The sequence below is a fragment of the Cygnus olor genome, chromosome 1 (genome assembly GCF_009769625.2).
Source record: "Cygnus olor isolate bCygOlo1 chromosome 1, bCygOlo1.pri.v2, whole genome shotgun sequence".
Classification (NCBI taxonomy): Eukaryota; Metazoa; Chordata; class Aves; order Anseriformes; family Anatidae; genus Cygnus; species Cygnus olor.
The window spans coordinates 1,065,686-1,132,043 of NC_049169.1; the positions used below are offsets into that span (position 1 = coordinate 1,065,686).

The 66,358-nt window shown below is 65.4% G+C and overlaps 4 protein-coding genes and 1 long non-coding RNA gene across 5 annotated transcripts; 1 reads left to right on the plus strand and 4 right to left on the minus strand.

The window, feature by feature from the left end:
- Nucleotides 1–3,386: 3,386 nt before the first annotated feature.
- FLNC (filamin C) lies at nucleotides 3,387–35,292 on the minus strand. The gene is made up of 40 exons (XM_040545177.1): nucleotides 34,202–35,292; nucleotides 31,169–31,417; nucleotides 30,248–30,345; nucleotides 29,528–29,678; nucleotides 28,753–28,871; nucleotides 28,534–28,611; nucleotides 27,474–27,636; nucleotides 26,523–26,723; nucleotides 25,604–25,741; nucleotides 24,559–24,685; nucleotides 24,335–24,471; nucleotides 23,603–23,796; nucleotides 22,934–23,047; nucleotides 22,704–22,847; nucleotides 21,670–21,793; nucleotides 21,398–21,558; nucleotides 20,324–20,414; nucleotides 20,029–20,198; nucleotides 19,291–19,408; nucleotides 18,255–18,517; nucleotides 16,727–17,324; nucleotides 15,784–15,957; nucleotides 14,922–15,084; nucleotides 14,168–14,328; nucleotides 13,482–13,649; nucleotides 12,820–12,943; nucleotides 12,292–12,448; nucleotides 11,651–11,840; nucleotides 10,882–10,905; nucleotides 10,532–10,779; nucleotides 9,908–9,995; nucleotides 9,684–9,824; nucleotides 9,470–9,598; nucleotides 8,877–9,050; nucleotides 8,216–8,377; nucleotides 7,936–8,139; nucleotides 7,136–7,288; nucleotides 6,920–7,042; nucleotides 5,612–5,793; nucleotides 3,387–3,556 (listed from the first exon to the last, which is right to left on the minus strand). Exons 1-40 carry the CDS (start codon nucleotides 34,539–34,541, stop codon nucleotides 3,533–3,535), a joined length of 6,567 nt encoding a protein of 2,188 aa, XP_040401111.1. The 5' UTR covers nucleotides 34,542–35,292; the 3' UTR covers nucleotides 3,387–3,532.
- On the minus strand, nucleotides 3,557–5,014 carry LOC121064047. The gene is made up of 2 exons (XR_005816310.1): nucleotides 4,033–5,014; nucleotides 3,557–3,911 (listed from the first exon to the last, which is right to left on the minus strand). It is a non-coding gene; the product is annotated as an uncharacterized LOC121064047 (long non-coding RNA).
- LOC121060822 (nascent polypeptide-associated complex subunit alpha, muscle-specific form-like) lies at nucleotides 34,891–40,703 on the minus strand. The gene is made up of 5 exons (XM_040538951.1): nucleotides 40,250–40,703; nucleotides 39,154–39,232; nucleotides 38,414–38,526; nucleotides 37,937–38,331; nucleotides 34,891–34,992 (listed from the first exon to the last, which is right to left on the minus strand). Exons 1-5 carry the CDS (start codon nucleotides 40,701–40,703, stop codon nucleotides 34,891–34,893), a joined length of 1,143 nt encoding a protein of 380 aa, XP_040394885.1.
- A 3,935-nt stretch (nucleotides 40,704–44,638) lies between these two features.
- Nucleotides 44,639–48,537, plus strand: OPN1SW (opsin 1, short wave sensitive). The gene is given in 12 exon segments (XM_040545210.1): nucleotides 44,639–44,717; nucleotides 44,720–44,752; nucleotides 44,755–44,807; nucleotides 44,809–44,980; nucleotides 45,049–45,217; nucleotides 46,088–46,116; nucleotides 46,119–46,168; nucleotides 46,170–46,253; nucleotides 46,582–46,671; nucleotides 46,674–46,727; nucleotides 46,729–46,827; nucleotides 48,190–48,537. Coding segments are annotated over 12 exon segments (1,035 nt in total). The 3' UTR covers nucleotides 48,313–48,537.
- A 1,381-nt stretch (nucleotides 48,538–49,918) lies between these two features.
- Nucleotides 49,919–59,352, minus strand: CALU (calumenin). The gene is given in 9 exon segments (XM_040545226.1): nucleotides 49,919–50,433; nucleotides 50,435–50,467; nucleotides 50,653–50,685; nucleotides 50,687–50,853; nucleotides 51,227–51,287; nucleotides 51,361–51,527; nucleotides 53,997–54,190; nucleotides 56,407–56,641; nucleotides 59,269–59,352. Coding segments are annotated over 8 exon segments (948 nt in total). The 5' UTR covers nucleotides 56,628–56,641; nucleotides 59,269–59,352; the 3' UTR covers nucleotides 49,919–50,361.
- Between the last annotated feature and the right edge of the window lie 7,006 nt (nucleotides 59,353–66,358).

A 66,358-nucleotide genomic window follows, 5' to 3' on the forward strand; every position in this document is an offset into this window, starting at 1 on the left:
CACCCCGTTCTCCCGCGGCAGGAACCCGATGGAGTACTTGTCTGGGGGGGGGACACTGCGATGTCACCCCACGTCCCTGTGTCCCTGCACCCCCTTGACCCCACACCCCATGTCTCCATGTCCCTGCATCCCTGTGACCCCACACCCTTGTCCCCACGTCCCCACGTCCACGCCGCATGGCCCCGTGTCCCTGAGCCGTCGTGGCCCTGCGCCCTGTCCCCAGTTCCCACTATTGCCATGTCCCCTCTGTCCCTGCGTCCCCCATGCCTGCGCTGCATGACCCCATGTCCCCAAGTCCTGCACATCCCTGCCTTCCAATGTCCCTGTGTCCTTGTCCCCCACGTCCACGCATCCTCACATCCCTGTGACTGCATCCCCATGTCCCCACATCCCCAGATGTCCTCTATGTCCTTGTGTCCCCATGTCCCTGCATTCTTGTCCCCACATACCCAAACCCTTCCATCCTCACGTCCCCATGTTCATGCCTTCCCATATCCCCACATCCCTGCATCCCCATGTTCCCCCCGTCACCCTGTCCCCTATGTCCCTGCATCCCCATCTCTCCATGTCCCCATGTCCCACACATTCCTGAACATGTCCTCCGTGTCTCCATGTCCCCATGTCCCGACACCCCATGTCCCCATGTCCTACACCTCCCTGCATCCCCATGTTCTCCGTGTCTCCGTATCTGCGTCCCCTGTGTCCCCCTGTCCCCACATCTCCGTATCCCCATGTACCTACATCCCCACATCTCCATGTCCTCATGTCTCTATGTCCCTGTGTCCCCACACCCCCGTGTCCCCCTGTACCCACATCCCCGCATCCCCACACCCCGTGTCCCCACATCCTCATGTCCCTATATCCCCACATCCCCGTGTCCCCATAACCTGTATCCCTGTGTCTCTACACCCTGTGTCCCTGTGTCCCTGTGTCCCCACACCTGGTGCCCCCACAACCTGTATCCCTATGTCTCCACACCCCATGTCCCCACACCCCGTGTCCCCACACCCCGTGTCCCCACACCCCGTGTCCCCACGTCCCTACATCACCACACCCGTGTCCCTGTGCCCCCACACCCCATGTCCCCATACCCCATGTCCCTACATCCCCACACCGCATGTCCCCCCACCCGTGTCCTCGTGTCCCCATGTCCCCCCCCTCCCGTGTCCCCGTGTCCCCGCACCCACCTCCGTCCAGCTCGGAGACGTAGCACTCCTCCACCACGCCGGCTGGGGTGTGCACCTTGGCGTCGATGACGCCGCGCGCCCCGTTCAGCTGCACGGCGAAGGACGCCGGCTGGTTCACCGTCACTGTCTCCTGCGGGGGGACAGGGTGTTGGCACTGCCTTGGGGGGGCCAGGGACGATGATGATGGGGGGCGTCGGGGGACATCGGGGGGTACCTGCAGGCTGGTGACGGTCAGGCGCCGCGCGTCGTCCGAGTGCGAGGCCACCGGCACCACGAAGGGGCTGTCGGGGATGTGCTCCTCGTTGAACTTGATGGACACCTCGTAGTCACCTGCGGGAGGGGGGGGGCTCGCACCGGGGCACCCTTGTACGGGGTGGGGGGCACCCTTGGGGGGGGCACCCTTGGGTGGGGACACCCTTGGGGAGGGACATCTTTGGGTGGGGACATCCTTGCATGGGGACATCTCTGCATGGGGACACCCTTTCATGGGGATGTGCTGGCCCAAGGACCCCCTTGCATGGGGACGCCCTTGGGTGGGGACACCCTTGCACAGGGAGGATTTGTGCACAGGGACACCCTTATACAAGGACCCCCTTGGGTGGGGATATCTCTGGATGGGGACATGCACGGGGACACCTCTGCATGGGGACCCCCTAGCCTGGGGACACCCTTTCATGGGGACATGCTTGCCCAAGGGCCCCCTTGAGTGGGGACACCCTTGGGTGGAGACATCCTTGCACGGGGAGGACTTGTGCACAGGGACACCCTTGGGTGGGGACATGGGGACAGCTTTTCTTGGGGCCACCCTTGCACAAGGACACCCTTGGGTGGGGACACCTCTGGATGGGGACATCCTTGCCTGGGGACGCACTTGCACAAGGACACCCTTGCATGGGGACACACTTGGGTGCGGAAACCCTTGCACAGGGAAGACTTGTGCAGAGGGACACCCTTGCCCAAGGACCCCCTTGCACGGGGACACCTCTGCATGGGGACATGAGGACATCCTTCCCCAGGCCACCCTTGCACAGGGACCCCCCCCCCCATGGGCACCTCCCTCCCCCGTGCCCTTCCCCTGACCCCAGCTGCGAGCTCCGGGGCTTGGGGGGGGATTTGGGACTAGGGGGGGGCTCGGTGCTGCTGGGGACCCCCAGACCCACCGGGCTCCTGCACGACGTAGGAGACACCGCAGGAGCCGTCCTTGCGGTCCTCGAAGGAGATCTCGGCCTTGCTGGGCCCCTCCACGGCGATGGAGAGCCCCCCGGCGCCCGCCTCACGCGTCCAGATGCTGAACTCGGCTGGGGGGGGATGGCGGGGGAAGCTGGGGGAGGTCCGTGTGCCCCCCACCCACTGCGTCCCCTGCCCTGCACCCACGGACCCCCCAGTGCACCCCCAGTGCACCCAAACCCCATTGCACCCCCTGCATTGCACCCCCACCCCATTGCACACGTCCCATTGCACCCCCATTGCACCCCCAGCTGCACCCCCGTTGTGCTCCTATCCCCAATGCACCCCCATCCCATTGCACCCCCTCCAAACCCCCATTGCACCCCATTGTACCCCCATCCCGTTGTACCCCACCCCATGAAACCCCCATTGCACGCCCACTGCACCCCCGTTGCACCCCTATCCCCATTGCCCCCCTATCCCATTGCACCCCCACTACACCCCCATCCCATCACACCCCCATTATGCCCCATCCCATTGCCCCCCCATCCCATTACACCCCCATCCTGTCACACCCCCACCCCATTGCCCCCCATCCCATTGCCCCCCCATCCCATTTCCCCCCCATCCTGTCACAGCCCCACCCCATTGCCCCCCATCCCATTTCCCCCCCATCCCATCACACCCCCACCCCATCACACCCCCACCCCATCACACCCCCACCCTGTTGCCCCCCCATCCCATTGACCCCTCCATCCCGTTACACCCCCATCCCGTTACGCCCCTGTTATACCCCCATCCCATCACATCCCCAACCCACTACAACCCCCATCCCACTACACCCCCACCCCATCGCACCCCCATTCCCCCCCCCCCCCTATTTCCCCCCCCCCCATCACCCCCCCCCCCCCACTCCCCCCCCCCCCCCTCACCTGGCACCCCGGCCACGCCGCGCTCCAGGCCGGTGCCTCCGGCGCGCACCTTGTGGGCCCCCCCCTCGCCCAGCGGCCCCACGGTGAACTGGAAGGGGCTGCCGGGCACGTGCTGCCCCCGGTACTTGACGTTGACGGTGTGGGGGCCCATCTCCTGGGGCACGAAGCGCACGCTGTACGTGCTGTCCCCCCCCTCCAGCACCTCGGCGTCGAACAGCTTCCCCGAGGGGCTCAGCACCTGCGCCGTCAGCTCCTGGGGGGCCGCCTCGCCTGCGGGGACACGGTCAGTGCGCCCACGGGGTCCTGGGGGGGGGGGCTGCGTGCACCCCGGGGGGCTGCTCCCCTCTGCCAGGGGGGCTTCATGCACCCCAGGGAGCGTGCACCCGTTTGCTAAGAGCTTGCGTGCGCCCCAAAGAGTGCACCCATTTGTAAGGGGTTTGCGTGCGCCCCAAAAAGCCCGCATCCATTTGCTAGGGGGCTGCGTGCACCCCAAAGAGTGTGCACCCATTTAGGAGGGGTTCTCATGCACCCCAACAGGCTGCACCCCTTTGCAAGGGGCTTCATGCACCCCAAAGAGCCTGCACCCATCTGCTAGGGGCTTGCGTGCACCCCATGGAGCATGCACCTGTTTTCAAGGGGATTGCATGCACCCCAATAGCCTGCACCCCTTTGCAAGGGGGCTGCGCGCACCCCAAGAGTGTGCACCCATCTGCTGGGGGGCTTCATGCATCCCATGGAGCCTGCACCCATTTAAAAGAGGTTTGTGTGCACCCCAATAGCCTGCACCTGTTTGCTAAGAGTTTGCATGCACCCCAAAAAGCCTGCACCCATCTGCAAGGGGCTTGCATGCACCCTGTGGAGCATGCACCTGTTTGCAAGGGGTCCGCGTGCACCCCAAGACCGTGCACCTGTTTGCTAAGAGCTTGCATGCACCCCAAAAAGCCTGCACCCCCCCCCCCCCCCCCGTAAGGGGCTTGCACGCACCCCAAGGAGATTGCAGCCAGCAGCGAGGGGTCTGCAGGTGCCCCAGGGAGCCTGCACCCCTGTGCAAAGGGCACACGCACCCCCTGTGCCCCCTCGCTTGCTGAGAGTGCAGCCTCATGCGAGGGGCACAAGCACGCCCGTGAGCAGACGTCCCCAGCGTGTGCACACCCCAGTGCAAAGGACCCACCCAGCACGCGCCTCTAGGTGTGCACGCCGTGAGGTCAAACCCTCGTGCTAGAGGCTTGCACGCCCCTGTGAGCACACACGCTCACACGCTTGCGCAAAGGGCTCTGTGCAAGGCCCGTGTTAGCCTGTGCAAGGGCACGCGCACCTCTTGTAAGCACCGCGTCACCAGTGCCCAACTGCCACGCTTGTGCAAGGGCAGCCTCGTGCAAGGCACCTTGTGCAAATGCCCTGTGCCAGGGGAAGGCGTGTGCTGGGCCTGTGTGAGCCAGCCCTTGTGCAAGGCCTCGTGCAAGGGGCACGCGCAGCTGCCGTGGGAAGGTGCGTGGTCCCCTGGGGGGCACACCCCCGTGCAAGCACACACAGCCCCGTGCAAACACGCTCATGCCATGCACGGTGAGCACACGGCCCCTGTGCCAGCACGCTCCTGTGCGCAAACCCACACTCAGCCCTTGTCCAAGCGTGCTTCTGTGCAAGCTTGTGCCCTTGTGCATCGCCCACAGTGCTGCGTGAGCATGCACAGCCCCGTGCAAGCCCCCCTCCCACGTGCAAGTGCACACCCAGCCCTTGTGCCAGCACATTTCCCTGTGAGCACGCAGCCCCTGTGTGAGTGCAAGCACTGTGCAAGCACTGCCCACAGCATCGCACAAGCACACCCAGTCCCCATGCAAGCCCGATCCCACGTGCAAGTGCACACCCAGCCCCACATAGGCACACGGTGCCGTGCAAACACTGTCCAAGGTGCAGCATGTGCATGCACAAACCCATGTGCAAATGCACACCAATGGCTCGTGCAAACTCCTATGTGCATCCAGCCCTTCTGCTAGCAGAGTCCTGTGTGCAAATGCACAGCCAGCACCTGTGCAAGCAGGCTCCCACATGCAAATACACCAAATCCTTGCACACTCTCCCATGTGCAAGTGCACCCAGCCCTTGCACAAGCACTCTCCCATGTACACATGCACCTATCCCTTGCACAAGCATGCCCCCCATGTACACATGCACCAGCCCTTGCACAAGCACATTCCCCCATGCAGGTGCACCCAGCCTTTGCACAAGCACACCCCCATGTACACATGCACCCATCCCTCGCACAAGCACACCCCCATGCTGGTGCACCCAGCCCCTGGTACAGGCACACGCACGCCCCGCACGCACCCTCCTGGCCACGGGCGATGCTGCCGAAGGCGCCCAGGCCCTCACGGCCCAGGAAGTCCCCGAAGACGTTGGGGAAGGGGTCGCCGCCGACCTGCGTGGACTCCTCCACCCGCACCTCCCGCTTGGTCTCGCCGCCGCGCGTCTTGCTGATCTCGGTGCGCTCGGTGCGCGTGTACGTGTGGCTGCTCCGCGTGAAGGTGCGCGTCAGGCGCTCCTGCGCCGACACCATCTGGAACCAGTTCCCTGCGGCGCCGCCGCCGCGCGCCAGGCGGGCACGGGGACACCGACACGGGGACACCGACACGGGGACGGGGACAGTGGCACATGGGAAGACATGAGGACACATGGACACGTGCATGGATGGATGGAAATGTGGATGGGCACATCAATGGATTGATGGATGGGTGGAAACATGGATGCATGGATGGATGAATGGATGGATGAACACATGGATGGATGGATGGAAAGATGGACAGAAGGATGGATGGTTGATGGATGCATGGATGGATGGATGGAAAGATGGATGGGTGGAAACATGGATGGATGGATGGATGATGGATGGACACGTGGATGGATGGGCAGGTGGATGGATGGGTGATGAATGCATGGATGGACAGACACATGGATGGATGAATGTATGTATGGATGAATGGAGGATGGATGGATGGACACAGATGGTTGGACACATGGATGGATGAATGGATGGATGGACAGACACATGGATGGATGGACACATGGATGGATGGATGAACATATGAATGGACGATGGATGGGTGGGTGGGTGGATGGACGGACGATGAATGCATGAATGGATGGACATGTGGGTGGACGGATGGATGGAAGGATGAACAGATGGAAGGATGGACATCGGATGGATGGAAAGAAGCACAGAAGGATGGAGACACGGATGGATGGTTACACGGATGGATACAGGGATGGTGGAGGGTGTGCGGAGACAGGCGGGCATGGATGGACGCACAGATGGGTCAGTACACGGATGGTCACAGGCACGGACAGATGGACAAACCCGGAGGGACATACGCACGGAGGGGCACAGGCACACGCGGACGGACACGGGGACGGATGCACGGACGGACGAGGAGAGAAGGAAGAAGGCGGCGGAAATCAGAGCTGGAGCGGCCGAGACGCATCCCTGTCCCTGTCCTGTCCCTGTCCTGTCCCTGTCATTGCCCTGTCCCTGTCCTGTCCATGTCCTGTCCCTGTCCCCGTCCCCGCCGCAGAGGCGCAGGAGCAGGAGGAGGAGGAGAAGGAGGAGGAGGAGGAGGAGGAGGAAGACGCGCGCCCTACCTGGGATCTTGAGGTTGAGGTCGCAGGTGCTGCCGATGGTGGCGATGGAGGGGGCCTGGCGCCGGCGCGTGATGCTCTCCTTCATGCGCCCCTCTCCCGTCACCTTCACTGTGAAGGGGCTCCCTGGGGGGGGGACAGCCACCAGCTCAGTGTGCCCACCCCGGCCACCCCTCCCCGGGGGGACCTCGCCAGCCCCCGCCCCGTCCCCGCACCCACCTGGGACATGCTTGTCGGCGAACTTGATGTTGATGATATAGTTGCCGGGCTCGGTGGGGCAGTAGGTGACCTTGCAGGTGCCGTCCTCCACGTCCTCGCAGTTGATGTCCACCTTGCTGGGGCCCTCGATGGACAGGCCCAGCCCGCCGTAGCCTGGGCAGCGTGGGGACGTGTTTGGGGCCGTTCCCCAGCATGGACGGGGACATCACAAGGCCACCAGCCCATCCTGGCCACGGCCGTGCCACCACCACGGCCACCAGCCCATCCCAACACAGTCACAAATACGGCTACCACCCAAAGTTGGCCTTGGCCATGCCATGGCCACCACCCATCCTCATTCCGGTCATGACCATATCATCACCATGGTCTCCATCCTACATTGCCCCTGGCCATGCCATGGCCACCACCCATCCCATCCTGACCATGACCATGCTATAGCCATGGCCTCCATCCCTTGGCCATGCCATGGCCACCACCCATCCCATCCCGGCCATGACCATGACACCACCACGGCCTCCATCCCTTGGCTATGCCATGGCCACCACCCATCTCATCCCAGCCATGACCATGCCATCACCACAGCCACCATCCCATCAGCCCCTTGGCTACAGCCGCACCACCACCATGGCCACCACCCAGTGCTGGCCTCAGCCATGCCACCACCACGGCCACCACCCGTCCTGTGCTGGCCTCAGCCACCATGTGCCCTCGGCCACCACCCCCCCACTGGCCTTGACCATGTCACTCCGATGACCCTGCCCTGTCCCCATCCCCGTCCCCATCCCCGCCCGTGGTCTCACCAGCACTACGCGTGTCCACGATGAACTCGGCCACCTCGAACGTGTGCCCCTCCACCAGCCCCTTGCCCCACACCTTCACCCGGCTGGCGTCCCCGATCTCCGACTGCCCCACCAGGATCTTGAAGGGGCTGTTGGTGACGTGCTGCCCGCTCTTCTTCACGCTCACCACGTGCTCGCCCACCTCCTTGGGCGTGAAGGAGATGCCTGGGGGAGACGCCACCGTTAGCCACCGCCACCACTGGGTGTCCCCATGTCCCCACATCCCCGTGTCCCTGCGCACCGATGTGGCGGTTGGGCAGCCGCTTGAGCAGGCAGGGCTCCTCGTTGCCCGAGGGCGCCCGGATGCTGGCAGTCAGCAGGCTCAGGTCTGTCTCCGTGATCTTCAGCGAGACGTCCGTCGAGGTGCCCACATTCAGCTGCGACGTCCGCATCGAGTCGTCCCCTGTGGAGGCGCCATCAGTGGGGGGCAAGGGGAGGGCAGTGCGGGGGGTCCCGCGGCCATGGGCCCATGCCACGTGAGCGGGGTCCCCAGGGCCATGTGGGGACATGTGGTGGGGTCCTGGTGGCCATGCAATGCACCCAATGCCACCTGATGGGGTTCCCATGACTACACAGGGTCCCCAAGGCCATGTGGTGGGGTCCTGGTGGCCATGCAGGGGTCCCCATGATCATGACCATGCAGGTGTCCCCATAGCCACATGGTGGGATCCCCACAGCCATTCAAGGGTCCCCATGGCCACGACCGTTTAGGGGTCGCCATGACCACATGGACATGGTACCCGTGGCCATATGATGGGGTTCTGGTGGCCAGGGCTGGACAAGGGACCCCATGGCCATACAATGACTCCCAGAGGCCGCGCAGGTGTCCCCATGACCATGGCCACGCAGAGGTCCCCAAGGCCAGAGGTGGTCCCCAAAGGCCTCCTTGAGCCCCCTCTCACCAGTGATCTTGGCAGTGAAGGGGCTGCCTGGGATGTGCTTGTCGTCAAAGCGGACGATGATGTTGTAGTCCCCAGGGGCCGTGGGCAGGTAGGACACGGTGCAGGTCCCGTCCTTGTTATCCTTGCAGGTGATCTCCGCCTTGGAGGGGCCCTCCACCGCCAGCGAGAGCCCACCTGGGGCACGGGGCAGGGGTCAGCACCACGGTGCCCACCACGCTCCCCCAGCCCCATGGTGCCCACCACCATCTCCCAACCAAGCGGTGTTCATCGCGGCCTCCCAGCCCTGTGGTGGCCACCAGGATCTCCCAACCCCATTGTGTCCATCACGGTCTTCCAACCCAATGGTGCCCATCGTGGTCTTCCAATCCAATGATGGCCAACATGATCTTCTAACCCAATGGTGGCTAACATGGTCTTCCAACCCTATGGCGTCCCTCATGGTCTTCCAACCCTGTGGCACTCTTCATGTTCTCCCAAACCTACAGTTGCACCCCCCCAGTCTCCCAACCCCCTGGTGACCCCATGATCTCCCAACCCCATGCTGCCCATCACGGTCTCCCAACCCCTCTCACCCCCCTGGGACCATCACTCACCCTCCCCAGCATCCTTGGTGACAATGGTGAAGGTGCAGGGCTTGTTGACCATGCCATGGCTCAGCCCCGGCCCGTAGGCGCTGACGTGCCGCGGGTTGATGGCGTCCACGTAGAACTGGAGGGGGCTCCCTAGGGACACAGAGACAGTCAGAGACACGGGGCCACAGTGTCAGGGGTCGGGGTTCAGCCCCTTCCCAGTGCTCCCAGGGCTCACCGGGGATGTGGTTGCCGTCATAGCGGATGTCCATCTCATGCAGCCCTTTCTCGGTGGGGGCATAACGCACCGTCACCGTCCCGTCCTTGTTGTCCGTGATGTTGGGACGCGCCGTCTTCCCCGAGGGCATCCGCACCTCGCCTGGGGACGCCGTGTCACCGGGGTGCCATGGGGACACCAGTGCCCCACACCGTGCCCCACACCATGCCCTCCTCACCCCATACCTGTGATCTCGCCCTTCTGCACGGTGAAGGGGATGACGAGGTTGAAGGGACGAAGGCTCTCAGCAGTGGCAGGAGGCTCCTCCGTGGCCTGGCACCGTGGGCAGAGCGGTGTCAGTACCACAGCCCCCCGGGGGGGTCTCCCAGTCCCGGGGTGGCCACCATGGCCCCAGCTCTGCCCCATGATGCCCATGACCATCTCCCATCCCCTTGGTGCCCCCTACACTCCCAGCCCTGCCCCATGGTGCTTGTCACGGTCTCCTAGCCCCACAGTGCCCACCACGGTCTCCCAACCCCGTGGTTCCCAACGTGGCCCCAGCTCTGACCCATGGCTCCCATCGTGGTCTCCCGGCCCACCAATACTCCCTATGGTCCCAGCTCTGCCCCACAGCACTCCCTTTGGTGTCCCAGCCCCACGGCGCCCACCACAACCCCCCGGCCCCATGGTGCCCACTGTGACCTTCCATCCAACGATGCCCAACGTGGCTTCAGCTCAACCTCATGCCATCTTGACTTCCTGACCCAATGGTACCCACTACGGCCCCAACTCTCTGCCCCATGGCACTCGTCATCATCTCCCAGCCCTCCAAGGCCCCCAAGTCCCATGGTGCCCCCACCACCACCTACCAGGACGTGGAAGGGGCTGTTGGGGACGTGCTCGCCCCCGAAGCGGATGGTAATGACATATTTGCCGGGCTCGGGGGCGGTGTAGTAGATGTCGAAGGTGCCATCGTGGTTCTCCACCACGTCCACGTCCAGCTCGGCCCCGTCGGGCGTCGACACCTTGCAGGTCACCTTGCCCTGCCCGGCCGCCTTGGCGTCCACCGTGATCACCGTCTCCTCCCCGATCTGGATGGTGGGGCCCAGGCAGGCACCTGCGGGGGGGGGCGGGGGGGTGGGACACGGTCACAGGGACCTGGCCCGGCCCCCCCCCCCCCAACCCAGACCCTCGCCCCCTGGCCCCCGGCCCCACTTACCCAGTCCGTGGCCCCCAATGGATACTGCAAAGAGAGACGAGGGAAAAGCGGATGAGATGGGGGGGCTGCGGGGGGCTGCGGGGGCTGGGGGGGCCGGGGGGCCGGCACGTCCTGCTCTGCTCGGGGGGCACCCGTGGACGCCGTGGGGTGGGCAGTGATGGGGGGGGGGCAGCCATGGGGCAGCATGGGGCAAGGCAAGGAGGGGATGCCGTGGGGAAGCCGTGGGGCAGCGGAGGGAAGCTGTGGGGCAGGGGTGGGGGGATGCTGTGGGTCGGTGTGGGGCAGTGTGGGGAATGGTGTGGGGCAGCACGAGGCGCTGTGGGGTAGCACAGGGAATCTGTGGGGCAGCTGTGGGGCAGTGAGGATAAACCGTGGGGTGGCAGGGGGCAGCATGGGTGCGCTGTGGGGCAGCGTGGGGATGCCATGGGGCAGCATGGGTGCGCCGTGGGGCAGCAGAGGGCATAACGGGGCAGCAAGGAGGTGGTGTGGGGTAGCGCAGGGATGCCACGGGGCAGCACAGGGCACAGTGGGTCAGCAAGGGAATGATGTGGGGCAGGATGGAGAATCTGTGGGGCAGCAGGAGGATGCCATGGGGCAGCATGGGGGTGCCGTGGGGCAGCACAGGGATGCTATGGGGCAGCACAGGGCACAATGGGGTGGCAGGGGGATGCCGTGGGGTGGCAGGAGGTAGCATGGGGTGGCACGGGGAAGCCATAGGGCAGCATGGGGACGCTGTGGGCAGCGGGGCACACCGTGGGGCAGGGCCCACCTGTGACGAGGCACTTGCTGGCGTCGCCGGAGGGCACGGCGTGGATGCGGAAGGGCGAGCAGGGGATCTCGTCCCCGCCGTACTTGATGGTGATGGTGTAGCGCCCCGGCAGGTCGGGCACGTAGGACACCGTGTAGGTGCCATCCCCGTTGTCCCGGATCGCCGCCTTCTTGGGCTGCCCCTCAGGGTCCTGTGGGCACCGCGTGGCTCAGCGCCCCATGGGACGGCCACAGGGAGCCCTATGGGGCTCAGCACCCCATGGAATGGCCGCAGGGAGCTCTATGGGGTTTGGTGCCCCATTACATGGGTGCAAGAGTTACATACAGGGCTCAGTGCCCCATTGATGTGTGCTGTGTGACCACGGGGCCTGGCGCCCCATTCCAGGGGTGTAAGAGCCTTCTGTGGGGCTCAGTCCCCTCAAGGTATGGTACCAGGGCACCCTGTGGGGCTCAGCACCCCACTAAATGGGTGCAAGAGCAGCTGCGCTGTCCTGTCCTATCCCATTCTGTTCTATGGGGCTCAGCACCCCATGGCATGGTACCAGACACCCTGTGGGGTTCAGCGCCCCATGGGACGGCCATAGGGAGCCCTATGGATCTCAGCGCCCCACGGGACGGTACGAGGCACACGGTAGGGCTCACCAGGATCTGCACGGTCAGCAGCCCCTCGCCGGCGTTGCGCGCGTCGATGGTGAACTCCACGGGCAGGCTGGCAGGGATGCCGCTGGTGCTCAGCCCCGGGCCGCTGGCACGCACCTTGCTGGCGTCGTGGGCGGGCAGCACCTTGATCTTGAAGGGGCTGTGGGGACACGGGGTCGTTGGGGGGCACGGGGTCAGTGGGGTCAGTATGGGGAACTGGGTCAATGTGGGGCACGGGGTCAGTGGGGTATGGGGTCAACATGGGGAACAGGGTTGGTAGGGGACATGGGGTGAGTGTGGGGAACAAGGTTCGGTGGAGGGGACAAGGTTCAGTAGGGCATGGGGCCAACGTGGAGCACAGGGCCAGTGGGGCACGGGCCCAGTGGGGCACAGGGTCACTGTGGAGTACAGGATCAGTGTGGGGCACAGGGATCAGTGGGGAGCTCAGGGGTCAGGGGGGCTTGGGGATCAGTGTAGGGCACGGGGATCAATGGGGCACAGGGATCAGTGGAGCTGCGTGCTGCCCCTCACCTGCGCGGCACCTCCTGGTCGGCATACTTGACGGCCACGGTGTAGGGCCCGTCGGTGGCCGGGGTGTAGGTCACCTTGTGGGTGCCGTCCCCGTTGTCGCGCACCTCCACCGGCTCCGCCAGGCCTGGGGGGGGGGGGGGGAGGATCAGTGGAGCTGGGTCCCTGTGGGGCTGGGTCCCCGTAGGGCAGGGATACCCATGGACAGAGCATCCTGTGGGGCAGGGCACCCTATGGGGCAGGCAAGGCACACTATGGGGAAGGACATCCTATGGGACAGGGTGTCTTCTGGAGCAGGGCACACCATGGGGCAGGGCACCCTATGGGGCAGGGCACCATGTGGGGCAGGGCATCCATGGGCACAGCCCCCTATGGAATAGGGCACCCTATGGAGTATGGCACCATGTGAGGCACATCACTTCTAGACAGGGGACCCCACGGGAGAAGTCACCCCACAGGGCAGGGCACCCCATGGAGCAGGACACCCCACAGGGGAGGGCATGCTGCGGGGCAAGCACCCTATGGGGCAGGGTACCCCATGGATAAGTCACCCCATGGCACAGGACTCCCCATGGAGCAGGCACCCAATGGAGAAGTCACCCCATGGCACAGGACACCCCACGGGAAGGCCACCCCATGGGACACGGCCCCCCAGCCCCACGCACCAGTGGGTCCCAGCAGCGTGACCTCGAGCGGTGCCAGCCCTGCGGCGCTGCAGTCCACGGTGAAGGTCTGGGGCAGGCGGGCGCGGACGCTGGGGCCCAGCCCCGGCCCCGAGCACTTCACCTTGCTGGGGTCCACCACGTCCTGCACTGGCACCCGGAACGGGCTCCCTGTGGCACGGCACGGCACGGCGTCACCGCCGGCACAGGGATGGCACGGGGACAGGGGGGACAACACGGACACAGGGACAGCAAGGGCATGGGGAGAGCATGGGGACAACATGGGCATGGGGACAATATGGGGACAGTGTGGAGATAATGTAGGCGCAAGGAGAACACAGGCATGGGGACAATGCAGGGACAATGTGGGCATGGGGACAATTTGGACACAGGGACAACGTGGGGACAAAATGGGCATGGGGACAGTGGGGGGACAGGGAGACCACGGACAAGGGGACAGCGTGGGGATGGAGTGGGGGACAACGCGGAGATGGGGTCACCAGGGGCATGGGGACAGCGTGGGGATGGGGTCACCGTGGGTGTGGGGACACCATAGGCATGGGGACAGTGTGACAATGGGGACAACATGGCCATGTGGGGACAGCACGGCCATAGGGACCCCACTGCCCTGGGGGCAGCACAGCAGAAGACCCCAGGGAGCCCCCAGCCCCATCCCCGTCCCCACGCACCGGGGATGGGGTGGCCGCCAAAGGTGATGTTGACGTCGTAGTCGCCGGGTGTGAAGGGGATGTACTCCACCGTGCAGCTGCCGTCCTTGTTGTCCTTGCAGGACATCTTTGCCTCTGAGGGGCCCTCAATGGCCAGGCCCAGGCCCCCGGTGCCCGCGCCCCTGGGGACAGCGGCGCCATTCAGGGATGGGGATAGGTGGGGGTAGGGGGTGGCACTTCCAGGGCAAGGGGATGGAGGTACCCATGGTGGTAGGGTGACGGAGGTGCCACCTCCAGGGCAAGGGGACTGGGGTGCCCATGGTGGCAGAGTGGCAGAGGTGCCACCTCCAGGGCAAGGGGATCGGGGTGCCCATGGTGGTAGGGTGACGGAGGTGCCACCACCATGGTAGGGTGACAGAGGTGTCACCTCCATGGCAAGGAGATGGACGTGCCCATGGTGGTAGGGCGATGGAAGTGCCACCACCATGGCAGGGTGACAAAGGTGTCACCTCCATGGCAAGGGGACTGGGGTGCCCACGGTGGCATGGGGCTGGAGGTGCCACCTCCATGGCAGGGTGACCCTCGATGGTAAGGTGATGGAGGTGCCCATGGTGGCATGGGGCTGGAGGTGTCACCTCCATGACAAAGGAATTGGGGTGCCCGTGGTGGCAGGGAAATGGAGGTGCCACCACCACGGCAAGGGGACTGGGGTGCCCATGGTGGCATGGGGCTGGGGGTTCCACCACCATGGCAGGGTGCCGATGCCGGTGCCCACCTGGTCTCCACGGTGAAGCAGTTGGCCGTGCCCACCAGACCTCCCTCCAGGCCGGGGCCATGGGCACGCACGCGGGTGGGCTCACAGCCCTCGGCCACGGCCACGCGGAAGGGGCTGAGCGGCACCGCCACGTCCTTGTACGTCACCTCCACGTGGTGCACGCCTGCGGGGGGCAAACGTCACCCCCGGGGCCAGCGGGGGGCTGGGAGGGCCCTAGGGGGTTATGGGGGGGGTCCCTCATTGGGGGGGCCGGGGGGAGTCCCAGATTGCAGGGGTTTTTGGGGGTACCATATTGGAGGAATTGGGGGGCCCTAAATAGGGGTTTTGGGGGGCCCTGGCTGGTGTTTTGGGGAGGGGGTCCCTTGTTGGGTTTTTTTTCGGGGGTCCCACATTGGAGGAGTTGGGGACTCCAGTATGGGACTGGGGGGCCATAAGTAAGGGGATTGGGGGGATCTGGGCAGGCGTGGGGTGTCTCTGGCTGCTTTTTGGGGGAGGATCCCACATGGGGGAGTCTTTGGGGGGTCCCTGGTTGGGTTTTTTAGGGGACCCCTCATTGGAGGAGCTGGGGAGGGGCAAATAGTGGGGTTGGGGGTCCCTGGGCAAGGTTATGCGGGTCCCTGGTTGTTTTATTTTGGGAAGGGTCCCTCAGTGGGACAGTCCATGGTTGGGGTTTTTAGGGGATCCCTCATGGGGGCTTTTCGGGGGGGGATCATCCCTGGCCTCGGGGTGTGCAGATCTCTAGCTGGGGGTCGTGGGGTTCCCAAGTCGGGGGCATTTGGGAGGTTCCCGATTGGGATTTGGGGGTGGGAAGGGGTCCTCTAGTGGGGGCTGGGGTCCCAGTGGGGTCTGTGGGGTCCCTCACCATCCTCGTAGGGGGTGTAGTCCACGCGGTAGGTGCCATCCCCGTGGTCGGTGACGTAGGTGTCAGTCTTGGCGCCCGAGGGGTTCAGCACCCGGGCTTTGACGTGGGGCCCCCCGGTCTTGGTGAGCGCCCGTGCATCCACCGTGAAGTCAGTGCTGACCTCCCGCAGCACCCCTGTGGGGCGGCGTCAGAACAGGGGTGACCCCAAGGGGGGCCATGGGGAGGAGGTGTCAATTGGGGTGCCCATGGGGAGTGGGTACACATTGGGGTGTCCATGGGGAGCAGGTGCACATTGGGGGTGCCCATGGGGAAATATTCATTGGGGGTGCCCCTTGGGGTGCCAATTGGGGTGCCCGTGGTTGTAGGTGCACATCAGGGTGCCCGTGGGGAGGAGACATCCATGGGGAGGAGAAGCCCAGGGAAAGGAGGTGCCAATGGGGTTGGGGTGCCCACGGGGATGCCCAGTGGGAAGGAGACACCCATGGGGATGTCCACAAAGATGCCCCATGGGGATGGGATGCCCATGGAGATTCCCATTGGGTAGGAAATGCCCATGGGGAAGGAGGTGCACATGGAGGTGCCCAATGGGATGGGACACCCATGGGGATGCCCAGAAAGATGCCGATGGGATGGGATGCCCACGGAGATGCCCATCAGGAAGGAGCTGTCCATGGGGATGGGACACCCATGGAGATGCTCATTGGGAAGAAGACACTCATGGGGACGTCCACAAAGATACTAATGGGATGGGATATCCATGGGGGATGCCCATGGAGATGCCCATGGGGATGGAATACCCATGGAGATGCCCATCGGGAAACAAATGCCCATGGGGATAGAGATGCCCATGGGGAAGACGTCCACGGGGTCACCCAGGGGAGGAGGCACCCACGGGGTGCCCCGTGCTCACCCCACACCCGGGCCACCCGCGCACCGCCCTCACCTCGGGGCTCCACGCCTTTGCCGTAGACCTTGACACCGCTGGTGTCGATGGCGGGGTCAACAGTGACGCGGATGGGGAACTTGGGCACGGGGTGCCCGCCGTACTTGATGGTGATGGTGTAGGAGCCGGGGCAGGCGGGCGTGTAGGTGATGGCGTAGGTGCCGTCCCGGTTGTTCTGGATCAGCACCTCCGCCTTGACCCCCGAGTCCGAGATGATCTCGATGGTGAGCTCGGCGTCGCCCGCCTTGGAGCAGTCCACCAGGAAGGTGGCCGCCTCGCCGGCCTTGCCGCGCTCCAGCCCGGGGCCGCTGGCCGTCACCTTGCTGGGGTCGAAGACGGGCCGGATGTCGGCCTTGAAGGGGCTGCCGGGGATGTGGCGCTCGGCGAAGAGGATGTTGATGGCGTACTCGCCCGGCTCCGTCGGCAGGTAGGACACTGAGCATGAGCCGTCGCCGTTGTCCTGGCACTCAATCTTGGCCTCACATGGGCCCTCCACCGTCAGCCCCAGCCCGCCGGTGCCGGCCCCCTTGGTGTCGATGGTGAAGGGCGCCGGGGTGCCCACCAGGCCACCCTGCAGACCCGGCCCGTAGGCGCTCACCTGCAGCATGGTCGGGGGTGTCAGAGGGGTCGGGGGGCATCGGATGGGTTGGGGGACGTTGGGGACATGAGAAGGGATGGGGGATGTTGGAAGGGATGGGGGCTTCAGAGGGGTCGGGGGACATCGGAGGGCTCAGGGTACGTCGGGGACATGAGGAGGGTTGGGGGCATCAGAGGGGACGGGGGTGTGAGAGGGGACAGGGGGGGTCAGAGGGGACAGGGTCGCCACACCACGCACACCGCCACCCATGCCCCCTCTGGCTGCGTCCAGGTGCACGCAAGCAGCACGGAGCGCCACATGTGCGCAAAGCACGAGTGTCATGGGTGTGCACCGGGACAGCACACCTGCAGGATGCCCTCAGCATGAGCAAGGAGTGTGCAAGGAGCGTGGGTGTGCAGCCCGCAAAGCCATGAGCCAGCTGGGTGGGTATGAGTGAGTGCGAGCAGGGAGCGTGCACCAAGTGTGTGCAAGGAAGTGCACAACAAGAGCACGTGAGCAAGGGACATGCAACAAATGTGTGCAAGAAAGAAGCATGCAACAAGAGTGTGCAAGCAGGGAGTGCATTGAGTGTGGGCAAGGAAGAAGCGGGTGTGAGCTGGGAGCGTGCAGCAAGCATGAGCGAGGAAGGAGCGTGCAATAAGTGCGTGTGCAAGCAGGGAGCGTGCAACAAGGGCACGCAGCAAGAAGAGCATGCGAGGAAGGAGCACACAACAAGGGAACATGAGCAAGGAGCGTGCAATAAGTGCGTGTGCAAGCAGGGAGCGTGCAACAAGGGCACGCAGCAAGAAGAGCATGCGAGGAAGGAGCACACAACAAGGGAACATGAGCAAGGAGCGTGCAACAAGCACGTGCAAGGCAGAAGCATGCAACCAAGAAGCGTGCAACAAGCACACGAACAAGGAGCGTGCACCACGCACACCACCAGCTCACCTTGGAGGGGTCGGGGGGCAGCACGGCCTCCACGGTGAAGGGGCTGCCGGGGACGGGGTGCCCGTCGTAGGTGACGTCCACCTTGTAGGGCCCCTCCTCGGGGGGCACGTACTGCACGCGGTGGGGGCCGCCGGCCGCCCCCGGCTCCACCTTGCAGGGCACGGGGCGGCGCGAGGGCGCCGAGATGCGCACATCCAGCCGGCCCTGCCCACCCGCGCCCTGCGTCTCCACCGCGAACGCCTGCTCCTGCCCCACAGCCACCTCTGGGGGGGGGGGGGGGGGGAAGGGGAGAAAGGTGTCAATGGGGGGGTCCCAGGGTCCCGGCCCTCCCCGGGGTGCCCCATAGCCGCAGGGGGTCCCCAAGGATGTCCTGGTGCGCCCTCCCCATGGGGAGCCCCAACGGGAAAGGAGTTCCACATCCTATCCTATGGGGCATCCCATAACTGAGGGAGATCCGTGCTCTGGTGCACCCACCCCACGGGGCACCCCATAACCACAGCGGTCCCCAACCCCGCCAGGTGCACCCACCCTATGGGGTGCCCCATAACTAAGGGGGTCCCATGCCCTGCTGCACTCACCCCAAGGGTACCCCATAATCAACGGGGTCCCACATCCTACCGAGGTGCACCCACCCTATGGGGTGTCCCATAACCAAGGGGCTCCTACACTTTGCTGGGGCGCACCCACCCCATGGGGCACCCCATAACAACAGGGATCCCCAACCCTGCCAGGCGCATCCACTCTATGGGGTGCCCCATAACCAAGGGGGTCCCACATACTAGCAGGGTGAACCCCCCCTATGGGGTGTGCTATAACCAAGGGGATCCTACATTTCGCCAGGGCACACCCACCCCATGGGGCACCCTATAACCAAGGGGGTCCCGTGCCCTGCTGCACCCACCCCACAGGGCACCCCACAATGCCTCCTGTGCCTGATGGTCCCATATACACCACCCGGGTGCCCCCACCCCATGGTGCCCCCTTGCCCCATGGTGCCCCCCGCCCCGCCCCACCCCACAGCGCCGCCCCCACTCACTGGTGCTGAGGCCCTGCACCTTGACCTTGCTGAGCTGCAGGGCCGGCGCCACGTTGACGCTGAAGGGGCTCTTGGGGACCGGGTCCCCCCCGTAGGTCACCACCACAGTCATGTTACCCTGCAGGACACGGCACCTCAGGGTGCTGCTGGGGGCCGGAGGGGTCCCTGCACCCACCCGGGGGTACCCAGGGGCCGCTAGGGAAAGGGGGGCACCCAGCATTTTGGGGGCTCCTACGTGTGGGAGCCCGCGGGGACCCCATGGGTGCCCCATTTGTGGGGGTGCCCAGGGGACTGGGGGGCTCTGGGGGTGCTCAGGGTGAGGGGTGGCCCCTGTTGGGTGGCTGGGAGCGGGGCGCAGCTGCCCATAGAGGGGTCCACGGGGTGTCCGGGGGATGGGGTGCTCATAGGGATTGGGTACCCATAGGGGTGCTCCATGGGGTGTCAGTGTTGGGGTGCCCATGGGGACTGGGTGCCCATGGGAGGGGGGACAGGGGGGTGCTCATAGGGATGGAGGGGAGCCATTGGGGTACCCATAGGGATGGGGGGGGACCATGGGAGTACCCATAAAGGCAGGGTGCCCATGGGGGTGTCCATATGGGATGACCGTGGAGATGCCCAGTGGATGGGGTGCTGCAATGGGTGGCTCAATGGGACGGCCACTACGGGATGGACCCCATGGGACAACCCCCATGGGATGGCTGCTATGGGATGGCCCCCACGGGTGCCCCCCCGGCGCACCTGCTGCAGGGCCGTGTACTTGACGGTGTAGGAGTAGTCGTGGTTGTCGATGACCTCGAAGTCGCGCACGGCCGGGCCCTTCCCCGGCCCCGCAAACTGCACGTCCAGCTTGGCCTTGCCCGCGCCCTTCGTGTGCACCGTGAAGTGGGTCGGCTTGCCCACCTCCACGCCTGCGTGGCACCGCCAGCACCATCAGCACCCATGGGTCCTGCCCCACGGCGCCCAGACCCACAGCGCCATGAGACCCCTAAACCCAGCGCCCCCCAGCCCCCAAACCCCGTCCCCGTCCCCTCACCCGTGCGGCTGAGGCCGGGCCCCTCCGCCTTGACCTTGCTGCTGTCGTGGCATGGGTCCACCTTGATGCGGAACGGGCTGCTGGGGATCTCCTGCAGGGACAGGCTCGGGTCAGGGACACAGCCAGGGACAGGGGACAGGGACATGGAGCATGGCCAGGGATGGGGTGGCACTGCTACAGATGAGCGACCCGGTCAGGGTCATGGCAAGCACAGGGGACGTGGCCCAGGGACACGGCCAGGACAAAGGACACCACCAGGGGACACCACCAGGGACAGGGGACGTGGCCAGGGGACACGGAGCACAGTCGGGGACAGGGGAAACGGCCAGGGACAGGATGGCACTGCCATGGACAAGGGACACGGTCAGGGTCATGGCAAGGACAGGGGACGTGGCCCAGGGACATGGCCAGGACCAAGGACGCCGCCAGAGGACACGGCCAGGGACAGGGGGCACAGCTGAGTGAAAGGGGACACTGCCAGGAGGTGCTGCCAGGGGACAGACAGCATGGCTGGGGACACAGCCTGGGGACAGGGGACATGGCCAAGGGACGGGGTGGCACAACCCCAAAGCAGCACGGCCAAGGGACGTGGGTGGGTGCGTGCCAGGAGTGACACCGCCAGGGGATGAGTGATACTGCTAGGGGACAAGTGGCACTGCTGGGCACAAGTGGCACCACCAGGGGTGCGAGTGGCACCCCTGGGGACAAGTAGCACCACCATGGCACAAGCGGCACTGGTAGGGAACGAGTGGCACTACCATGGCACAAGTGGCACCACTAGGCACAAGTGGCACTGTGGGGGACGAGTGGCACCATCATGGCACAAGTGGCACCACTGGAGACAAGTGGCACCATGGGGGTGGCACCACCATGGGACAAGAGGCACTGGAAGGGGACGAGCGGCCACGTGGGGGTGGCACCACCATGGCACAAGTGGCACCACTGGATACAAGTGGCATCGTGGGGGTAGCACCACTGTGGCACAAGTGGCACTGCTGGGGACGAGTGGCCCCGTGGGGGTGGCACCACCACGGCACGAGTGTCCCCGTGGGGACAGGCGTCCCGGCGGCGCACCTGGTTGGCGAAGAGCACCATGATGGTGTAGAGCCCGGCGCCGGGCGGCGTGTACTTGACGGTGAAGGTGTCGTTGTCGTTCTTGATGATGTCGAAATCGATGTCGGCCTCCAGCGGCCCCACCACGCCCGGCGCGCACTTGATGCCGATGCTCACGTCCCCTGCGGGCGGGGGGCCATCAGTGCCACTGGCACCGTGCCACGGGGACAGGGACAAGGGGACAGGGATGGGGACAAGGGGACGGGGACAGCGGGACGGGGACGGGTCCCCACCTTGCCCGGCCTCGCTGCAGTCCACGGTGAAGTAGGTGGGCTCGCCCGCCTTCAGCCCCGTCTTCTCCACGCCCGGGCCGTGCACCCGCACGCGCCCCGGGTGGCTGCCCTCGCCCACGCTCACCTGTGGGGCGCCCGCATCAGTGGGGTGCTGTGGGGTGCATGGACCCCACCAACCATGCACCCCACGGAGCGCGGACCCCCTAGGGTGCGCCCCATCCTCCCGCCTGGCACCCCATGGACCACGCGCCCCATAGACCGGGGTGCGCCCCACAGACCTGTCCCCATAACCGTGCCCCATACCCGTACCCAGCACCCCCTTGTCACTCACCCCGTTCCCGTCCCCGTAACACCCACCCTGTGCTCAGCACCTTCGCCTTGTGCCTAGCACCCCACGTCCCAAACACCCCATATCTGTGCCTGGCACCCTGATGCGCCCCGATGCGCCTGGCACCCCATATCCCACACACCCCACACCCCATACCCACACCAGCACCTTGCCTTGCTCCTGGCACCCCACACACCCCATATCTGTGCCTGGCACCCTGATGCTTGTGCCTGGCACCCCACACCCCACGCACCCCACGCCCATACCCACACCAGAACCTTCTCCTTGCGCCTGGCACCCCACACCCCAATGCACCCCACACCCTATTCACCCCCATAACCCCCTGCACCCCACATCCATGCCCAGCACCTTCGCCTTGCTCCTTGCACCCCACACCCCACCATACCCCACGCACCCCATAGCTGCACTAGGCACCCCATGCACCCCATATCCATTCCAGCACCTTCTCCTTGTTCCTAGCACCCCACACCCCAACACACCCCACACTCCCCATACCCCACGCACCCCAAACCCATACCAGCCCCTTCTCCTTGCTCCTAGCACCCCACACACCCCATACCCCATACCCCATGCACCCCATACCCACACCACCACCTTCCCCTTGCTCCTAGCACCCCAACGCCCCCCCTGCCCTCCCCCCACCCCCTTCCCCTCGCCCCCCCCACCCCCCCAGACCCCCACGCACGCGGAAGGGGCTACGGGGCACGTTGACGCCCCCCCAGGTGACGATGATGGTGTGCTTGATGGCCCTGGTGGGCACGTAGGTGCACTGGTAGGTGCCGTCCCCGTTGTCCTTCACCTTGATGTCGATGGGGCACCCCTCGGCGTCCTGGGGGGGGCAACAGAGGTGAGGGACCCCCGGCAGCCCCCTGAGACCCCCTGGGACCCCCCCGGGACCCCCTCCTCGGGACCCACCTGTGCGTAGAGCCGCAGGTCCCCGCGGCCGGCACCTCGTGCGTCGATGGTGAACTCGGCCGGGCGCTGCACGATGACCCCCGAGGGCTCCAGCCCTGGCCCCCACGCCTTCACCTGGGGGGGAGGGACAGGGACATGGCTCGGGGGGGCCCTGGGGGCGGCCCCCAAACTGGGAAGGTGTCCGGGTGTCCGGGGGGGGAGAGTGGGGGATGCTGGGGGAAGGGGTGAGGGGCACCCGTGGGTGCTGGGGGTGACTGGGGGGTGGGGGGACAGGGTGGGGGACATGGGTGGGACATGGGGGGGGGATGTGGGGTGACCTGGGGTGAGAAGGGGGGATGTGGGGGGAATATGGGGGGGACACAGGGTGAGAAGGGGGTGACACAGAGGGGGACATGGGGGGGACAGGTGACAAGTGGTCACATGGGGACACGGGGGGACATGGGGGGGGACACGGGGAGACAGGAGGGGGCATGGGGGGGGCAAAAAGGGATGGCACTGAGGGGACAGAGAGAAAAAGGGGGGGAGCATGGGGGGGACAGATGAAGAGCCAGGGCGGGCACGGGGGTGACGGGAGAGGACACGGGGGACACAGAGATGACACGGAGGTGACACGGGGGGGACATGGAGGTCATATGGGGGGGGACATGTCGGGGGGAGACAGGGGGGTACCTTCTCGGGGAAGCAGTCAGGGGGCGCGGGCAGGATGCGGGCGATGAAGGGGCTGTCGCGGATGTCCTCGTCGTCGCACACCACGTGCACGGCGTACTCGCCCGGCTCCGTGGGCCAGTAGCGCACGTCGCAGGAGCCGTCCCCGCGGTCGTCGCACTCGATCTTGGCCTGCGAGGGGCCCTCGATGGAGAAACCTGGGGGGGGGGGGACACGGGTGGGGGGGGACACGGGGGGTCATGGGGACGCGGTGGTGGCACCCGGACAGGGTCTCGGCCCCAGACGGGTGTCCCCGGCAAGGTGGTGCTCACCCCGTGGCCACGTCCTCACCATGGCACCACCAAACCTATCCCCATGTCCCCACCACAGTGCCACCAAACCCATGCCCGTGTCCCCACCATGGTGCCACCAAACCTGTGCCCACACCCCCACCATGGTGCCACCATCCATGCCCACGTCCCCACCACAGTGCCACCCACCCTATCCCCATGTCCCCACCACGGTGACACTCCATCCTGTCCCCATGTCCCCACCGTGGTGCCACCCACCCAACCCCCAATGTCCCCACCACGGTGCCACCAGCCATACCCACATCCCCACCACGGTGCCACCCACCCTATCCCCACATCCCCACCACGGTGCCACCAAACCTGTCCCCATGTCCCAACCACGGTGACCCCCCACTGTCCCTGTCCCCCCACCCCCATCCCCGTGCCCCCCCTGCCCCCCACTCACCCAGCGTCCCCACTTCGGTGCCGATGGCCTCCACCACGAAGTCGGCCGACCTCCCCACCACGCCGGTCTCCAGCCCCGGCCCCCAGGCGCGCACCTTCTGCGAGCCGGCCTCGGGGGACACCTGCACCTCGAAGGGGCTGCGGGGACGGGTCAGGGTGGGGCGGGGGGGACACCTCCACGACCCGGCCCCCCCCCCCCCCGGTGCCCTCCCAAACCCTGCTTACCTGCGGGGGATGGCGCAGCCCCCCCAGGTGATGGCCACCAGGTGGGTGCCGGGCTGCACCGGGCGGTACTCGCAGGCGTAGACCCCGTCTCCAACGTCCCGCACCGACACCGGCAGCTCCGTGCCGTCTGGGGAGGGGGGGGCGGACGACAACGGGGGGGTCACCTCGGGGTGCCCCCACCCGGGGAACCCCCCCCCCCCCCACACACACACACACAATGGGTTCCCCAATTGTGCGCCCCCACTGTGCGCCTATGGGGCACCCTTGGGGTACCCCAACTGTGCGCCCCCATCCGTGACCCCCCCCTGCAATGGGCACCCCCAGAACACCCCCACTATTGATTCCCTCCCCCCCCCGAACCCCCTCACTATTGATTTACCCCCCCCATGAGCACCCCCACGGTACCCCCATAACAACTCCAGGACACCCCCACGGCACCCCATGGGCACCCCCAGCCACGTGCCCACCCCAAGGGGCACCCCCAGGACACCCCCATGGGACTCCAACACTGCCCCCCCCATGCACCCCCATCCATGTGCCCCCCCCCTCGCAATGGGCACCCCCCCACGGTACCCCCATAGCACCCCCATGGGTACCCCAACCCGCCCCCACCCGTGAGCCCGCCCCCATAATGGGCACCCCCCCAGCACCCCCAACCACTGACCCTCCCCCCCCCCCCAAAAGGGAACCCCCAGGGCCCCCCACGTCCCCCCCCCCGCCTCCCCCCGCCCCACGGACCCGCGGCTGCGGCTCCCAGCAGGGGGCAGCAGCGGCAGGCGCACGGTGCTGGGCACACGCACCCGTGCACACCCCCCCCCCTTGCACACCCGTTACACACGCACGCACCCAGCTCAGCGCTCGTCCTATTGCGCATCCCTCGCACCCCCGTGCACGCCCCACGCACCCCCTGCACACCCCCAGCTCAGTGCACACCCCATGCACACCCCTCGCACCCCCGCGCACACCCCATACACCCCCTGCACACCCCCAGCTCAGCGCACACCCCCAGCTCAGTACACCCACGCCCCCCCCCTTGCACACTCACCAGGCCCCTTGACCAGCACCCGCAGCTCCCCGGTGCCGGCGCCCTTGGTGAAGACCCTGAAGGCGGCCGCCTCCTGCACCCGCACCCCCTTGGGCTGCAGCCCCCGGCCCGAGGCACGGCACGCGGCGGGGCTGCAGGCTGGGGGGGGGTCACACTCAGCACCCCCGCCTGGCACCCAGCACCATGGGGGGGTAATGGGGGGTGTAACGGGGGTGTAAGAGGGACCTGGGGGCAAGGGGGTGCCTTGGGGACAGCCTGGGGGCAGGGGGTGCTATGGGGGTGCCAGGGGCATTGGGGGGGCATGGGGACACCTTGGGGACAAGGGGGGCATAGGGACACCGTGGGAACAGTGGGGTGCTATGGGGGTGCCAGGGATGTCAAGGGGGGCATGGGGACACCCTGGGGACAGGGGGGTGCTACAGGGACACCAGGGACATTGGGGGGGGGCATGGGGACACCTTGGGGACGGGAGGTGCTATAGGGACACCAGGGACATCAGGGTGCCACTGGGACACCAGGGAAATTGGGAGGGGGCACAGGGACACCCTGGGGACAAGGGGGTGCCGTGGGGACAGCACGGACACCAGAGGGCCATGGGGACACCCTGGGGACAGTGGGGTGCTATGGGGACAGCAGGGACATAAGGGGGGGGTCCATGGGGACATCCTGGGGACAGGAAGGTGCTACGGGGTCCCTATAAAAGGCTGTGGGGACACTCTGGGGACAAGGAGGCGCCACGGGGGCACAAGGGACATTAAGAGGGCCGTGGAGACACCAGGGGACAAGGGGATGCCAGGAGGTCCCCAAAGACATAGGGGGGCTGTGGGGGGCCACCAGGGGGACCAGTGGATGTGGCAGGGACACCAGGGATACGAGGACACCCCAGGGCCACGTTGGGGACATCGGGGCCCGCTCTCACCTTCGGCCACGTTGACGGTGAAGGGGCTCCTGGGGATCTGCGCGCCCGCGTAGGTGACGTGCACGAGGTGCGGGCCCTGCAGCGCGGGCCGGTAGGTGCAGCGGAACGTGCTGTCCCCCTTGTCCTCCAGCATCACCTCCACCGTGTCGCGCCGCCCCTGCGGGTCCACGATCACCACGCCCACGTCGCCCGCGCCGGCCCCTGCCACCACCAGGACACGGCCTCAGCACCACAATGCCACCGTGACACCAGGACGTGGCCCCGGTGACACCACGTCGTGGCGTGGCCGTGACACCAAGACATGGCCCCAGTGCCATCGCATCATGACGTGGCCATGTCGCCAGGAGAACATGGCCCCAGTGCCACCACATCATGATATGTGACCATGCCACCAGGAGAGCGTGGTCCTGGTGCCACCACATCATGACATGTGACTGTGCCACCAGGAGGACCTGGCCCTGGTGCCACCATTTCGTGGCATGGCCATGCCACCAGGAAGATGTGGCCCCAGTGCCACCACATCATGACATGGCCGTGCCATCAGGACATGGCCTCAGTGCCACCAAATCATGATGTGGTTGCGCCACCAGGAGGAAATGGCCCCAGTGCCACCGTATCATGACACGTGGCCGTGACACCAGGAGGACATGGCCCTGGTGCCACAATATCATGACATGGCACCAGGAGGAGATGGCCACAGAACCACCCAGTGCCACCACAGCCCTGCCACCAAGAGGACATGGCCCCAGTGCCACCACAGCCATGCCACCACGAGGACACAGCCCTGGTGCCACCCAGTGCCACCACAGCCCCGCCACCATGAGGACATGTCCCCAGTGCCACCAGGCCATGCCACAGCCCTGCCACCATGAGGACATGGCCCCGGTGCCACCCAGTGCCACCAGCACGCCCCCGCCTGTGTCCCCACGGCGTGGTGTCCCCGCCGCCCACCTGCGGTGTAGATGTCGAAGTAGGTGGTCTTGTTGGCCACGTTGCCCACGGGCTCCAGGCCGGGGCCGCGCGCTGTCACCTTGCTGGCGTCACCCAGCGCCATGCCCACGTTGACGCCGAAGGGGCTCTTGTCGATGTTCTGCCCCGCGAACAGCACCGTCACCTGCGGGACACCACGAGGACACCAGTGTCACACCTTGGGGACACCCCGAGGACCCAGCGCCACACCCTGGGGACCTCCATGGGACACCCTGCAGACCCAAGTGTCACACCTTGGGGACCTTCATGGAATACCCCAAAGACCTCAATGCTGCGCCTTGGGGACCTCCATGGGACACCCCGAGGACCCTACTGCCACACCTTGGGGACCTCCATGGGACACCCCAAGAACCCAGTGTCCCACCTTGAGGACCTCCATGGGACACAATAAGCACCCAGTGCCACACCATAGGGACACCCCAAGGACCCAGTGTCACCCCTTGGGGACACCCCAAAGACCCAGTGCCACACCTTGGGGACCTCCGTGGGACACCCCGAGGAACCCAATTCCACACCTTGGGGACACCCCAAGGACCCCCATGGGACACCCAGAGGACCCCAACATCACACCTTGGGGATCCCCATGGGACACCCTGAGGACCCCAAAGTCACACCTTGGGGACCTTCATGGAATACCCCAAGGACCTCAATGCTGCACCTTGAGGACCTCCATGGGACACCCCAAGGACCCAGTGTGACAACTTGGTGACACCCCAAGGACCCACTGCCACACCTTGGGTACCTCTGTAGGACACCCCGAGGACCCAGTGCCACACACTGGGGACACCCCAAGGACCCCCATGGGACACCCAGAGGACCCCAATTCCACACCTCGGGGACCTCCGTGGAACACCCCAAGGACCCCAGTCTCAGACCCTGGGGACACCCCAAGGACCCAGTGTCACCCTTTGAGGACACCCCAAGGACCCCAATTCCATACCTTGGGGACACCCTGAGGACCCCCATGGGCCACCCCGAGGACCCGCTGCCCCACCCTGGTGCCCCCCACTGGTGCCCTCACCTTGTGCAGCCCCGCGACCTTCGGGACATAGGTGACAGAGTATGTCCTCTTCTTGTCGTTGTTGGGGACCACCTTGGCCTGCGGCAACAGCCCCAAGGGGGGGGACACGGTGTCACCAACCCCACAGAGGTCACCGCGATGGGGCACGGCACCCCGACCCTTGTCCCCAGCGTCCCCAGCGGGTGTTGGGGACGGGGACGCAGCGGGGTCCCCTCGCACCTCCTCGGTGTGGCCCTCGGGGTCCTCGATGTAGACGAGCACCTCGCCCACGCCGGCGTCCAGCGTCTCCACCGTGAACTGCGCCGGCTTCAGCACCGTGTTCCCCTGGGGCTCGATGCCTGAGGGACGGGGTCAGCATGCGCCGTCACCCCCAGCCCCCCCGGCACCTCCCCACCACCACGGGACATCACCCCGGCACCACCGTGGCCGTGTCACCACCAGGACACATCCCCACTGCCACCCAGCACCATCATGGCCACCTCACCATAAGGACTTGTCCTCAGTGTCCCCACAGGTGTGCCACCATGAGGACATGTTCCCAGTGTCCCCATGGCCATGCCATGACCATGCCACCATGAGGACACGTTCCCAGTGTCACCAGGGCCACCACAGCCACCTCACTGTGAGGACATGTCCCCAGTGCCACCATGGCCATGGCATGGCCATGCCACCATAGAACACATCCTCAGTGCCACCATGGCCATGCCACCAAAAGGACATGTCCCCAGTGCCACCATGATCATGGTATGGCCGTGCCACTGCAAGGACATGTCCCCGTTGTTGCCATGGTATGGCCATGCCACCATGAGGACATGTCCCCACTGTCACCATGGCCATATCATGACCGTGCCACCACGGGGACACGTCACCACCATGGCCATACCCCCACAAGGACGTGTCCCCAGAGCCCCTTGGGGGTCATCCCCACACATGGGGGGATCCCTGGGCTTTCAGCCTCCCCCCATGTCCCCCGTGTCCCCCTGTGTCCCCGTACCGGGCCCGTAGGCGCGGGCGCGCGCGGGCTGCAGCTGCCGGGAGCGCAGGGGGGCGCCGGGCTTGAGCTTGGCCTTGGGGAACTGGGACAGGTAGGTCATCACCGAGTGCTCATCCACGTTGGGGTCCACGATCTCCTCGGGGGCGATCACCTGCAGGCGCCCCCCCCGTTAGTGCTGTGACCCCTGCACCACGAGACCCCCAGACCCGGAGACACCCCACACCTGGGGACACCCCTGCACCTTGGGGACACCCATCCCCAGGGGACCCCCCCCCATATCGGGGCCTCCCCCTTACTCAAAGGACCCCCCCATACCCAAAGGACCCTCCCCCATACACAAAGGACCACCCCCCACATTCTCAGGGACCCCCCCTGCACCCTGGGGACCCTCCACACCCAGCAACCACCCCCACCCAAAGGACCCCCCTGCCCCTCAGGGACACCCATCCCCAGGGGTCCCCCCCCTACCCAATGGACACCCCCCCCACCTGGGGACTCCCCATACCTAGGGGTCCCCACTGCACCCAGGCCCCCCCCTGCACCCAGGGGACCCCCACACACACCTGGTGACCCCCCCCATACCCAGGGGTCCCCCATGACCCCCAGCACACCACACCCCCCCCATACCCCCAGGACCCCCTCCCCCCATATCCAGGGACCCCTCCCCCCATTCCCAAGGGTACCCCATGCCCAGCCCCCCCCGTGCCCCCCCCCACATGCCTGGGGCACGCCGAGCCAGTCGTCCGCCTGCTGCATGGCCTCGCGCGCGTTCTGCACGGGCTGGTTGGGGTCCCAGCTCTCCCAGTCGGGGCACAGCCCTGGGGGGGGGGGGGGGGCAGCGGGGCACCCCCGGGGTCAGCACCCCACTGCACACCCCCCTCCCACAGCCCCCCCATGTCCCCCTCACGGCCACCCACGACCGCAGCCTGGGGGTGCACAACGCACCAAAGTGCCCCCCACAGCCCCCCGACCCCCCCATAGCCCTTCCATACTGCCCCACCCCCTATGCCCCCTGTACCCCAATAGCCCCCCCCCAGCCCCCATACCCCAATAGTCCCCCCATAGCCCCCAGAGACCCCCACTCCACACAGCTGCCCAGACTCCCACAGCTGCCCAGAGCCCCCCCCCCCCATTCTCCCCATAGCCCCCCATTCCCCATAGCCCCCCCATGCCCCTAAATCCCCCCCATGTCCTCCCAGCCCCCATACCCCCATGGCCCCCCATAGTCCCCCACCCCCCATAGCTGCCCATAGCCCCCCATGTCCCCCCATAACCCCCCACACCCCCCATATCCCCCCAGGCCCCATAGACCCATGTCCCCCCCCCCCCCCCCCACGCTCCCCAACGCCCCCCATGTCCCCCCACGCCGCCCACCCCCCATACTCCCCCACACCCCCCTAGCCCCTATACCCCCATAGCCCCCCACACCCCATAGCCCCCCAACACCCCCAGCCCCCCATGCCCCCCCATGCCCCCCACGCCCCCCCCAGCCCCTATTCCCCCCCACGTCCCCCAGCCTCTATGCCTCCCATGTCCCCCCCACACCCCCCAGCCCCTCTACCCCCATAGCCCCCCACAACCCCATATCCCCCCCAGCCCCCCAACCCCCCCCGCCCCCCCCGCGCCCCCCCCCCCCCTCACCGGGCGCGCAGTTGTCCACCAGTGCCCCCAGCGCCTTCCCGTCCTGCCAGTCGCGGTTGAAGTTGGTGATGGGCAGCTGGGGCACCTTGTTCTGGATCCAGCCCAGCAGGCGCTGCTTCGGGGTCTGCCGCCGCGCGTCCTCCTCGTCCTCGTCCTCCCACATGGGCATGGAGATGGAGTAGTGCAGGATCAGCGTCCACACCAGCCCCAGGATCAGCTTCAGGTTCCCGTCCACGATCGCCTTGCTGTCTGCGGGGGGGGGGGGGGGGGGGGGGGGTGGCACGGGCTCAGGTGCCAAGCGGGGACCCCCCGGGACCCCTGGTGCCGTCACACCAAGTTGGGGACACCCCAGGACACCCGGTGCCGCTACACCAAGCTGGGGACCTCCCAGGATCCCCGGTGTCACCGCACCAAGTTGGGGGACCCCAGGACCCCCAGTGCCATCACATCAAGCCAGGGACCCCCTGGGACCCCCAGTGCTGCTGCACCAAGCTGGGGACACCCTAGGACACCCCTGGTGCCACCACACCAAGTTGGGGACCCCCCCCCAGGACTCCTGGTGCCACTGCACCAAGTTGGGGACCCCCTGGGACCCCCGGTGCCATCACACCAAGTTGGGGACCCCCTGGGACCCCCAGCACATTACATCAAGTTCAGGATCCCTCGGGACCCCCATCGCTGCTGCACCAAGTTGGGGACACCCTAGGACACCCCTGGTGTCACCACACCAAGCTGGGGACCCCCTGGAACCCTCAGCACATCACACCAAGTTTGGGACCCCCCAGGACCCCAAGCACCATCCCACCAAGCTGGGGACCCCCCGGGACCCCCAGTGCCATCACACCAAGCTGGGGACACCCCGGGACTCCCGGTGCCACTTCACCAAGTTGGGGAGCCCCCAGGACCCCCCAGTGTCCCCACACCAACTTGGGGACCCCCGGGACCCCCAGTGCCACTGTACCAAGTTGGGGAGCCCCCAAGACCCCTGGTGCCATCACACCAAGCTGGGACCCCCCCCCAGGACCCCTGGTGCCACCGCACCAAGTTAGGGACCCCCCAGGACCCCCAGCACCACCACACCAAACTGGGGACCCCCCCAGAGCCCCAAGGTGCACACGTGGGGGTGTCCCGGCCACCCCGGCACCGCTCCGGGGACCCCCCCCTCAGCACGCAGCGCACGGGTGGGGGTCACCGGCACCAGGCTGGGCCCCCCCTAGGACCCCCAGGGCGCATGCACAGGGGACCCCCAGCACCCAGCACCGGGCTGGGGACCCCCCCTGGTGCCCAAGGCGCATGGGGACGTCCTGACCCCCCCAGCACCAATTTGGGACCCCCAGGACCCCCGGCTGGGGACCCCCCCCATACCCAGGGCGCACCCACAGGGCTGGGGACACTGGGGCACCCCGGGGGGGGGGACGCACCGTGACAGGTCCCAGCCCCCAGCCCCACCTCGGGGACACCCCAAAACCCCCGGAGCACGGGGGAGAGGGAGTCCCCAACCCCCCCCCCTGGGCCCCCCCCCCCGCCCCGGGGGTCCTCAGCACAGCGCCGGGGGGTGCCCGGGGGGGGGGAAACTGAGGCACGGAGCTGCCGGGGGCGGTGCGGGGGGGGGGGTCCCGGCCCCCGCCCCTCCCCCCGGCCCCAACACGAACTCGGCGCCCCTCCCCCCCCCGCCCCTCCCCTCCCCCCCCCCGGCCCCACCGAGCGATCGCGTGTCGGGAGGAAATGGCCGCGGGGGGGGGGGAGGGGGCGCGGCGCTGGGGGGGGGGGAGGGCGCGCGCCCGCGGGAGCGTGCACGGGACCCTTGGGGGCGCGCGGGCGCCGCGTGCAAGGGCGGGGGGGAGGGGGGGGGGCGCGTGCAAGGGCGCGCAAGGGCGCGCGTGCAAGGGCGCCCCCCCCCCCACACACGTGTGCCCGGGGGGGGGGGGGCGCGCGTGCGCGTGCACGGGGCGCGAGGGCGGCGTGCGCACGCGCGGGGCCGCGGGGTCACCCCGCAGCTGTCCGGGGGGGGCGCCCCGGGGGGGCCCCACGCGCGGGGGCGGCGGGCGGGGAGCGGGGCCCGGCCCCGTGCCAGCGGCGTGAGCTCAGCGCCGCGCCCACGCGGGGGGCGGCCCCACGGCACGGCCCCACGGCACCGCCCGGGGGGGGGGGTGGCAGACCCACGACACCCCCCCCCCACCCCCCGGACCCACGGCACAAAGACCCCCAGCCACAGCCGTGGGGCCAGACCCATGGCGCGGACCCCCAGACCCACCCGTGGGGCCAGACCCATGGCACGGACCCCCCCAAACCCCCCCGGCCCCAAGGCACGGGCCCCCAGACCCCCAGCCCAAAGCCCCCCAGCCCCACCCATGGGGCCAGACCCACGGCACAGACCCACAGCCCCATGGCCCAATGCCCCCCAGCCCCATAGCACAGGCCCCCAAACCCACGGCCCAAAGCCCCCAGCCCCACAACCCAAAGCCCCCCAGCCCCACCCGTGGGGCCAGCCCCACGGCACGTCCTCGCCCGCAGCTCGGCCCCACAGCTCGGCCTCCTGTGGGGCCAGCCCCACGGCACGGTGCTCACATAGGGAGCCGGACCCCCGAGCACACCACGGCGTGGACCCATAGCGCGGCCCCACAAATGTCTTAGCCCCACGGCGCAGCCCCATACACGAGGCCAGCCCCACGGCATGGCCCCATGGGGCAACCTCATGGCAAAGCCCCACGGCACAGCCCCACGGCACAGCCCCACACATGGACCTGGCCCCATGGCACAGCCCCATATACGAGGCCAGCCCCATGGCACAGCCCCGTGGCACAACCCCACGGCACAACCCCATACACGAGGCCAACCTCACGGCACAGCCCCATGGCGCAGCCCCACACGGGGACCTGGCCCCATGGCACAACCCCATGGCAAAGCCCCATGGCAAAGCCCCACACCCAGCCCCACGCACACGTGGACCTGGCCCCGCAGCGCAGCCCCACAGCACGGCCCCATGCAAGGACCTGGCCCCACACCAACCCCACACCCAGCCCCTCGGCTCACCGATGGACACCAGCTTGATGTGCTCCCGCTCGAGGAACTCGAGGGCCACCGAGACATTCTCCAGCTTCATCTGGCGGAAGTTGGGGCGCGGGTGGTACTTGCGCCCCATCTTCTTCTGGCTCAGCACCTCGAGCAGCGCGATGAGCCGCAGCCCGTCGCTCAGGTCCCGCTGCAGGTCCCCGATGCGCTTGTGCACGCACTTGAGGTGCTCGTTGCACCAGCGCGTGAAGGTGTTCTGCTGGATCTTCTTCCAGGGCGCGTCCTCCGCCAGGTCCTTCTCGGTGGCCGGCAGCTCCTCGGGGTCCTCGCCCGCCGGCGCCTCGTAGCCCGACGAGTTCATGGTGGGGACGGGGATGGGGACGGGGATTTGGGAACGGTGGCCTCGCCTCGGTCCCGGCGCCTGGGGACGGTGCCCGGTGTCCCCGGGCGGGTGCCGCTGCTCGGGCTCCTGTAGTTTTGGGGTCCCCCTGCTTGGGGGTCCTGTAGTTTTGGGGTCCCCCTGCTTGGGGGTCCTGTAGCTTTGGGTTCCCCCTGCTCAAGGTCTCGTAGTTTTGGGGTCCTGCTTCTCAAGGTCCTGCTGCTCGGGCTCCCGGAGTTTTAGGATTCCACTTCTCAGGGTCCCGCTCCTCAAGGTCCTGGAGTTTTGGGGTCCTGCCGCTCAGGGTCCTGCCGCTCAGGGTCCCGTAGCTTTAGGGTCCCGTAGCTTTGGGGTCCCGTGGATTCGGGGTCCTGCTGCTCAGGGTCCCGGAGTTTCGGGGTCCTGGAGTTTCGGGGTCCCGCCGCTCAGGGTCCTGTAGATTTGGGATCCCGGGGATTTGGGGTCCCGTGGATTCGGGGTCCTGCTCCTCGGAGTCCCGTAGCCTCGGGGTCCTGCTGCTCGGCGTCCCGTGGATTTGGGGTCCTGCCGCTCGGGGTCCCGAAGCCTCGGTCGGTGCCGCGGTGCCGTGTCCCTCCGGGCGCGTGGGGCCGCGGTCCCGCGTGGGTGCCGGTGTCGGTGCCGGTGCCGGTGCCGGCGGCTGAGTGGCGGCGGGGGGCGGCCGGGGCCGTTTTAAAGCGCTGGGGCCCGGCCCCGCGGACCCGCCCGCGGCAGCAGCGGCAGCGATCGCGGCCGGGCCGCCCCGTGACAGCAGCCGCTATTTATAGCCGCGGGGGGGGCCGCGGCCCCCGCCCGACGACGAGCCCCGAAAACCGCCCGGACCCCGCGCGCGGAGCCCCCGGACCCCGAAACGCCGGGACCCCGAAACGCCGGGACCCCGAAGCTACCGGACCCCCCCGGACCCCAAAACTACGGGAGCCGAAACTCCAGGACCCCCCCGCGGGGCCGGGGCCCCGAAACGCCAGGACCCTGAAATGCCGGGACCCCGGAAGCCCAAACGCCAGGCCGCCAAAGCTATGGGAGCCCGAAACTCCGGCACCCGAAACTTCGGGACCCCCGGACCCCAAAACGCCAGAACCCCAAAGCTATGGGGCCCCGAAATGCCGGGACCCAAAACTACAAGACCCCAAAATTATGGGACCCCAAAACTACGGGACCCAAAAAGCTGGGACCCCAAAACCATGGGACCCCGAAACCATGGGACCCCGAAATGCCGAGATTCCAAAACTACAGGACCCAAAACTACGGGACCCCAAAACGCCAGGACCCCGAAATGTGGCGAACCCCCGTGTCAGTGCCCCAAAACTCCAGGACCCGGCACCCCAAAATTCACAAACGCCAGGACCCCAGCACCCCAAACTCTGATACCCGGGGCCCCAAAATGCCAAGACCCCAGTGCCCAAGAACTCTGTTACCGGGGCCCCAAAACTCCAGGACCCCAAAACTACGGGACCCCTGGTGCCAGTGCCCCAAGACCCCAAAACACCGGGACCCCAGCACCCTGAAACTCTGATACCCAGGGCCCCAAAACTGCAGCAACCCCAGGCCCAGTGCCCCAAAACATAAGGACCCCAAAACTACAGGACCCCTGGTGCCGGTGCCCCAAGACCCTGAAACACCAGGACCTCAGAACTACAGGATCCCTGGTGCCAGTGCCCCAAAATCCTGAGACCCCAAGACCCCAAAACACCAGGACCCCAGCACCCCAAAGCTCTGGTACCCAGTGCCCCAAAACTCCAGGATCCCCAAGTCTGGTACCCCATAAAGCTGGGACCTCGAAACACCAGGACCCCAAAATTCTGGTACCCAGCCCCCCGAGATGCCGGTACTCTGGGATCCCAAAACACCAGAACCTCAAAACTACGGGACTCCAGCACCCCAAAACTCTGGTACCTGGGGCCTCAAGCTCCAGGACCCCAAAACTACCAGACTCCCAAACCTGGCACCCCAAAATGCTGGGACCCCAAAACGCTGGGACCCAGCACCCCAAAACTCTGGGACCCTGAGACCCCTGTACCCCAAAACACCACCACCTCCCACCCCAAAATCTGATACCCTGCACCCATAATCTCCGGTGCCCCAAAACTCGGTATCCCTGTACCCCCCCCCCACGAGAACCCAGCACCCCAAAGCCCGTCCCCCCAAGACCCCACACCCCAGCACCCCAAATCCCCAGCACCCCAGAGCCCTGGGAACCGCAGCACCCCAATGTCCCCATTCCCCAATGACTCATCACCCCAAAACCCTGGCACCCCAAAACCTCAGCACCCCAAATCCCAACACCCCAAAACCCCAACACCCCAAATCACAGCACCCCAAATCCAAACACTCCAAACCCTGGCACCCCAAAATCACGATGCCTTGGGCACCCCCACCCTGAGCACCCCAAAACCCAGCCCCCCCCCCAATCCCCTCACTGCCATACCCCATAACCCCAGAACCCCAAACCCAGCCCCCCCCAAACCTCCACACCCAAACACCCCCACCCCCGGGCCCCCCAAACCCCCCATGAGCCCCCCAACCCCCCAAGTCCCCCCACAACCCCTGCAGCACCCCCTGAACCCCCAAATCCCCCCATGACCCCCCCAGCCCCCCCAGCCCCCCATAACCCCCATTAACGGGGCCCCATTCCCATGGGGGGGCCTGTCCCCGTGCCTCCCCCTTGACCCCGATGCCGGTGACGCCGCGCGGTGACGTGGTCCCAGGGGGGGTCGGGGTGTCCCTGGGGCTGGGGACAGGTCCGTGCCCCCCCCCCCCCGTGTCACCACGTCACCACCTGGCCACCGGCCCTGGAAGCTTCCAGCGTGCGAGGGGGAGGGGGGGGGGACGGGGGGGCACCCCGGGGAAGCGGGGGGTGCTAAAAATACCCGGAGAGTCAGCGCCACGCACCCGGCCCAAAATACCCCGGCACACGCCGCTGCCTGGGACGGGGACACCGGTGGCACCCGCGGGGACGGAGACCTGGGTGGCACCCATGGGGACGGGGACACTGGTGGCACCCACAGGGACACGGGTGGCACCCACTGGGATGGGGACACTGGTGGCACCCATGGGGACGGGGACACTGGTGGGACCCATAGGGACACGGGTGACACCCATGGGGGACACCAGTGGTACTCACAGGGACACCGGTGGCACCCACGGGGACGTGGGTGGCACCCATGGGGATGGGGACACCGGTGGCACCCGTGGGGACAGGGACTGGGGTGGCATTTGTGGGGATGGGGACACTGGTGGCACCCATAGGGACATGGGTGGCACCCACGGGGGCACCCACTGGGATGGGGACACGGGTGGCACCCGTGGGGATGGGGACAGGGACACCAGTAGCACCCACATGGACAATGGGGGGCACCCACTGGGATGGGGACATGGGTGGCATCTGTGGGGATGGGGACACTGGTGGCACCCGTAGGGCTGGGGACGGGGACACCAGTGGCACCCACAGGGACAGGGACCTGGTGACACCCCCAGGGACCTGGTGGCACCCCCAGGCACGTCGCCACGTGTGCCCACGGGTGGCAGGGGCGCGTCCCCAAGCCGTGACACTCACACCCGCCGTGCGAAGCAGTGGTGTATTGCCCCCCCGCCAAACCAGTGACAGGGGTGACAGGGGGGGTGACACAGGGGGGTGACACAGGGGGGTGACACAGGGGGGGCGCGGGGCTCAGCGGGGCCTGAGGCGCGGGTACAGCACGAGGACGGCGGCGGCCACCACGAAGAGCAGGAAGGGCCCGAGCCCCCCGAGGGGTGCCTGGGGGGGGGGGGGCACTGTCACTGGGGTGGTGTCACCGGGGTGGTGTCACCACCCCCCCCCCCTGCCCCCCCCCCCGTACCTGGGTCTCCTCTGGGCTGTGGGGCCGGGACCCCCCGGGCTCTGTGGGCTGGGGGGGCTCCGGGGGGGCCCCAATGGGGGGCTGGGGGGGGCGGCTCCGTGCTGGTGGGGAACCTGCGGGGGGGGGGAACGGGGCTGAGTGATGGGGACAGGGACAGGAGGGGGGCGTGGGGACATGGGGACATGGCTGGGGGACAGGGGGCAGGGATGGGGACGGGGGGACACGGGGACAGGGGGACGTGGGGAAGGGGACATGGACATGGAGAGGGGACAGGGGGACATGGGGACATGGGGACATGGCTGGGGGTCAGGGGACATGGATGGGGTCAGGGGGACGCGGGCAGGGGGACCTGGGGGACCCAGGGGACACAGGGACAGGGGGACACAGGGACAGGGGCACGTGGGCAGGGGGACACGGACATGGAGAGGGGACACGGGGTCATGGGGACATGGGGACATGGGGGGGGATCGGGGACACGGACAGGGGGTGACAGGGGGATGTGGGCAGGGGGCACAGGGGACAGAGGGGACATGGACACAGCGGGGATAAGGACAGGGACACGTGGGACACGGGGATGGGGACACGGGGACGTCATCAGGGGGATGTGGCCCCGGGGGACGGGGACATGGGGACACCTCCGGTGGGGACATGGGGAGGGGAGATGGGGGCCGGGGGGGACGTGGCCATGGGGGACACGTGAGGGGACAGGGACAGGGGACGGGGGCAGGGCCAGGCGGTACCGGTGTCCCCGGCTGTCCCCTGGGCGGCGGTGGCGGTGCTGCAGCGCCCGGTGTGCCTCGGCCACGCGGCCCAGCTCCTCTGCAGGGCGTCACCGCGGTGTCACCTCCCGAGGTGTCACCTCCCGCAGTGTCACCCCCCCGCGGTGTCACCCCCACCCTCAGCGAGGCGTCACCCCGCCCCAGGGTGTCACCCACACGCTGTGGTGTCACCGCGCCCCGCGGTGTCACCAGCCCCCAGGCTCGTTCCCGGCCCCACGGTGGCCACCGCGCTGTGCCACGGTGTCACCACCCCCCCCACACCGTGGCACAGCCACTGTCCCACCGTGACGTGGCCACCGCCCTGCCACAGCACGGCCACCAGACTGCCACCACCCTCCAGTCCATGGCCACCATCCCACGGTGCCTTGGCCACCCCCCTCTACCCCACGGCCACTAAAGTGCCACCACCCTGCCACTCCATGACCTCCATCCCGTTGTAACATGGCCACCAAAGTGCCACTCCATGGCTACCAGAGTGCCACCACCCTTCACTCCATGGCCACCATCCCACTGTGCCTTGGCCACCACCCTCCAGTCCATGGCCACCCCGTTGCCACTTCATGACCAGCCCCTTGCCACTCCATGGCCACCACCCTCCCCTCCATGGCCACTAAAGTGCCACCACCCTCCACTCCATGACCCCCATCCCACTGTGACATGGCCACCAAAGTGTCACGCCATGGCCACCACCCTCCACTCCATGGCCACCATCCCACCGTGCCTTGGCCACCACCCTCCCCTCCATGGCCACCAAACTGCCACCACCCTCCACTCCATGACCCCCATCCCACTGTGACATGGCCACCAAAGTGTCACGCCATGGCCACCACCCTCCACTCCATGGCCACCATCCCACTGTGCCTTGGCCACCACCCTCCAATCCATGGCCACCCCCTTGCCACTCCGTGGCCACCACCCTCCCCTCCATGGCCACCACCTTGCCTTGCCATGGCCACCCTCCTCCCCACGGCCCCCACCCCACCTCATCACTCCACAGCCACCACCTCGCCACGCCACGGCCACCACCCTGTCCCCATCCCCGTCCCCATCCCCGTACCCCGCAGCCGGGCCACCTCGGAGGTGGCCTCCTGCCACTGCTGCTCCTTGCCATGGCTGCTGGCGCGCAGCGCGGTGGCCTCCAGCTCCCAGCGGGCTCCCAGCTCCCGGTGCGTGGCCACCTCCTCCTGCAGCGTGGCTACCTCCCGCTGCCACGTGGCCACCTCGTCCCGCAGCCTGGTTGCCTCCCGCTGCCACGTGGCCACCTCGTCCCGCAGCGTGGCCGCCTCGTCCTGCCACGTGGCCGCCTCGCCCCGCAGCCTGGTTGCCTCCTGCTGCCACGTGGCCACCTCGTCCCGCGCCGTGGCCGCCTCGTCCCGCGCCGTGGCCAGCGCCCGCTCCAAGCTGACCCCCGCTTGGCCGCCTGCCCGGCCTGCAGTGCGCCCAGCTCCGCCTGCAGCGTCCCCAGCGCCGCTGCGGGACACGGGGAGGGGACACGGGGGGGCACATCCCATGGGGTCCCCATCCCATGGTGTCACGTCCCATGGGCGTGCCCATCCCACAGGGTGCCCATCCCCATGGGGTGCCCGTCCCATGGGGTGCCCATTTCTGGGGGTCCCTGTCCCCATGGGGTCCCCATCCCCGGGGGTACTGATCCTATGGGTTCTCCATCCCATGGGGTGCCCATCCCCGTGGGGTTCCTGTCCCTGTGTGTCCCGATTCCATGGGGTTCCCTCTCCATGGGGTGTCCATCTCTGGGGGTCCCCGTCCCCATGGGGACCCCCATTCCTGGGGGTACTGATCCCATGGGATCTCCGTCCCATGGTGTGCCCATCCCTGGGGGTCCCAATCCCTGGGGTCCCTGTCCCCATGAGGTGTTCATCCATGGGTGGGTCCCCAAACCACGGGGTCCCCATCCCTATGGGGTGCCCATCCCTGGTGGTTCCAATCCTGTAGGATCCCTGTCCCCATCGGGTGCCCATCCTGTAGGGGTCCTTGTCCCTTGGTGTCCCCAACCCTGGGAGTCCCCATCCTTGGGGGTCCCCATCCCATGGGGTACCCATTCCCGGGGATCCCAATCCCTGGGGGTCCTGATCCCATAGGGTCCCTGTACCCATGGGGTCCCCATCCCAATCCCTGGGGTGCCTGTCCTATGGGGTGCCCATCCCTGGGGATCCCCCTCCCCATGGGGTCCCAATCCCTTGGGATCCCAGTCCATGGGGTCCCTGTCCCCATGGGGTGCCCATTCCTTGGGGTCCTGATCCCATGGGGTACCCATTCCTGGGGGGTCCCAGTCCCTGGGGGTCCCAATCCCATAGGGTCCCTTTCCCCATGGTGTCCCCACCCCAATCCCTGGGGTCCCCGTCCCCATGGGGTCGCCATCCCACGGGGATCCCAATCCCTGGGGGTCCCAGTCCCTTGGGGTCCCAATCCCTGGGAGTCCCTGTCCCCATGGGGTCCCCATCCCGATCCCATGAGGTCCCCGTCCCCCTGGGGTGCCCACCCTGGGGTCCTGCCCCCCCGCACCCCACTCACTGCCCACGGAGGGGCACCCGCTCAGCTCCATGGCCCTGCGGGGGGCACCGCGCCTGGCGCCGGCACTGCGGTCACCGCGGCCCCCGGTCACCCCGGTAACCGCTGCCACCCGCACCCAGTGCCACCAGTGCTCAGTGCCACCAGTCACACCAGTGTCCCCAGTGACACCCCTGACCCTGGTGACATCAATACCCAGTGCCCCCAGTGCTCCCAGTGCCCCCACCAGTGCCACCAGTGTCCTGAGTGTCACCAGTGACACCTGTGACCACAGTGCCATCAATACCCAGTTACCCCAGTGCTCCCAGTGCCCTCACCAGTGCCCTCACCAGTGCCCCCACCTCCCAGTGCCCCAGTGCCCCCATTTAGTGCCTCCACCTCCCTGTGCTCCCAGCGCCATCAGCTCCCAGTGCTCCCAGTGCCCCCACCAGTTCCATCAGCTCCCAGTGCTCCCAGTGCCCCCACCAGATCCATCAGCTCCTAGTGCCCCAGTGCCCCCATTAGTGCCCCCACCAGTGCCCCCACCTCCCAGTGCTCCCAGTGCCCCCACCTCCCCGTGCCCCAGTGCCCCCATTACCGCCCCCACTTCCCAGTGCTCCCAGTGCTCCCAGTGCCATTGGATCCCAGTGCCCCCAGCGCCCAGCAGAAGGAGGGGGTCCAAAGGGGGGTCCCTCTCTGGGGGTGGGGGCACTATGGGAGCCCCGGGAGGGGCAGCCGTGCCTCCCACCCCCCCGGGCTCCCCCCCACCGCCCCCTCCCCCCCCGCCCCACCATGCTCTGTGGAGATTTGGGGGGGGCACCCCCGGACCTGGGGGGGGGAAGGGGGGAGGTCGGGGCCCCCCCGCCTTAATCCCCCACCAGCTCCGCCCTAAGCGGCTTCGGCGCTTCCGCGCCGCAAAAAAAAAAAAAAAAAAAAAAAAAAAAAAAAAATTAATTAATTAAAAGGGCTCGTCCGGATTGAACCCGGGACCTCTCGCACCCTAAGCGAGAATCATACCCCTAGACCAACGAGCCGCCGGCCCGGGTGCCTTGCACAGGCCTCCCAGACCCGGCGCCGCCGCCCTCCCCCGAAATGGGGACCCGAAATGGGGACCCCAAAAATGCGACCCCAAAAAACAGCCCCGGAATGTGGCCCCAAAAATGCAGCCCCCTCCCCCCCCAAAAAAAAGCCCAAAAAATGTAGCCCCAAAAAACAGTCCCAAAAATGCGGCCCCAAAAATGAGGACCCCAAAAAACAGCCCCGAAATGGAGCCCCAAAACTGAGGCATCAAAAAAAACAGCCCCAAAATGCAGCTCCACAACTGCAGCCCCCAAAAAAAACAGTCCCAAAAATGCAGCCCCCAAAAAACAGGCCCAAAAATGCGACCCCAAAAATGCGGACCCCAAAAAACAGCCCCGAAATGGAGCCCCAAAACTGCAGCCCAAAAAACCCCAGCCCCAAAAAAGCAGCCCCAAAAAAACATTCCCAAAAATGCGACCCCAAAATGCAACCCCCAAAAACCAGCCTCGCCAAAAAAACAGCCCCCAAAATGCAACCCCAAAGCTGCAGCCCCAAAAATGCAGCCCCAAAATGCAGCCCCGAAATTCAGACCCAAAAATGCGGACCCAATAATGCAGACCCAAAAAACCAGCCCCAAAATTCAGCCCCCCCAAAATAACAACCCCAACACTGCAGCCCCCCAAAAAACAGCCCCGAAATGTGGACTCCACCCTAAAAAAAAACGAAATGCGGTGCCCAAAAAAACAGTTCACAAATGCGGCCCCAGGATGTCCCCCAAAATGCAGCCTCAAAAACCAACCCCCCAAAAAACAGCCCCAAAATGCAGCCCCCAAGAAACAGCCACCCCTCCTCAAAAAATGCCCCAAAATCCGGCCCCAAATAAACAGCCCCAGGATGCAGTCCCAATAATGCGCCCCCCCAAAAAAACCAGCCCTGAAACTACAACCCTGGATGTACCCCCCACAAAATGCAACACCAAAACGCCCCCCCCCAACATGCAACCCCAGAATGCGACCCCAAAATTGCAGCCCCAGAACGTGACCCCAAAATGCAACCCCCCCACAAGGAGGAGGGGCAGGGGGGTGACACGGGGGGGGGGGGGGAAACGGGGGGGATGGGACATGGGGGGGCACAAAGGGGGTGACGCTGGGGGGATGTTGGGGGCTTACATGGGTGGGGAGCGTTTTGGGGGGGTAATGTGGGGGTTACAGGGGTTGGGGGTGACACGGGTGGGGGTGGTATGGGGGGGTGTCATGGGGGGAATTCTGTGGGGGGGTAACTTGGGTGGGGGGGTGATGGGTGGGGGGTGATGTGGGTGGGAGGGTGACACAAATAAGGGGGTGACGGGTGGGGGGGTGACCCGGGTGGGGGGTGATATGGGGGGGAGGGGTGACATGGGGGGGGACAATGCGGGTAGGAGGGTGACACAAGTAAGGGGTGACGCGGGGGGATGTTGCGGAGGGGGAATTTCATGGGGTAATATGGGGGGGGTGGCACAAGTATGGGGGGGGGGTGACACGAGTAGGGGGTGATACAGGTGGGGGTGACATGGGTGGGGGGGGGTGACACAAGTATGGGGGTGACACAAGTGGGGGTGACATGGGGGGGTCCCGGTGCCTCCTCCTCCTCCCCCTGCTCCCTCCCCAGCCCCACAGCGCATCCCAGCCGGGGGTCCCATGGGCACCCCCCCTCACCTGACCCCCCCCGCCCAGTGGTGGTGGGGGGGGGGGCTCCTCAATCTGCTTAGCGCGGCGATTAGGCTGAGCGCGGGGGCTTAGCGCCCCTAATCCCCAAGTTTGGGGGGATGAGGGCCCTGATCCCCCCCTGAGCCTCTAAGCGGCTTGGGGCCACGGGGCTATATGAGGGCCGTGCCGGGGGCCACCGCCAGCCCCCCCACCACACCCCGGCCACCGCCAGCATGTCGGAGGAGGAATTCTACCTGTTCACCAACGGCTCGGCGCCGGGGCCGTGGGATGGGCCCCAGTACCACATCGCGCCCCCTGGGCCTTCTACCTGCAGACGGCCTTCATGGCTTCGTCTTCGCGGTGGGCACGCCGCTCAACACGGTGGTGCTGCTGGTCACCGTGCCGCTACAAGAAGCTGCGGCAGCCGCTCAACTACATCCTGGTCAACATCTCCTTCAGCGGCTTCGTCTCCTGCATCTTCAGCGTCTTCATCGTCTTCGTGGCCAGCTCGCAGGGCTACTTCGTCTTTGGGAAGCACGTCTGCGCCCTCGAGGCCTTCGTGGGCACCACCGGAGGTAGGGGCGGCGCGGCGCGGCGCGGGGCCAGCGGGGCCGCCACGCTGATGCTGCCGCCTGTGCCGCAGGGCTGGTGACAGGCTGGTCCCTGGCCTTCCTGGCCTTCGAGCGCTACATCGTCATCTGCAAGCCCTTCGGCAACTTCCGCTTCAGCTCCAAGCACGCGCTGATGGTGGTGGTGGCCACCTGGGCCATCGGCATCGGCGTCGGCTTGCCACCCTTCTTCGGGTGGAGCAGGTCGGTGCCACAGCACAGGGCGGGGTGGGACAGGATGGGATGGGATAGGATGGGATGGGATGGGATGGGATGGGATGGGATGGGATGGGGTGGTGCCATTGGGTGCCATCGGGTGCCATCAGGTGTCATCAGGTGTCTTGGGGTGCCATTGAGTGCCATTAGGTGTCATGGGGTGTCTTGGGGTGTCATCGGGTGCCATTGGGTTCCATCAGGTGTCATGGGGTGTCTTGGGGTGCCATTGGGTGTCATGGGGTGCCATTAGGTGTCATGGGGTGTCTTGGGGTGTCATCGGGTGCCATCAGGTGTCATGAGGTGTCTTGGCATGCTATTGGGTGTCGTAGGGTGTCATTGGGTCATGGGGTGCCATGAGGTGCCATCAGGTGTCTTGGGGTGCCATCGGGTGCCATTGGGTGCCATCAGGTGCCATGGGGTGTCTTGGGATATCTTGGGGTGACTTGGGGTGCTGTGGGGTGTCAGGGGGAGCCGTGCAGTGCCATCGGGTGCCATGGGATGCCGTGGGGTGTCATGTGGTATCTTAGGGTGCCGTGGGGTGCCATGCAAGGTCCCATGGGGATGCCATGCAGGTGCTGTGGGGTGTCCTGTGGGGGTCCCATGAGGGTGCTCTTCATGATGCCATGAGGGTGCCAGGCCACACGGCAGTGCCATGAGGCACCATGGGGTACGGTGCGGTGCCGTGGAGTGCCATGGGGTTACACAGGGTGCTGTGTGGTGTCAAGGGGTATCATGGGTGTACTGCAGGGTGCCGTGGGGATGCTGGGGATGCTGTGGGGCTCAATAGGGTGCCATGGGTGCCATGGGGATGCCATGGGGTGCCACACGGTGCCATGGAGCCGCACCGCCTCCCCGCAGGTACCTGCCCGAGGGCCTGCAGTGCTCGTGCGGCCCGACTGGTACACGGTGGGCACCAAGTACCGCAGCGAGTACTACACACTGGTTCCTCTTCATCTTCTGCTTCGTCGTGCCCCTCTCCCTCATCATCTTCTCCTACTCACAGCTGCGTGAGCGCCTGCGGGCCGTGAGTGCGGGCGGCACGCGCGTGTGCAAGGGCAGGGGCTGGGGGGGACGATGGGGAGGGGGGAGATGAGGATGGGGGTGGGGAAGAGGATGGGGATGGGATGGGATGGGATGGGGAGAGGGAAGAAGGGGAGATGGGGAGATGAGGGCTGGAGGGATGGGGCGTTGGAAGGAAGGAGGGAGGAAGGGCTGGTAGGATGGAATAACACAGGGACGCAGGGCTGGGGAGGAGGGCAGGGGGTGGGGATGGGGACAGGAACGGGACATGTGTGAGATGGGGACGGGGGACAGGCAAGCAGCACCCAGGGGGTGCGCCCCCCAGGGCGCAGGTGGCCGCGCAGCAGCAAGGAGTACTGCCACGACGCAGAAGGCGCGGAGCGGAGGTGTCGCGCATGGTGGTGGTGATGGTCGGCTCCTTCTCGTCCTCTGCTACGTGCCCTACGCCGCCCTCGCCATGTACATGGTGAACAACCGGGGACCACGGCCTCGACCTGCGCCTGGTCACCATCCTTGCCTTCTTCTCCAAGAGCGCCTGCGTCTAAAACCCCATCATCTACTGCTTCATGAACAAACAGGTGGCGCCCGGCACACGGGGGGCACGGGCTGGGACGGGGACCCCCAGGGAGTGAGGGTGGCATTGGGCTGGGGACATCCAGGGGGCAGGGACACCAGGACACCCGAGGACGTGGGCAGGGGATGGGAACAGGCCCAGGAACGGGGATGGGGACAAGGATGGGGGTCACCGCATTCCCACTGGGACAGGGATGGGGGTCACCGTGTTCCCATTGGGATGGGGATGGGGGTCACCATGTTCCATTGGGACAGGGATTGGGGTCACCACGTTGCCATTGGGATAGGGATGGGGGTCACCACGTTTCCAGGAAGATGGGGACACCACATTCCTATGGGGGCAGGGATGGGGGACCCGAAGTTCCCATAAGGAGAGGGCTGGGGGCTGGGGGACACCACATTTCATTGAGATGGGGATGGGGACCCTACATTTCATGGGAGCAGGGATGGGGACATCATATTCCATGGGGACAGGGATAGACATCAGTATGCTCCTGTGGGGACAAGAATAGGGGACACCATGTTCCCATGAGGACAGGGATGGACGTCACCATGCTCCTCTGAGGACAGAGATGGGGGGACACCACGTTCCCATTTGGACGGGGATGGGGAGCCCATGTCTCATGGGGACAGGGATGGGGACACCACATTCCATGGAGACAGGGATGGGGGTCACCGCTTTCCTGTGGGGACAGAAATGGGGACACCACATTTTCAGGAGGATGGGGACACCACATAAAAGTGGGAACAGGAAGGGGGGACCCCAAGTTCCATTGGGACAGGGATGGGGGAACTCAGGTTCCCATGATGAGAGGGATGGGGGACACCTTGTTCCATGGGGACAGGGATGGGGACACCACATTTCATGGGGACAGGGATGGGGATCACCATGTCCCCAGGTGGCCAAGGATGGAGGACACCATGTTCCTATAGGGCCAAGGATGGCAGGCACCCCATGTTCCTATGGGGACAGGGATGGGGACACCATATCTCATTGGGACAGAGATGGGGACACCACACTCCCATGGGGACAGGGATGGGGACACCACCTTCCATGGGGCCAAGGATGGAGAAGACACCACGTTCCATGGGGACAGGGATGGGGACACCACATCTCATGGGGACAGGGATGGGGGACACCATGGGAAAAGGGATGGAGACACCACGTCCACTGGGGCCAGCGATGGAGATCACCATGTCCCCAGGGGGCCAAGGATGGGGGACACCACGTTCCACGGGGACAGGGATGGGGACACCACACTCCCATGAGGACAGGGATGGGGACACCACATTCCTATGGGGACTGGAATGGGGACACCATGCGGGCCGGGGCCGGTCCCCAAAGCCAGCGGCTGCCGTCCCCGCAGTTCCGCGCCTGCATCATGGAGACGGTGTGCGGGAAGCCCATGACGGACGACTCGGACATCTCCAGCTCGGCGCAGAGGACCGAGGTGTCCTCGGTGTCCTCCAGCCAGGTCAGCCCCAACTAGTAGCCACCTGCACCCGGCCGGACCCCCGTGGTGGCCGGGACCCCCGGCCAGCCTAGGACGTAGGGACATAAACGCCGCCGCAAAGCCGAGCCCGTCTGCGCCTTGGTGGCCCCACGGCGCTGTGGGGCTGGGCCCCACGGGTGTTGGATGGGATGGACGCCAAGCGTGGGGCGCTGCGGGGGATCACAATGGGGGAGTAGTGTCCTGCCCGGGACCCACAAGCGGGGGGCAGGAAGGGAGGTGGGGATTCTGCCCCCTGCCGTGGGGCTGTGGGGGGGCTGAGACCCCTTCTGTGGGGCACAACAAGCCCCATCTATAGGGCAGGATTGGTGTTGAAACCCCATCCATGGGTCTGAGACCACCATCTCTGGGGCTGGGGTCACACAGAGCTCACATCTCACATCTGTGGGGCAAGAGTGGTGCTGAGGTCCCATCCACGGCACTGGGGGCAGTGCTGAGCACCCTTCCATGGGGCAGGAGGGGTGCTGCGCCCCCATCCACAAGGGCTGACATGGGGCAGAGCCCTCATCTATGGGGCAGGAGCACGACTGTGACCCCATCTATGGGGCTGCTGCTACACAGAACCCCTATCTATGGGGCAGGAGCATGACCACGGCCCCATCCCAACCGCCCCCTGACCCTCCCCGTGCCCTGCTCCCGCGTCTTCCAATTAAGAGAGGCGCCGCGCGCCGTGCCCAGCGGCTCCGTTCCAGGCATCCGAGAGCCGCGGCTCAGCCCCCGCAGCACGGCAAAGCCCACGCTCCCCACGCCCCACCCGCGCTATGGGGCCAGGGGAAAGGGGGCGGTTATGGTAAGAGGGTACGGGGTGGGGGAACGCAGCCCCCTCGCCCCCAGTACCGCGGTGAGGGCAGAGCGTGGTGTGCCCACGGCGCAGCGACAGCAGGTCCAGCACCAGGACGGGTGAATGGAAACGGTTTTATTGACAGCCGGACGCTCGCGGCCGCGCAGAGCCCAGGTCCCACTCCGCAGGGGGTCCCCGGTGCTGGGGGGGGGATAGGGGGAGGCACGCGCGGCTCCGAGCCCCCCCCGCCCCCCCCCGAGTTTCCTCCAGGCCAAGGCTGGTTTCGAGTTATATCAAAAGTGTTACTTCAGAGGGTTACATGAGATAGCACGATACAGCAACCGCGCAGCAGCCGCGCTTCGGAGCCCGGGGCTGAGCCGCTGCAGCGCCCGTGGCGAGGGGAGGACGGGTGCTCCGGGGGGGGGACACGGCGGAGCTTTGTGAGCTTCCCTTCACGCTGCCCCCCGTCCTCGGCCCCGCGCGGGTGGGATGAAGGCACTTGGAGGCGGCGCTGGGCGTGCAGGGGAGGCGGTCGGAGGCCTCCCCCGAGCCCGGAGCAGCGCCCGAAGCGGCCCCGCGCTCGCTTGCCTTACTAGGAGCGGCGGCGGCGGGCTCTGAAGGCGCGCCAGGAGGGCGGGCGGACGCGGCGCCGTCCCGGGGTTGTTCGGCCGAGCCGGATCCCGCTGGGGAGCGGAGAAGGGCGAGGGTGGGCCCGGAGTCGTGGGGGAGCAGCCGGGGGCCGCGGGGGTGCCCTTCGCCTCCTCTCCTCGGGGCAGCGTTCGTTGTTCTGGGGCTCGCTTTATCATCTCGGGGCTTCGCTTTTTGTTTTCTTTTCCTCCTTCCAAGGCTGCAGCTAAGGACGTACAAAAATCAAAGGGGGGGGAGAGGGAGGCAGGGCGGGGGGTAAAACCCTCAGCGCTGCTCTGCCGCTAGCTCTCGGGATCGTGTTCTTCACTTCACATGGAACCAAAACAATACAAAAATAAACAGAGCTCGTTAGACCATAAAACAAAGTGTAAATCTAAAAACCACAAAGTGTCATAATGAGAGGTCGGTTTTCAGAACACCGAGTCCCCACTCCTTTGGGGAAAAAAGGAAAAAAAAAAAAAAAAAAAAAGGACGGGAGAGAGATTTCGTTGTTCACCTCATAGCCTGAAATAACAGTCTCAGTAGCGAAAATGTTTCTCATGATAATCCAGAAACTGTAAAAATAAATTATTTAAGAAACGGGTTTCTCTGTACAGGTCTTAAAATTCGTCGTGCCGCACCAAGGCCTCCCCGAAGTCCGTGGCCTGGCTCCCCACGAACAGGTCGTACTTGTTCCACGATCTCCTCCTTGGTGAGCTTCCCGTCCTGCAAGAGAGCAGAGGGGCGAGCGCCGGTCACCGCGTGCCGCCGGCGCTCCCCGGGGCCATCACCGTGGTGCACGGCCCCGAGCCGCGATGCTGAGCGCCGCGTGCCCAGCCTGGACGTAGGGGCGATGCTCGTGGGGGTATCCGGGCACCCCAAAAAGCCGGGGAGAGGAGATTCTGCCCCACCTTGTTCTGGTCGGACTCGTAGACGAGGTGCCGCGCTTTCCGCCTCGGCGTGGTCGTAGTCCGAGGGCAGGATCCAGTCCTTGGTCTCCTCCTTGTCCATTTTGCCGTCGCGGTTCTTGTCCCGGAACTCCACAAACTGCTCCCTCTCCGTCTTCACCCACTCGGGCTCATCGGTGTCGCCGTCGTGGCTGTACATGTCACCTGCGAGGCACGGGGTGCCTGTGAGCCCCGCCGATTTCACCGCGCCCAACCCCAAAAACCCGACGCGGCGCTTCCAAGGAGCCTGGCGGGGCGGGCGGCGCTCCCACCGGCATTATTTTCGAGTCGTGCACTTCTCGCCGCCCTCGTCCCCCCCGCCGCAGCTCCCGTTTCGGGTATCGGTGCCGGAAGGGCAGCTGTTGGGCTCGGAGGCTCGGCAGTTGGCGGCCGCACCGAGCGGGAGCAGATGTTCCCTTCTGTCTGGGGCACGCTGCGATCCTGCCCGGCCTCCCCGCACGCTCGCCTTGAACCCAGGACGTAACCGAGCTGCCGGGGGCGGGGGGGGGGGGGGGGGAGCAGGCCCCCGCGCACTCACCGATGTACTCCTCCAGGTCGATGAAGCCGTCCCCGTTCTTGTCGATGTCCTCCATGGTCTCCTGCAAGAGGGAGCGAGCGCGGTCAGCGGGGAGCCCCCCTCAGCCACGCGGGGCGGGCGGGCGGCGTGCCCACCTGCACCACGATGTCCTTCATGTAGTCGTACTCCTCGGGGTGCAGGAAGGCGGTGAACTCCTCCTTGGTGGCCGTCAGGTCGCCGTCCTTGTCGGCCATCTTGAAGCGCCGCTCGTCCCGCACCATCATCTGCTTGTAGTTGAAGCCGTCGTCGGGGTCCGGGTCGTCTGGGTGCACGAGAGGAGAGGCGGCCGCGCCGGGTCAGCTCCGTCGGGGAGCCCGGCCCCGCTCGCCAACCCCGCCGCGTTAATTAACCACCACGCTAATTAACCACCACGCTCAGACACCCGCGAGCTGCACCTATGCTGCGAGGAGGAGGAGGAGGAGGAGGAGGAGGAGCTGCAAGCGGCCCGGCGAGGATGCTGTGCGCCACGGAGCGTGGTTTTGGGGTGTTTCTGGAGGAAAACGGGCAAAGGGGGGGGGAGCTGTGCTGGGGGCACGTGGAGCCGCAGGGCGCTGGCTTCGCCCGTCTGTCCGTCCGCCCCCCGGTAGCGGGGATGGGTAGAGGACGACGCAGCCGAATCGGAGGCTGAGAGGAGGTGAGAGCCAGGCCCGGGCTAAAAAAAGGCTCGCTGGCGGCTCCGCTTACAGCCCGGACAAAAGGCCCGGGATTAGGAAGCTGTGTGCGAGCCGGGGTGCCGGCCAGGCGTTAAATATAGCCGGCGGGAGGTTTTATTTCAAGTCACCCCCAAGGCACAACTAATCCTCAGGTTCCCTGCTCCGGCGCGCAACGTGGCCAGCCAAGCTCGCCTCCGAGGAGCGCTCCCGAGCCGGGACGGGACGGGCTCTTGTGCCATGACCAGGCCCCTCGGGAAGCTCACTGCCACGTGGGGGGGCTGCTTCGTGAGGCTCTGACCCACTTAGGGGGCGAAGAAGAAGGGGGAGAAGTGGCCACGGCACAAGGGAAGCGTTGTACGAGGCAGGCTTGGGGCACAGAGCTGAGGAACGGCCCAGCAGGAGGAGAAGGGGAAGCCTGAAGCTCGCCCCGTTGGCCAAACACAAGGGCAACGCGAGCACTTCAGGCTCCGGGACCTGCCAGCGGTGGTGAGGGAAGCTGGCGGTGCCGAGCAGCAAACGAAAGGCGCTGCTCCTTGCTTTAAGGGGCTGTCAAGAGCCTGCTGCCTCGAGACTAAGCTGGCAGGGATCCGTCCCCTACCCGTCCTGCTCTCCTCGAGGAAAGGAAGATTTGAGACGGGCTCGCAGGGCCGCGGGTGGGGGCTGCCGGCGGCAGCAGCGCTCCTCGCGGGCAGCCAAGGGGCGGGCGGCGCAGCGCGCGGCTCCCACGCTGCGAGCGGGACGCTCTTAACGCGATTAAGGGCTCGGCCGTGCCTTGGCCGCGCGTCAAGCGCTGTGCGGGCGTTCCCAGGGCCGCTGCTGCCAGGGGAGGAGAGGAGGAGGAGGAGGAGGAGAGGACGGCCTCTGGTAGGAGATGGGGGACGGGGGCAGAACCGTGCCGCGGAGAAGCCGTCCCTGCAGTGGGAGTACACGGCCCCTGCGCTCCTTTCTTTCTCTCCTTGTCTCTTTGGGACTGTTTTTAAGTTTTCTACGCCCGCAGCCCTTAAAACCCCTTCGTGGGGAGCTCAGAAAGCAGCGTGAAAGCCTTTTACAGCTCTCCCTCCCTACAGGCTGACTCTGGTGGTGGTGGGGGGGCCGGTTTCCAAAACTAGAGGGGCTGCGGGGGGGCACCTCAGCTCTAAAGGGGAAGCTGAGGGGATGGCTGAGAGCAGGGCGAGCCGGAGGCTTCTTGCGGCTCAGCTCCCTCAGCAGAAGCGGCTCGAGGGAAGATGGATTAGCCCGAGGAGCGAGGCAGCGCGCTCCATACGTCCCGCGGAGCATTTGACTATCTTTGGAAATATTTAGCAAATTGAGCTTTATTTCGTGCTTCCGCGCCGGGGCTCACCACGCCATATATGTATGCGCTCCGGAGCAGGGGAACGAGGGGCAGAGAAGCGCCGGCGCGCGGCGCCCAGCCCCAGCACAGCTCCTCCCTGCGCCCCGGGGCCTCCGCTCCCCCCAAACGCACCAGCTCCGTGGGCCAGGACCCAAGAAAAGCCAGAGGGCGGGCAGAACCTGGAGCTGGGGAGCCAGCAGAGATCCTCGCCAATTTATGGGGCCGAGGAAGGGTTTGGGCGCCCGGGGAGCCGGCCCCAGGAGCGGCGCCAGGTTTCACAACCAAGGGCATCGATAAAGCAGAGGTCGCGCCACGCGCCCGCGCTCCACCTTTGGGTTTGGTGTTCGGGGCTCCGTCGCCGTCGCCCCGCGGCGGGGCCGAGGGAAGGAGCTCGGCTCACGGGGGGCTTTGGGGCTGCGTGTCGGGGGACCTCTGCTTTATGGACCGGGGACCACCACCGGGTTTGACCCCTCGCCCCTTACCGAGGTAGGTGCCATATGTCACGTTTCTGTACTCATCCCAGGAGATAAATCCATCTTGGTTCAAGTCGAACTCCTGCCACTGGCGTTCGACACTGTCATACACGTACTTCTTCTGGGCCTTCTTAATCCAGGCTTTCAGCTCCCCCTCCGTCACAAACCCATCCTTATCCGTGTCTATCTTATCTACAATCACTCTACAAAACAAAACAGCAAGTTTCAAGTGCCGGCTCCGCGACGCTTTGGTCCCAAGCGCAGCGACCTACCTAGGATGTAGCCGTAGGTGGCATTTTTATACTCCTCCCAGGAAATGAGGCCGTCCTCATTGAGGTCGTGCCCCTTCCACTGCCGCTCTACATCCTCGTATATCCAGCGCTTTTGTGCAAACTTAATCCAGTCTTTGAGCTCTTCCACAGTTACAAACCCGTCTTTGTCTTCATCTATTTTACTTACAATCTTTCTGTAGGGAATGCAGAAAAATCCAGCACAAGTTAAGGGAAACGAGGCTCCGGTCCCACCGGAGCGGGGGGGAAGCGCCGACCTGACCTTCTGTGCCACCAGACCCCAAAACGGGGCTCAGCCCTCGCGATCCGCGGGGCATCAAACCGCGGGGCATCAAACCGCGGGGCATCAAACCGCGGGGCAGTGCCACTGTGTTTTTAGTGGTGGCTGTGAGGACAAGACACCCTGCAGGTGCCCGCCGCCGCTCGGCGCGTTCCAGTCCCCATCTTTGGGGCGGATCCACGAGCTCGTGGCCCCCCAGCAGCCCCCAGGGACGCCGTGGGGGGACGTTCTGCTCCCAGGGGAGCTCCCCCCCACGTGAAGCAGCCCCCGGGGAGGGAGCACAGCCCCGGCAGCCACGCGAGGAATGCGGCGAGGCGCTGGGCCCCGGCGCAGCAGCAGGTGGGAGCGGGGCCGGGCGCTGTCATCGCCCCGCATTTAGCTCCCGCCTCGCGCTCTTCTCCTCCCCCCATCCCGGGGGCTTCGCTTTTAAAGCCAGCCCCGCGATGCCACCTGCTCCCAACACCCCGAGGCGAGCAGAGGGACAGGGGAAGAGCGTTGTGAGCGCTCCCTGCTCCTGCTGGAGCCTTCCGGCTCGGTCCCGTGTGCCGTTGTAGGGACCCGGGGCACCACGGCCGCGTTGAACGCCGGGCACGGCTCACCTCCCACCCCCTGCACATGCGACGCGGGATGAATTAATCCCTCCGTGCCACTCCTCCGCCCCCAGACCCGCACGACAGCGCCGTGGCCCCGTCCCCAGCGCCGCAGCAGGGCGCCCCGACGCGTGCAGCACGCCGAGCACCGGCGTCCCCGAGCGCCGGCCGCGGCACCACAACGCCAGCCGAATTTTGGGGCTCCTCGGGGGGCCGCCAGGCAGCCCACACCCATCCCTCGCGCACCCGCGGTGAAATCAGGGCCTGGAGCGCCCGGGGAGCACCCGGGGAGCACCCAACGCCGCGGTCCCTCCACGCAAAGCCGCCTCCAGCTCCTCGCCCTCGGCCGTGGGGCTTCAAGGAGCCGAGCGAGCGCGGCACAGCCCCGACCCTCGCGGCCCCTGGGGCGCGAGGCGTGGAAATCGGGAGGGTTTTCATGAAAAGGGGGAGGCTTTTCGCGAAAACGGGGCTTCGGCACCGCGCACCGGGTGCCCGCAGCTGATGCTGGGGGGCTTCAGGGAAAGAAGCAAGGGGGAGAGCGGCCGTTTGCGGCCCCGGTGGCGTTTCGGGGAGCACCGCACAGAACGGCACGCCGTGAGGCTGGGCGCCTGAGGGAAAAAAAGCTCATTTGCTTAATTCTGCGCTCACAGCGAGAGAACCGAACCCCCCCCCCACCCCCCGGGGCTGAGAAAACGTGTCGGATTGGCCTCCGAGCGAAAACACCAGAACGGTTTTTCTTTTTTTTTTTTTTCTGTGCGGGGCTCGGAGCGGCCCCGTTAGGACGTCCCAGTGGAAGCCGTGCCCCGGGCCGGGCCCCGCTGGCAGCGCTTCCAGCAGATAACTCCGCACAGCCACGGAGGCACCGCGCCGAGCCCCGGGGTTAGGAAAACAAGAGCCGGGGGGGGGGGGGAGGGCAGCCAGCGTGTTCCTGCCCCTCCTCCCGGGGCCGATTCCCCACTCCCAACCCCCCGCCCCCCCCAAAAAAAAAAAAACAACCCCGAGCAGGGCGGGTGGTTGGCCCCGGGCCTCCCCACATGGGAAAGGCGTAATTCTGGGGGGCTGCTCGGGAGGTCGGAGCCTTCCCGAGCCAACCGGGAACAACTGCGCCGGCAGCTGCGGCGGCGGAGGCAGGTGGCAGCGGGAGGCGCGGCACCGAGGTTAATTTTAGAGTTAATTGGAAAGAAACGCTCCCTTTTTGTGAACCGGGGTGGGGGGGGGGCGGCTGGGCACGCGCACCATGCAGCGCCAGCTATGGACGGGGAATTTGGGGGCCCTGGGGGGCTTCCTCCGACCTCGGGGCGTGTTTTTGGGAGCGCTTTGGGGCAGGGACCAGCACGTGCTCGCAGCGACTCGAGGCGAGCTGGCAGGAAGGGCTCGGCACCCCCACGAGCGCTCCCACCACGCCGCCGTTTCGGGGCTGCCCCGTGGGGCACGAGGCTCCGCTGCCCCTTCCCCCCCCCACCCCCCACGGCGCCACGTCCCCCTTTCCGGGGGAGGCTTTTTTTCGGGTTGGTTTCCTTACCCCAGCCTCTCCTTGCTCTCCTCCGGCGTCAGCTGGTCGAAGGTCTTGGCCTCGTCGGCGCCCAGGAAGGCGTCGTGGTCGTAGTCGAAGCTCTGGGCGTCGTCGTGCACCTTGTCGCTGAGCTGCGCCTCGTGGTGCACCCGGTCCTTCTTCTCCGTGGGCTTGGCCGACACGCAGGCCACCCAGAGGGACAGGCACAGGAGGAGCTGCTGGATGCTCATGGTGACCGCTGCGCCTGCGGGACACGGGGCAGGGGGGGGGGGGGGGCGCTCAGCGGGTCGCGCCGGGGGTCAGCCCGCGGCCCGCGGCCACCCCGGGGTGCTGGTCCTGGTTTGGCGGTCCTGGGAACGGTTGCCCAGGCTCCTTTCTGGCGTAATCAATGGTAAAAGTGGTGCCCGGATCCTTCTCATCGCGATTAATGGCAAGAGCGAGGGCTGTCCTCACAGCCCCAGCTCTGAGGGGACAGAACCGAGCCCCTGGTACACGGAGGAGGAGGAAGAGGAGGAGGAGGAGGAGGAGGGATCAGCCCCGTGGTTGTCCCGGCGATGAGGGATCGGCCACGTGGCGCAGGGAAGCCGTGCTCACGGCCACGAGGTGTGAGGAGAAGGGGCTGAGCTCACGGGGACACGCTGAGCACGTGGACAGAGCCGTGTCCCCATGGGGTGAGACCCAAGGAACGCCCCGCACAGAGCCCCCAGGTCTTCCCCTGCCTTCGTTAGCTAATTAGGGGTGCCCGATGAGCCCCTGGGCAAGAGCGCCATGGAATCCTAGAGTCATTAGGGCTGGAGAAGCCCTCCAGGATCACCTGGTCCAACCACCCCCCTCCCACCAATGTCACCACCAAACCACGTCCCCAAGCACCACGTCCAACCTCTCCTTGAGCACCCCCAGGGACGGGGACTCCACCAGCTCCCTGGGCAACCCGTCCCAACGCCTGACTGCTCCTTCTGAGCAGAAATGTCTCCTCGTTTCCCACCTGAACCTCCCCTGGCGCAACTTGAGGCCGTTCCCTCTGGTCCTGTCACTGGTTACCTGTGAGAAGAGGCCGACCCCCAGCTCCCCACACCTCCCTTTCAGGCAGTTGCAGAGAGCAATGTGGTCTCTCTTGCACCTCCTCTTCTCCAGACCAACCCCCCCCAGCTCCCTCAGCCGCTCCTCACAGGACCTGTGTCCCAGGCCCTTCCCCAGCTTCGCAGCCCTGCTCTGGACACGCTCCAGGGCCTCGATGTCCTTCTGGTAGTGAGGGGCCCAAAGCTGAGCACAGCACTCGAGGTGCGGCCTCACCAGAGCAGAGCTCAGGGGGACGATCGCCTCCCTGGCCCTGCTGGCCGCACCATTCCTGATCCAAGCCAGGATGGTGCTGGCCTCGTTGGCCACCTGGGCACGCTGCCGGCTCACGGACAGGTCACCAACCAGCACCCCCAGGTCCTTTTCCTCCGCACAGCTTTTGAGCCTCTCTGCCCCCAGCCTGTAGCGCTGCGTGGGGTTGGTGTGGCCAAAGTGCAGCACCGGGCCATGGAAGAGCCCCAGCAGAATCACGGAATGGCTGGGGCTGGACGGGACCTTAAAGGTTATCAAACTGCATCCAACTCCTGCCATGGGCAGGGCTGCCACCCACCAGATCAGGTTGCTCAGGGTCTCAGCCAGCCTGGCCTTGAACGCTTCCAAGGATGGGGCACCCACAGCTTCCCTGGGCAGCCTGTGCCGGTGCCTCACCGCCCTTACAGTGAAGAACTTCTTCCTAATGTCTAGTCTAAATCTCCCCTCTTTCAGTTTAAGACCGTTCCCCCTCGTCCTATCGCTATCTACCCAAGCAAAGAGCCCTTCCCCATCCTTTTATCAGCCCCCTTTAAGTACCGAAAAGCTGCAAGGAGCTCTCCCCGGAGCCTTCTCTTCTCCAGGCTGAGCACCCCCAGCTCCCTCAGCCCCACAGCAGAGGGGCTCCAGCCCCTGCAGCATCCTCCTGGCCCCCTCCGGACCCCCTCCAACAACCCCACATCCTCCTGGTGCTGGGGGCCAGACCTGGGTGCAGGGCTCCAGGTGGGGCCTCAGGAGGGCAAGAGCGGAAGATCCCCGCGCCCTGCTCCTGCCTCTGCACTCCTGGGTCCCCAAAGGACCACCCAAAAACCCGTCTTCACCTCCAGCAGAGCCGTGCCCACATCCCTGGGGGGCCCATCCCAGCCCCCGACCCCCCCCCCCCCGGGTGCAGAACCTGTCCCTAACGCCCACCCCGGTGTCCCCCCACTCCCCCAGGGAGCACTACACCGCTCCCCTCACCCCACGGGGAACCCACGGGTGCGGAGCGGGGCCCCGTCACACCGAACACCCCGGGGCTCGGGGCCCTTCCCCCCGGTGCCACGTCCCCCCGGTCCCCTTCCAAGGCCCCGACCTCTGCCGGTGACCGCGGCGGGCCCGAGGCCGGCCAAGGCAAACAGAGGGGGCACGAGGACGGACGGACCGACCGAGGGGGGTCCCAGCGGCTCGAGGCCCCCCCGGTGCCGGTACCGCCCCCACGGGGGGGGGGGGGGGGAGGGCTCGGGGCGGCCCGGCAAGCCCCGGGGCGGGCCCGGTGACCCCCACGACCCCCTAAATCCTTTCATTTCACCCCAAATCCTTTCATTTCGCCCCAAAACCAGCACCGGGGGGATCTCCCCGAGCACCCCCCCCGCCCCGTTACCGAGCGCCCCCCCCCGGTTGCCATGGCGACGCCAGGCCCCAAGCCCGGTACCAGGCCCCGGGGCCGTGACCAGGCCCCCGCCGCCCCGTCGCCGCCCCCCCACCAGCCCGGGACCACCAGCCCGGGACCGCCCCTCCGGGACCCCCCAGACCCCCTCAGCCTCCCCCCCCGCCCCCCGCCGTTACCCGCCGGTGCCGCCGCCGCCCGCTCTCCCCTCCCGCTCCGCCGACCGGAAGTGGGCGCCGCGCCACGCCGCTCGGCCTTCCCCCCCCGCCGCCGGCCAATCGGACAGCCGCTCCTTCCCCGCCGCCGCCACGCGCGGCGCGCCGATTGGTCGGCCCCGCCGTCCGTCACGCCCGCCCCGCCCTCCTCTCCGCCTTCTCTTCCCGGCCCCGCCCCCGCCCGCCGAGGCCCCGCCTCCCCGCGCGGGATGAGGGCGCTGATTGGCTGCAAAGCGCCACGTCCTCACGCGCGCGCCGGCAGACGGCCACGCCCCCCCGGCCCCGCTCCGCCACTGCGCAGGCGCGGCGGGGGAGAGGGGCTGCGGGTGCGGGTGGGGGGGCGGTGGTCACGTGGTGCGGGAAAGGGCGGGAAGAGGCAGGCGGCGGCCGCGAGGGCGGCGCCATTTTGAGGGGGGCGGCGGCGCCATTTTGAGGGGCGCTGAGAGGGGAGCGGGGGCACCGCCGCCGCCTTTTTCAGCCTTCCTCGCCCCGCTGAGGTGATGCCGGCCGCCAGCTCTCTGGCAGCAGGGTGCCGGAGGCATCCTGAGGGCATTCTCTCCCTGCACACCGTGGGCAGCACCTGCGGGGTGAGGGGAGGTGATTGTCAAGATGGCGCCCGCCCGCCTCAGAGGGCGAGGTTTGTCAGGGTGAGCCTCAGGCAGCACTGTGCTGCCGAGACGTGGCTTCTCCACAGTTCATAACCCTAAATCCCCTAAACCCCCAAAATTACACAATGACAGAACAGCTCAGGTTGGGTCAGACCTTGTAGATCACCCAGGTCCAGCTAAGAGTTAGGAGAATCTTAGCAAATAGAGCTAAAGAAGATGCTCCCTATCACACAATGAAGGGGATGTTACCCAGCCTAAAACGTAGAGGATGCTCCCCATCCCACAAAGCAGGAGATGTTATCCATCCCAAAATGCAGAGGATGCTCCCCATCCTACAAATCAGGGGATGTTCCCCATCCCAAAGTGTGAGGCATGCTCCCCATCCCACAAAGCAGGGCATGCTCCCGATCCCACAAAACGGGATTCTCCCCAACCCAAAATGGAGAGGATGCTCCCCATCCCACAAAGCAGGGGATGGTCCCTGCCTTTATTAACTATTGTGCAAATTAATTACAGCAAGAAGCCTTGGGCCCCTTACCAAGGTCAGTCTCTTGGTAAGAGCGTGACTGAGTCTGCGCAAAGACAAGAGGTCAACCGGTGGTGATGAGGAAGAGTCACCAACCTTCATCGACCACCGCCAGGAGACACTACACAAGGCAGGCGGGAGGAGCTGATGGAAATAACTCCTTGGAACTAATTTTAATACGAAGCGGGGACAGACACAGACACAGACACAGATTTCTAGGTTGGAAGAGACCTCAAGATCATCGAGTCCAACCTCCGACCTAACACTAAGTACTCCACTAAACCATATCGCTAAGCTCTACATCTAAACGTCTTTTAAAGACCCCCAGGGATGGTGACTCCACCACCTCCCTGGGCAGCCCGTTCCAGTGCTTAATAACCCTTTCGGTAAAGAAGTACTTCCTAACATCCAACCTAAAACTCCCCTGTCGCAACTTTCGCCCATTCCCCCTCGTCCTGTCACCAGGCATGTGGGAGAACAGACCAACCCCCACCTCTCTACAGCCTCCTTTAAGGTAACTGTAGAGAGCGATAAGGTCGCCCTTGAGCCTCTTCTTCTCCAGGCTGAACAAGCCCAGCTCCCTCAGCCGCTCCTCGTAAGACTTGTTCTCCAGACCCCTCACCAGCTTGGTCGCCCTTCTCTGGACTCGCTCGAGCACGTCCATGTCCTTCCTGTAGCGAGGGGCCCAAAACTGAACACAGTACTCAAGGTGCGGCCTCACCAGAGCCGAGTACAGGGGCACAATCACTTCCCTAGACCTGCTGGCCACGCTGCTTCTTATACAGGCCAGGATGCTGTTGGCCTTCTTGGCCACCTGAGCACACTGCTGGCTCATATTCAGCCGACTATCAACCAGTACTCCCAGGTCCTTCTCGGCCAGGCAGCTTTCCACCCACTCATCTCCCAGCCTGTAGCTCTGCTTGGGGTTGTTGTGCCCCAGGTGCAGGACCTGGCACTTGGCCTTGTTGAACTTCATACAGTTGACCTCAGCCCATCGGTCCAGCCTATCCAGATCCTCCTGCAGAGCCTTCCTGCCCTCGAGCAGATCGACACACGCACTTAGCTTGGTGTCATCTGCAAACTTACTGAGGGTGCACTGGACGCCCTCATCCAGATCATCGATAAAGATATTAAAGAGGACCGGCCCCAGTACCGAGCCCTGGGGGACACCACTAGTGACCAGCCTCCAACCAGATTTGACTCCATTCACCACAACTCTCTGGGCCCGGCTATCCAGCCAGTTTCTAACCCAGCGAAGCGTACGCCAGTCCAAGCCCCGAGCAGCCAGTTTCTTGAGGAGAATGTTGTGGGGAACGGTGTCAAAAGCCTTACTGAGGTCAAGGTAAACCACATCCACAGCCTTTCCCTCATCCACCAAGCGCGTCACTTTGTCATAGAAGGAGATCAGGTTCGTCAAGCAGGACCTGCCTTTCATAAACCCATGCTGACTGGGCCTGATCGCCTGCTTGCCCTGCAAGTGCCGCGTGATGACCCTCAAGATAATCTGCTCCATGAGCTTTCCTGGCACTGAGGTCAAACTGACAGGCCTATAGTTCCCTGGGTCTGCCCTCCGGCCCTTCTTATAGATGGGCGTCACATTGGCTAGCCGCCAGTCAACTGGGACCTCCCCCGATAGCCAGGACTGCCGATAAATGATGGAAAGCGGCTCGGCCAGCTCCTCCGCCAGTTCTTTCAGTACCCTCGGGTGCATCCCATCCGGCCCCATCAACTTGCGCACATCCAAGCTCTGTAGCAGGTCGCCAATCATTTCCTCATGAATAGCGAAGGCCACATCCTGCTCCCCATCCCCTTCCACCAGCTCAGGGCACTGGGTATCCAGAGAACAACCGGTATTGCCGCTAAAGACTGAGACAAAGGCGGCATTAAGCACCTCAGCCTTTTCCTCATCCTTAGTAACTAGGTTTCCCCTCGCATCCAGTAAAGGATGGAGACTCTCCTTAGTGCTCCGTTTCGCGTTGATATACTTGTAAAAGGATTTTTTGTTGTCTTTAACGGCAGTAGCCAGGTTGAGCTCCAGATGAGCTTTGGCCTTTCTAATTTTCTTCCTGCACAGCCTCGATACATCCTTGTAGTCCTCCCCAGTGGCCCGCCCTTTTTTCCAAAGATTATAAACCCTCTTTTTTCTGCTAAGCACAAGCCGCAACTCTCTGTTGAGCCAGGCCGGTCTTCTTCCACGCCGGCTCGTCTTTGGGCACGTGGGGACGGACCGCTCCTGTGCCGTTAAGATTTCCTTCTTGAGGAGCGCCCAGCCTTCCTGGACTCCTCTGCCCTTCAGAACCGCCTCCCAAGGGACTCGGCCAACCAGCGTCCTGAGCAGCTCAAAGTCAGCCCTCCGGAAGTCCAATACAGCAGTTTTACTGGTCCCCTTCCTGGCCTCGCCAAGAATAGAGAACTCTACCATTTCGTGGTCACTCTGCCCAAGACAGCTTCCGACCACCACATCTCCCACCAGTCCTTCTCTGTTTGTGAAGAGAAGGTCTAGCGGGGCACCACCCCTGGTAGGTTCACTGACCAGCTGCGTCAGGAAGCTATCTCCCACGCTCTCCAGAAACCTCCTAGACTGCTTTCTCTGTGCCGTGTTGTGTTTCCAGGATATGTCCGGGAAGTTGAAGTCCCCCACGAGGACAAGCGCCGACGATTTTGCAACTTCTGTCAGTTGCCTATAAAACTCCTCATCCATCTCCTCATCCTGGTTCGGCGGTCTATAACAGACCCCGACCAGGACGCTAGCCTTGCCGGCCTTCCCGCGGATCCTAACCCACAGGGATTCAACCTTATCATTCCCAGCCTGGAGTTCCACAACATCAAAAGATTCTCTAATGTAGAGAGCCACGCCACCACCCCCTCTGTGCTGCCTGTCCCTCCTGAAGAGCCGATAGCCAGGCACTGCAGCACTCCAGTCGTGGGACAGGTTATGCATGAGTATAGGTGCATTGTGAAACTTCATGTGTATATAACTCTTTACTGTGTATAACCATGGCAAATTGCTGCGTCGGGCAGGCACGACTTTGATGGGACTACCCCCGTGCTGCCCAGCGCTGAATAAACACACCTACTTTACAGTCCTACTGATTGTGGAGTCTATTTTCTGCAAGTCATCAGCCCGTGTCGTGACAGAGCGGTGACGCCGAGCGGCACTGGCCGTGTCACCGTGGCGGGCGTCCTGCTGGGAGTCCTCGTCACGCTGCGAGGCGCCGTGACTGCAGCGGGCCAAAAATAAACACAAGCAGCACAGGGACGCTATGCTGGTGAGCGGACGGCAAATTTTACAAGTTTAAGTCCATTTTGGATTAAAAACGCTGCGTGATGTTAGAGCTGTGTGGCACGAGGTGATCCCATCGGGAGGGAATGCTGCGCGTTACCGAAGTCCAAGCCGGTCATCCATTTTACTCGATCGCCCCGGAGCAGCATCATGTTGCTATTTAATTCCACACTGCCTCAGCGTATCATGACACATCAGCTCGCCGTTGAGCCCCGGCCAAATAGCGCTATCGGTGAGGTCAGGTCTTAATCACGTCGGATGAGATGCACGCGTCCACATCTGCGCTGGCCGTCTAGACTCCCGCTGTAGTCACTGGAAAGAAATAGGCACTTCCAGGGCATGATTCATCTCATCCTAGAGTAAATGCCTAAATTAGGTCAGAGGAATTGTACCCTCCGGGAGCGTTTCTCGCTGGGCTCTGGAGGGAGCTGGGCTTCGCGCTCCATGGCAGATGCTCGCGCTGGATGCTTGCAGTAAGATGAGACGATTCCCACCCTTTGTGTCACGGTGAGCAATTTTGCAGGCTGCTCCAGCCAGCTGACATTTTAGAGCTCACCCCAACTGTTAACTCACGAGCCGAAAAAAATGTATGTGAAAGTTCCTTGAAAAAATAGCACTTTGTCATGTTGGTTTTTTTTTTTGTTTTTTTTTTTTTAATCTCTGTAGTGCTGATACCAGAAGATAATAAAATAACCACATTTAAAACAACATCGCTCTTTCAAATCATGATCTGCACCAGCGATGGGTTGTGTGAGACTGTGTGTGTGGTGTAGCTGGTCCCTTATCAGAGGGCTGTGGGCAGAGTTTAAAATCGGGAGATTTCTTAAAATGAAATATGTGGTTTTTTTTTAAATGAAAGGGGGGGCTGTTTGTGTGTTTTAAAAACTTTAATCTTTGTGCTTTCAAACTTTTCTTTACACACAGGGAGACTGGAAACTTTTTTCCCCTTCCTTTTCGTTACGGAGAAGCTGGCATTGTTATAAAACCGGATTTAAAGGCTTGAAGGGAAGCTCCTGATATCGCACGGCTGCTGATAAGCCCCCGAGTGCCGGGAACACTCCGTGAGATCCTGCCTGGGTGTGGCGAGGGCAGGCTGCGGGGAAGAATGGGGAGGTAGGAGCAAGGAGCACTGGTACCACCACCGTCCTCTGCAGCGCATCCCAGCAGGATCCCACATGGAGCAGCAGCCACGGCACGGCCCCGAGCTAGGCGAGAGGCCGCGGGGTGCGAGGAGCGTGAGAGCGCCGTTGGCCGCGCTGCGCGCCCGCGAGGCCAAGGGCTGACGCTGCCGCTCAAGCCCCATGGGGTTTTACCAGTGACTCAGCCCAGGCTCTGTGCTGGAATTCTGGCTGTGTTCTGATCGGTGTTGGTCCAGCAGAGAGCACAGCGGGGAGAACGGAGCGGTAATTTGAGGCTCCTCCTGTAGTTTTCTGGCAGGAAGGGTATGTTCTCCCTACTGACCCCTCCGAGGAGGTTAGGGTGCCCTCTGCTTTCCACCGTGACGGTGTTACTGATAAAAATCTCCACCCGGATCCATCTGGGCACAAGCTCCCGCTGCGGGTGGCCAGGCCGCGGGCTCATGAGCCCCAGGGGCTATGAGCTTGCCCCGCTGCTCTGGCCGTCCCAAAGAAGTGCCTGACGGCCGTCGGGTCAACTTTTTACTCTGTCCCCATCACTCCTCATTGCAGCTTTTCGTTACAACGTTCCTCACTGCTTGCAGGACCCTCGTATATTCCTCTTGCAGAGGTGCTCGTGTGCAGGATCCAAGTCACGTCTCCTTCGCGATGAGCTAACAAAACGCTGGCTCCAAGTACCTCGTAAAAGGCATTTTCTCCAAGGGTCAGACCATTTTCATAGATTCTTTTTTTAGTTCTTCCAGCCTCTCAGAGTCCCGTAAAAACGCTGACACGCTGCAGCTGGATACACTGCTCTCCCTCCAGCGTTGTGCATGAGGTAAAACCCACCGCCCTGACTCCTTTTTTCCTGTTTCAGGGTTCCTAATCCCTTGATCCCGCTGGTGTTGTTTTCTCAGCGCGGTGCCGTTCGGCGGCACTGCCTGGAGATGTTTCCTTCCTCCTCAGGTCTCGTCTTGCTCATAGCGTTATCTGTAACGGGTGCAGGCACAAGACCACGGCTCCGCACAGCTCCCACTTCGTTTCTCAGTAAATAGAATCCCGATTTTTGGAGGTGCTGGACGCCTGCTAATTACACCTTTAACCTCTACCAGAGGCAGCGGCTTAGGAGAGGCGTTACTCATTAACCACCTTCTGGCCGCATCCTTGTTTGCCTCTTCGCCGCGCGCCCCGCGAGTGGGCAGGCTCGGGGCAGATGACCTTGGTGCTGGTGGATGTTGCGAGCTCGCCGTGCCGATCGCCTTGCCCTCAGCCGCCGCTTTGGACGCGGACCAGGAGCCGCTTTCGTTTCAAGCCCCGGGCCCTCGGAGCACCGCTGGGACGACCAAGTGAAGCACAGCCCGTGTCGTCGAGCAGCTGCCGGAGCGCGGCCATGGGTTACGGCCGGTGCCCCGGTGGTTGAGGCAGCGGGGCCGTGACGAGGTGCGACAGCTGGGAAGCTCGGCCGCGGCGCGTCCCGCTGGAAATAAAGCGCCCTTTGTCAGCGCGGGGCCGATGCGGCAGG

What these genes read in the sequence shown, in the direction of transcription:
- FLNC (XM_040545177.1), bottom strand. Translation starts at nt 34,541, where the DNA reads ATGAACTCGTCGGGCTACGAGGCGCCGGCGGGCGAGGACCCCGAGGAG. An exon ending in CACCGTCAACGTGGCCGAAG is followed by an intron (nt 25,742 to 26,522) that starts GTGAGAGCGGGC and finishes ACCCCCCCCCAG; the next exon opens with CCTGCAGCCCCGCCGCGTGC. An exon ending in GGCTGCGCCATCCCCCGCAG is followed by an intron (nt 24,472 to 24,558) that starts GTAAGCAGGGTT and finishes CCGTCCCCGCAG; the next exon opens with CCCCTTCGAGGTGCAGGTGT.
- LOC121060822 (XM_040538951.1), bottom strand. Translation starts at nt 40,703, where the DNA reads ATGGGATGTGCCCCCCCGTGTCCCCTCCCCGTGTCCCGCAGCGGCGCT. An exon ending in ACAGCCCAGAGGAGACCCAG is followed by an intron (nt 38,332 to 38,413) that starts GTACGGGGGGGG and finishes CCCCCCCCCCAG; the next exon opens with GCACCCCTCGGGGGGCTCGG. An exon ending in CCACCCATGTCCCCATCCCA is followed by an intron (nt 34,993 to 37,936) that starts GTGGGTGCCCCC and finishes CCAAATCTACAG; the next exon opens with GACCCTGAGCGGCGGGACCC.